We start from the raw sequence: 59129 nt of genomic DNA, 5'->3' as shown, positions 1-59129 counted from the left end.
ACAGCAAAATTAAGACAAGATTTTATGACATTACAGATGTACAAATGATATTTATTTTTACAAAGTAGTCTGAACTACTTTTACTAAGTAACTTTAGTTAACAAAACTATATTTCTCCTGTAGTTCAACTAATTCCAATGTAAAACTATACTTTCAAAGTAGCTGCCATAACACTGTCTGTACACCCGTATACCGTGTATATCTACAGTAACAATACTGTATGTTTCTATTCCTCTTGCATCAACGTGCTCATTTCCCGCGCTTTGGCAATTTACTACTAACTAATAAGAACAACGTATTCACTTTCCCGTGTCGATTCCATCCAATAGAGGCCGAGTGACTGTGTGAGCCAATGGCTTGGGTTCGCTGCAGACCATTGGCCCAATGAATGGCGAGTAGACTTGATAATAGAAGCCAATGGGATCGCAGCAGCATTGTGTGACCGGAGTGGGGTCTGCCGGGCTCATCTCGCCGCTTCTCCACCGGGCTGGTCTTTTTCTGTATCTCACTGCAATGGCGGAACAGCAGCAGTTCTACCTCTTGCTGAGCAACCTGATGAGCCCTGACAACACCGTCAGGAAACAAGCAGAGGTAGGCTAAAATGTAGCTGTTTTCACGGATGACAAGCCGTATGAAGGTAGGAAGCGGTGTGATCCGGTTAGCCAAGTTAGCTTGCTAGCTATCCAGCCTAGCCGCGCGCGCAGTGCGCTTGAACGTCAAGCTCGGTAGCCCACGTGCGAGGTGAAGCAGAGACTGAGAACTAGTCGGCTAACTACCGCTAGCTAATGCTAACTACATTCACCATGTTGCGTAGTTAGCCCGACAGCCTTCTTAAAGTCACGAACCAAGCCACAGCACTAGCTAGCTGTGTGTGTATGTGTGTGTTACACTCAGTCGTTCGGATTCAAAGTGAAATGCCCCGCTTCTTCGTTGCCTAATCAAAACTGTCCAGCTGACTGGGTAGCTAGTCATTTAGCTAGCAGAGTAGAGGAAGTAGCATAAAGCTAGGTAGCTATTGCCCTGTAGCTAGTTGCACAAGCTAGCAAGCTAATGTTTCCCAGAATGACGGTGGAGGAGATGAATTGTTAGGCTAGCATTTCCTGGTAAATAAGACACGAGTTCATAAATTCATTTCAGACTTGTATGTCACGTTTTGTAAGGTTGACCGACTAGCGTAAGCAGGGGATGAGGAGTTTGGGAGCCAGTTTATTCGGAGCGCAAGCTAAGTTATCTATACTCCTGCAATGGCCTTTGGTTGATTTTAAGTCTGTTAAACATAATCGACTAGCCAAACAAGCTGCTGTTGTATTCATCGCTCTTAATAATGTAACCCATCTGGTGAATTAGCTCAATTTTCACACACGTCATTGCAAAGCCTCGTCTCTGGTCATCCCCTCTCACTGGATTAGTCACTCCCAGAGGATTTGTATGGCCGGAGTATAGCTGGCCTATTCACTTTTTCCCACCATGATTAGCCTCTTGTCCGCGGCAGAGCTTTGTTGCCACAGTTTCCTCTCCAGCACCCCACTTTTGGATGCGGTAGTTGAATCTTATCACCCTCCTCCCTCACTAGCAGTCAGCACTTTCCTTTACAAAACACACCGACTGTCTGTCTCGATGGCTAAGCTCATTGGAATCCATCCTTTTAGAGAAGCACACACACAGCTACTAGAAATGGATCCAGCTGTACAGGACATGAAAGCCATGCTGGCAGCCTGGTTTAACAATTTAGGACTGCAACTTCAGACATTTTTTATTTATTTTTGGCTGCAAATATGTTAACTACCCCTTTTTGTGGTTGAAGTTTGAACCAAATATTGACTTGAGCACTTTGGATTGCCAGTTTACTGCAGTCAAGATATAGTGATGGTTAGCAAGCTTTGATATGCAACAAATTTGCAACAGTACTTTTAAGTCATCAGTTGTGTAACTTGGACTATACAGAGATCAAAGTAAAAACCAATGCAGCGCCTTGAGTTTCCAGCCACTGTAATGGTTGAATGCAGCATTGAGTCCATTCATTAAGTGTTGCCCCCCCCCCCCCCTGCTAGCACAGACCCCGAGGTTCCTCTCTATCCCCCACCATGTCATCAAGCATCCTGGTCTCGCATTTCTTGCATTGCTTTGAACCAGCTGAATGTAAAGCATGTGTGTTACACAAGACTCACCCAAGGGCATCCATAACATCAGTGGCTCTTTTGACCACGCTCCCGAAGACCCAATAATTGTTTCTTGGTGTGTCCTACATGCTACACATCCTAGAGTTGTAGTAAATTGAAAACTGACCTTTACCTTGTTGCCAATTCTCTGTATCACAACATATGCCTATTAACCAATACATGCCAAAACAAATACAATTTTCTAGTCAAAATCCCATTACTTTTACTTCCTAGAAAATGTAGTATTTTTAGTCGTTGCCCCGCCCCCCTTTTTATGTGTTCGCCCCCAAAAACCCGATTTCATTTGACTTGGACACCAGCATCCTATTTGAACTGGAAATACAGCAAACTACAGAAGCAAGACTCCATCAAAATGCCCGTTCTTTGTGACTTCAGCATATTGAGCATGGAAGTCACGCTGCTCGGGCCAGGGAGTCAATATTTCACTGCAGCTATAATGTATGCACCCATACTTTAAGGCAGTGATTCTCAACCTTTTTCATATCAAGGACCCCTAAGTTAGTACACATTAGGGCCACGGACCCCCATTTGTGTCTCTGACCCAAATCTGAGAATATTTTTATTGTTGGATATGATTTTGTCCAGAATTCCATGACTGTCTGTATTGTAGGCAAAGAGATAACTGAAACTATTCTTCTAGTCATTGTTCTACATTCTGTAACTGTGAACTTCTTGTAAATGATATAATGGTGAAGTTTAACAATTCATCAATTTGCTGCTGGAACCTCCTTAAGGACCCCTGGTGGTCCCCGGACCCCGCGTTGAGAACCACTGCTTTAAGGTATACGCGTGGACCAAATGGCATATGTTGTATGACGAAAATCCTACTTGCTGTATTCCTTACCACTGTCTATTGATTGCCTTTGCAGGAGACCTATGATACTATCCCAGGCCAGAACAAGATCACATTCTTGCTGCAGGCCATCAGAGATGCATCTGCCACTGAGGAGGTTGGTACACTCAACAGCATGACTGGCCCCCCCCCCCCCCCCCCGCACAACAGTGGTGTTTAGCCTAACAACCCGAATCGAAAAGAAAATCTAGTATTAAAGGGACTGTGTGGCGTTCGAGATCCTTGTTGTCGCACCTGTATCCTGCCTATGGGTGTGTTTGAGGGAAGTGTGAAAGTGTGTGTTGTGAGAAACCATGTCATCACACTTAAGGTGTTGCAACACTCACGGTTCCATCCGGTCATATCATGGAATCTGAGTGGTGTGTTCCAGGCAAGTCGGGGAATTTAATAACTTCTGTGGAAGTTGGGGGAACTTTCAGGGTTCCTACGCAGGTCTGGAAAAGTATTCAAAATGAATTTGATCATTTCCAGGTCTTGAATAGTTTGGGAATTTGAAAAAATGTCTGGAAAAGTATGGAAAATGTTGCGGTTCAGGTCCGATACACACATAATTCTAGCTTTTATGTTGTTGTAGAGCCACTTTGACTCCACAGTTTTTGTTGATGTGAAGAATAATGTTCAGATAGAGGGACGCTCTTATTACCCAGCCGCTGTCAGCATGCATTATATCAAATACCCACCAAAATCAAATCCAGTCAAGAACATAGGATCTGGGAAAAATATGGAATTTGAAAATGGAAACCGTGTAGGAACCCTGCCAATCATCTCACATATTGTGATATTTGTCGCTGTGAAGAGCAATCTTCATCTATACAGTGATATGACCTAGTTAGCAGGGGCAAGATGTTTATCTGCGTAAATCATATTGAACACCAGACAAAATCTTCAAAACAAATCAAGGTCTGGAAAAAGTATGGAATTTTTTTTTATTGAAAATGTGTAGGAACCCTGAACTTTACAAATGGGTGTATTTTCCACCCGTTTCACACATTCATTGCATTATGCGGTTTTTTAATCTAAACATCTGGAATGAAAACCCGACTCTCTACCCCTTTAAAAGAAAATCATCAAACCGGGAAGGAAGAACATTTTAGGTCATGAAAGCACTCTGACTTAGTTTTGGAAAGTCGTTGAAAAGTCATGGAATTTTACATCAGGCCCACAGTAGCTTTTGCTTTTTAAAAGGTAAGCCAACAGGCGGCATTCTAAGCATGTAATTTATTAGCCGCCCAGCCGTCACGTTTTGGCCCATCGCCACTTCCAGACGCGAAGCCTCGATGCGAGTCACAGTTTTGGCATTTTGGCGGGTCATGTTTACTCAGCGTCCACCAGCTGCTTGGTCCTTCGTGCCTCCTCTCCCTTTTCTTTACCTCCAGGCTGATATTTTTAGAGCCTTGAAATGGGAGCAGGCGAGGAGGTGCTCGGCCCAGGGAGAGTGTGACTCTGCCTCTCTGAGATGCTGCAATTTTTTTTTGTTAGGGCAGTCTTTATTTTCTCTAAATAGCTACCTTTTGATTTGAATCAGACGTTTGAATTCATTCCACCAGATTGCCTTCGGGTTTATTTTGGCAGCAGGATCCGTACTCAATGTCATTTGGCATTTTTTGTTGACTGCAAACTAACAAAATAGATTGTCAGGAAATTTGGTGGTGTAAACTGAAATCACAGGTATCTAATTGCAGAAAATTAATTAAGGTAACTGCCTTTAGTGCTTTGAACAAAGTTGCAGCATCTCAAGAAGGCAGTCATCTATTTGCTCTAGTTACCTGTGATTCAAATCAGACATTTTATTCTACCAAATTTCCTGTAGGCTTGTTTTGATAGTTTGCATTCTACATAGGACACTGACAACAAACAGTACTAAAGCCCCTAAAGCATGTCTTTTTCCATGGTGACAGCTAATCTGTAGTTAGACATGCATTTAATTTTCAGGTTACAAATGACCTGACAACTTTCCCTATTTATTGTGCACTACTTTACACAGTAGAGCATGTAGACGGGCATCTGCAGCCAGCTGGCAAATGGAACAAGGAAGTACTAAAGCAATGGCAGACACATGGTTTAGCTAATTTTCATTACATCTGTTACAATCAAGTCACATTACAAAGTGAGCAGTCAGTGTGTTGAAAAAGACATGCCTTGGGTGCTTTTTGGTTTGACTTTAGGTAGCGTCCATTGGCTCTATAGGACTGTATTGTGAGCCACACCCAGGCAAGCAAGACCTATGTAGCTCTAAGGTGAAGCAATATGGTTGAAATCAATATCATCATATCATAATCATAAGGATTTTTCTCTATCTATATTCTAATATCTATCTATGTTGAACCGAATGGTAATGTTAGATGTGATGTCAAACAAAACAGAAATATTCAAATAATATTCCTACCATACCTCATTTTATGAGAAGTAAAATTTGCTTGTCATCATCAATTCAGACAGCAGAAATGTGTGTCACAATATCAAAATATCTTCATATCATCAAGATGATAAACGATAATATTGAATTATCGCCCAGCCCTAGAAGCAGCTGTCAAGATTTTGGTCACAATCGATTGGTAATTGAAAATGAAGGGGGAGATTGGGTCCAGGACAAAAATGGCTGCAGTTAGCTTTAACAAACCAGAAAAGAACAACTTCAAGTCATCAAAGTGCTGCGACTTGGTTAGGTAAAAGTCCTGGAGTTTTAAATCAGGGCCACAGGGGGGAGAAAGCCCATAACGTTGAAACCTGTGTCTTCACCCACCAGGTCAAACAGATGGCGGCGGTGCTGCTGCGGCGGCTGCTGTCGTCGTCCTTCGAGGAGATCTACCCCGGCCTGACGCTGGAGATGCAGACGGCCATCAAGACAGAGCTGCTCAGCAGCATCCAGCAGGACACTTCACCCAACATCCGCAAGAAGGTCTGCGACATCGCCGCAGAGCTCTCACGCAACCTCATCGGTAAGGCTCCTCTGACGTTTTGAAAAAGGTTTTTTGATTTTTGGTCAGAAAAAAAATTGGGAACGTTTGCAGTAATTTATGTATGGGTGTTGGTTGAAAACAAATAGATAACGGACACATTAAAGTAGGGCTGGGCAATATATCAATATTATATCGATATCGTGATATGAGACTAGATATCGTCTTAGATTTTGGATATCGTAATATCGTGATATGGCATAAGTGTCTTTTCCTGGTTTTAAAGGCTGCATTACAGTAAAGTGATGTCATTTTCTGAACTTACCAGACTGTTCTAGCTGTTCTATTATTTGCCTTTACCCACTTAGTCATTATATCCACATGACTGATGATTATTTATCAAAAATCTCATTGTGTAAATATTTTGTGAAAGCACCAATAGTCATCCCTACAATACTGTCGCAATATCGATATCGAGGTATTTGGTCAAAAATATTGTGATATTTGATTTTGTCCATATCGCCCAGCCCTACTTACAACTGAACATTTAGCCCACTTCGTAGAAAATACCGAGATATATATCGTGTATCGCCATTCAGCCTAAAAATACAGAGATATGATTTTTGGTCCATATCGCCCAGCCCTATATTAAAGTAGTATCAGAACTACAAACAAGTCGCATTTGGCGAAATTTGCTGTTTTGAGTCAGAAATGGGTCATTCCTGTGATTTGTTTGAGTTTTTTTTTCTTTCCCTTGATGCAGACTTGGTATCTGTTGATTTTAGACTTGTTACCTTCTTCTGTTATGTTCTAAGTTGCAAAGATTTGTGGTTGTCAAATCTGATCGCGCAACGTACAATGCAAGTAGCCATACTGGGAAATATGCAGGTGATAAGCCTAAATGTCAAGTGAAGTCTATTTCCGTGACCCTTTGGGCTAGAAATTATATTTTAGAAAGTGTTATAGCCAAGGAGGTGTGATGCCTTTTATGAGAAGTGGAGTTCAGTTAGACTTGTTGCAAGGCTAGCATGAAAGATGTTGTGATTCATTACTTTAAAGATGAACACTAATAATCTGGCGCCCTCAATTTTTTTTTTCTTTGACATGACGCTGTTTTTGCTCTTTGCATTTGATGTCTTGGCTCTAGATGATGATGGGAACAACCAGTGGCCAGAGTTGCTCAAGTTTCTGTTTGATTCAGTCAACTCTCAGAACGTAGGCCTGCGAGAAGCCGCCCTGCACATATTCTGGTGAGCTCCGATGCACTTCAGTTCAATACAACTTGATTTATCCCACAAGACAGGCACATATTAAACATCATCACATTCAAAACAAGACAGAATTTTAAAGACATTTAGACCACTTATCTGCCTGTAATAGGAATGTGCACAAGTAAGGGGTGTAACGGATACCGGAAGAAATCTGAACCGTTCGGTTTGCCACCCACAGTTCAGTACGCGCTTGCATGCCACGGTTCATACGGTTCTGTGTCCCCTCAGTCCCCACATGGGTCTGATCTCCCTGGAGAGTATCTGTCCAATCAGTTGTCAGAAATGCATGTCAATCTATGATGACATCACAGATGGATTAGCCTACTAACACAGGAGTAGCCTATGGAGCAAATTGTGGAATTTTAAGTTTCACTTTCAGACTCTGCTGCTGCTGCTCTGCTGGTCTGTGAATCGCCAAATGACAAACATGACGTGATGCACATCGCCGCATTAGAGATCCATTTGGATCAATCTGATCAACTTTGGATTTTGTGGCTTCCGTGTCGATATTGCGGCAGTGCACCACAGAAGAGCCTGACGTCACTCGCATCACGCAGCAGGAGGAGAGGAGGAGGAGAGCTGGAAGGACCAAAACAACTTTTTGTTCCCGCAGCAGCGAGTTCAGACAGGCACAGAGCAATAACTTAAACATCGGGGGTAGTGATGCGAGGGTCAGGTTTTTGTTTTTTTGTTTTTTTTACCTGTGGCCGCCCGATCCACCAACATCCAAACCCGCCCGTTCGTTCTCAATATTATCTTCAATCGACCCAACCCGCCCCACCTGCAGGACCCGTGGGTTTCTGGTTTACCTGCGCATCACTATTTGGGCTGTTTATAGCAAAGACTTGTAGCCCTGATCAGTAGTGGAAGATTTCAGTAGGTAGGCCTACATAATTTTAAGTTGCTTTTTATGGTGATGCCCTGGAGTAAAGCCACTGAAGTTTGCATTTTATGTTGCAATTTATGTTGATGTTGGCCTACATAGCCTACAATGCAGGGATATTTTATGTTAAAATAACAAAGAGCCAGTATTTACTTTACTTGTTGATTTAGTTATACTGGACTTAAGTGAAAAGGTTTTCATTCAGGAAAACTTCAGATAAATACATTGTGTAAATTGGAATTTGCAATTGTACTTCCCCTGCCCGGTGCACCAGATACAGGCCTATATACCGAAACCGTGATATGAACTGAACCGTGAGTTTTGTGAACCGTTACACCCCTAGCACAAGTCCATTTTCTCATGGTCAACTAAGTGTGTGGTTGAAATTAATATTTAGTGCATACTAAAATTTAGAAAGCCTCAAGCAGATTATGGACAAAAAGCATCTTTTGCGTCACTTTCACTAATCGGTAGCACATTTTTACAACATACCTCACCACATTGTTACATTTTTTTATGACTCAACATTAATCCCTGCAAAGGTGTATTTGGTTTAGTGGCCCATTCTTTCCTATTGCTATGACCCGTGCAGTTTGAGCTCTTTAATGTTGAAATCCATTACATGACCAATTTGAATATAATTGCATATGTTCAGGCAATAGTACTGGCGACTGACACTTGTGTGTGTGCCTTGGCGTTTTTGTAGGAACTTCCCCGGGATCTTTGGCAACCAGCAGCAGCACTATATGGAGGTTATCAAGCGCATGCTGGTCCAATGCATGCAGGACCAGGAGAACCCACAGGTAAGATCTTCTTAAGACAATTGCGGGACAGTTAATTTCCTGATTTTTATGTGTGTCGGTACATTTGATCTCTCCTATAATCCTTCAGATTCGTACCCTGGCAGCTCGGGCTGCAGCCTCCTTCGTTCTGTCCAATGAGAGCAACACGGCGCTGCTCAAACACTTCTCCGACCTGCTGCCAGGCATCCTGCAGGTCAGACGCCCAAATCCTCCACATCTTAATTCTTTGGCTCAGTTCAGGATCCCATGCGTGATCTCTAGTGCAATACTGTGTTCCAGTATTGGCTTTTCCACTGGTTTACCTAACCGCAGCACGTGTCCTTTTTGGTTCAGGCAGTGAACGAGTCCTGCTACCAGGGAGACGACTCGGTGCTCAAGTCCCTAGTGGAAATCGCCGACACAGCACCTAAATACCTGAGACCCAACCTGGAGGCCACCCTGCAGCTCAGTCTGAAGGTGAGTCAGACAGCATCCCTAATACAATTTCATGGAAAACATCCCAGTGAGTAGTTATTGGTATTGAACATGCCAACGATGTCCAAAGTCTTCATAACAAGTGCACATGTTAGTTCCATTAAAAGCCTTTCTCATGGCTCCTAAGGCTTCAGTGTTTGTTAAAATATTTCTGAAAGTGGTTTGTTGAATTTTGATTGAATTGGCTTCTTGGACATGCTTAGTAGTTCTATTTTTTACAATGCGAATGACAATCATTCATGCTTCTGAGCATCTTTCACGCTTCGAATTGGCGAGTGAAAATCCGTTTGGATGAGTGTAAGCTCCATTATCAACTGTTTGCCTCTCTTCCAGCTGTGTGCCGACACCAACCTGACCAACATGCAGAGGCAGTTGGCTTTGGAGGTCATCGTCACCCTGTCAGAGACGGCAGCAGCCATGCTGAGGAAACATACCGCCATTGTGGCTCAGAGTGGTGAGGATCTGGTTCACCATCACTTTACTAGTTTTAGGCCATCTGGCTACTGGCGGCCTACAGCCAGTGTTTTGATTTAATTTTTTGATTATTTAGTCGGCTTGTAGTTGAAATTGACACAACTTATTATGTTTGATCTTGCACTTGTTGTGAAGGAAAACAAAATGATCTGTGTGTTGTATGCGCAGTGCCCCAAATGCTGGCTATGATGGTGGACCTGGAGGAGGACGAGGAGTGGGCCATGGCTGACGAGCTGGAGGACGACGACTTTGACAGGTAATCCCTTTTTTTATATCATCATAATAAACACACAATATAATCATCACCCTGAGACTTTGACCTCTGAATAGCACTATAACGTTGGGTGTTTGATCCATAAACCTGCGTAGACTTAAAGCAGGCCTATTCATAACACGATCTTGTCAAATGGTACTATATTGCTGCGGTGCATGCCAATGAAGAAATCAAATGCAACTATTTGAGACGTGACGTAAAGGTCAGTTTGAGTGATGACTGTGATGAATGGGTTGTCCTTTGAACTTGCCATATACTCATACGCGCTCTTGTTATTGATAAGCTAGTTTCACATACGGCATCGCGGCCGAGGAATTCCCCTTCACAAAGTTCAGACAGCTACTTACCTTGATGTAGAACAATGGCTTGGACATAAATCCGACTTGTACTGGAAATGTCTGTTGTGCCTTGATGACACGATGCCTCTCTGTTCTCATTGACGGGGATACAGACATCATGAATGAGGAGTGTGAGATTGTTTAGGTCCCTCTGTTTGGTTTGACAGTAGAAACTGAAACGTTCCCGTGTCTTTAGGCTAATGCTTTTAGGCTAATGGTTAATGTAATTGGCTTCATTGTTGCAGTACAGTCTTACAGTATTAAAACATATCAAGAGAGTAGAAATGCAGGCTTTATACCATCTGCTGGGACCAGGACACAAGTTGGAACTATAACTAACTGTATACCTGTCAGGACAGTTATATGTAGTCCTTTATCATCATCTATTTCAGCACCTGAGATAACATCGTTGACAACCAAATGGAAATCGTTTTGTTTACTGAATAAAACTTCCCAATTTCTCTGATTGGCAGCCTGGAACACCTCTTTGTTATGGGGGGGGGGGGGGGATTGCATATCTAGTTTGTGCTGTGCTCTCAGGTTTTGCTGTGTGCTGCTTTTTTTTTGTTTTTGTTTTTTTCCAAATCAGGAGCACTAGTGCTGCTCATGCCAAAATGTCTATCAGTATTTTAATTTCAAAGAAGGCCGCTTCCTGAATTGACCTGACCAAATCAGAAATGGTACAGTTGAAACAAAAGGGACCGGCAGTCATTCATTTTCAGTGAGAGCTGGTGATGAGGGGTCGCCGTGGCAGCAGCCAGCGGCGTGATGCCAGAGGCGAGGTGAAGTTGAGCTGAGGTTAACTTTATGCAAATTAGCGGCTCTGCGCTGAAGCAGCCGATAGGAATTTGACTTTCTCCCCACTGTAATATCTCGCTGTGTACTGAAGTTCATATCAGATATTTTTTCCATATTGACGAGGAGAAACCGGTTGTTGCTGTCTCCGCTTTCCCGGAGCTTTATGATCCATCGTTGTCTGTTGTATTGTGTACTGAGAGCAAAGACCCAGGCCAGAATCCTTGTGTGTGCAAACATACTCTGCCAACTAAGTGGTTCTGATTCAGGTACAATGCGCACAATAGCTGAGTCAAACGGCATTTAAAAAACGAGTATTGTTTGGAAATGTCGAAGAGGTATTTTTTTGCTTGCTAATATTAATCGTGGGAAGTTGTTAATTTGACAGTGTGTCAGTTCATGACCGGCCTGCTGAAAATAGCTCTACTACAAACTTGATATTGGGCGGGCCAAACAGAACTTGGTGTCTGTACCTAGTGCTGGGCTGGCAGTGAGCAGTCAGCAACCAGAGCACCCGGCGCTGCTCATCACTGCTTCCCATCGGTTACCCAAAAAGTTTCCCCGTGTATCTCAGCCCTAATGTTAGCTTGCATTAATATTTCCTAATATCACTATGCCTGTAGCTATTGCTAATTGTAGCTGCCAGCAGCTGAATAAATAGCACTGTGATCTGGAAAGCTGTGTAAAATTATTTTCTGCCTCCCGTTTGCTGGGAGATTTTTTTGTAGTTGGGCTGACTGACACACACACGTGCCGCACTCATACACAAACTCTGATACTGCAGTCAGTTTGGTTCCTCAGCTGTTGGCAAGCTGGCTTAGTTTAGCTTTAGCTACCTTGCTCATGACTCACATTAAGCTAGGTAGCAAGTTAATGTTACTTGAAATTCGATGTTGGGATCAACAAAACAGGTTTTGTGTAGAAACAAGGATCGTTGTTGGAACTCTGCATCAGTTCCCGCCTTGTACGATTAACCGCATTAAAAATCCTGTCAAAGGTAGAAACTAGCATTTCTGCGTTATTTGAAGACTCATTTTTACTTATTGGTGACATTTCTTAGAGGGGGACTATAAAACCTCCTTGAAGAGGGTGGCAAATATAAAAGCGTGGTGTTATCGGAAAACATTAGGCCCAAAATGAATATTGATGAGAATGGAAATGCATCAAATGAGTCAAATTGCCATATTCAGTTAAGGACATCCACCAATGACTTTACTAGTCTACAATTATACTACAATTATAACTACAATTATAGATATGTACATATCAACCGCTATATTCTATAGATATCAACCACTGTATTCTATAGATATCTACAATGACATTCTGACTAGTTGCAATTCCATTCCAGATATCTAAAATTGAATTCCAACTAGTTACAAAAGCAGTTTTAGATATCTCAGTATTAACTGTAACTAGTTGGTCATTGATTTCCGAGTAATTTCCGTTCAGATATAAAACATTTTATAACAAGTAAATATTGAGTGAAAGGTGTCATTCTTACTAGTTACAATTTCAAGTCGACATATCCAGAATGTGATTTCAACATGTAACTGTATTTCAGATATCTACAATTGCATTTTAGATATCCTTTATTAAGAGTCATTAATGATATCTTGAATTGGAATGATTATAGTTATAATTAATTAATAGATCTCTACAATTAACATTGCAACTAGTTATGAATGAATTATAGACATCAAGATTGATTCAATCAATTGACAATCAAATTATTGATATCAAGAATTAACATTTTGATAAGTGAGAATTCAATTCATTTTTAGTAGTTATAATTGCGGATATATACATATCAAGATATCTGGAATTAACTTTTACTTGTAAAAAAAAAAACAACTGAAGTTATGATATCGAATGACCAGTTAGAAGCAAATTGCAGATATCTTTAATCATAATGATAAAAGTACATAATGCATATGAAGTTTTGGAATTATAACTAGTCAAAACTAAATTACAGATGTTTAATTCATAGTAGCCTCAGTGATTAAATGTTAAAATGGTTTGCACCATACGTGCAAAGGTTCATAAAGCTTTGCATGTAGAGTTCCTTTGTCAGTTTCCTATGAGACTGAGTGTTGTTCCTTGTAACCCACCAGTAATGCTGTGGCTGGGGAGAGTGCCCTGGACAGAATTGCCTGTGGTCTGGGAGGAAAGATCGTACTGCCAATGATCAAACAGCACATCATGCAGATGCTACAGAACCGTAAGTAAACATCTGTCTGTCTGTGCATGTTTTGCTACTGCACAATAGAGTTGCGGGGTATACAAAATGTGGTACTTTCTTAATGCCATCAGTCGGAAAATAAAGACTGTGCCTTTTAAGGATTCAAGGGAATGTCGCTGTGATGGCTGTGACTAGTGGCCTGTGTCGAAGTGAGGGAGCTATCCGCGTTACTCAGTATTCTTGCGAAGAACGAGAGAAAAGGTTGGGGACGGTAGTGTGACCGACCGCTGCCATTTCCAACTTGTAGAGAGGCAGGGCGTTTGCAAAAGACGATTTTAAAAAGTGTGTCGCCGAGGCAACGCATCTAATTTAGCAGAGCATCCGTCTTGACGACCGTCTCCATCTCTACAAGGAATCTGAAAGCTCATTTGAACATTGAGATCAAACCCCAGTGTGTTTTGTCGCCAGCTGACTGGAAGTACCGCCACGCCGGGCTGATGGCGCTGTCGGCCATCGGCGAGGGCTGCCACCAGCAGATGGAGGCCATCCTCAACGAGATCGTCAGCTTCGTCCTCCTCTTCTGCTCCGACCCTGTAAGAAACACACACATTCACCCTCAGGCTCTTCAACCTGTTTGTGTTGTATGTAGGGATTTGGTGTAGGCTAGGGTAAATTCCCCTAAGCCCAGTTGACCTTTTTAGGGTTGCATACATTTATAGTGTGCATTGTAGTAAGTATATCAAACTAAAATAAGTTATGTAAGGACATGGTCTCTTGAAGGGAAAAGGCACAAACTAACCCTGTTCTGAAAATGAAATGGATTGATCTTAGTCTTGGTGGTTGTTTTTGACTGGAGGTCATTGTTTACCCTCTTTATTTAACACTAGTGCTAGTGTTGGATACATGGATACTTTTAAGAAATGCTTGTTTTTATACTTAAACAGGCTGTCCGCGGGGTCTTAAAAAGTAATAAATCAATTTAACGAAAATTAAGGCCCTTAAAAAGTCTTAATCGCCATTTTATGAAGTATTCAATTTTGTAGCTAGTTTTTCAGTGTGAATAGCCTATTTGTCCAAAGAGTTTGTGTGCTAAAGGTTTGCGTGAATTTATTTATTTTGCTCCTCACAACTACTACAACAAACTACAACCGGAAACAGTGATGCATAACCCGGAAGTTAAGAGACGCTCTCTTGTGCACCGGGCCAATTTGGGATTCTTCTGTGTAGGCTGTCACTAAGTGGAAAGTGAATGGGAAGTTATTGCAAACTAAGACTGTTTCGTTTTGCAATCTCAAAATCAATGTGTAGTAAATGTAAGTTAAAGTTGTGTCGCTGATGTAACCGGTTACAGCTCATAGTGGCGTTGAGGTCTTAAAATATATTGAAAAGGTATTGAATTTAACTTCATGATTCCTGCATATACCCTGTTAAAGAACATGTTTTGTATTTTTAGTGGATCAGTTTCCTTCAAGTGACTGACATCTTGAATCTTGTTTAGCTTCCCTTTAGAGTATCTCTTTTCATGTGTGTAGATATTCAGGTTTTCTGCCCTGCCTATAGTGTTGTTAGACTATCCACACTTACATTTTTATTTGTTCAAGTTAATTGGCTAGGGAAATTTGTAACAAGTCAGTTGACATATAACAGAGCAATTGGCTGATGGATGTATAGGTAATTGACATTTAGTCATTTTGGCTTTTCTTTTTCTCTTAAATTTGATACGTGTGGTTGTTAATGTTTCAGGAATTCTGTCCACAACAATTGCAATGTATGTTGGTTTTGACTCTGCCTTTCCTCTCCCTCCTCAGCACCCTAGAGTGCGCTATGCTGCTTGCAACGCTATTGGACAGATGGCCACAGACTTCGCCCCCACCTTCCAAAAGAAATTCCACGATAAGGTAAATGACATTTAGAGCTTTGGAAAATGGGTTTATTGCCTGTTGGCTAGATGTTCTTTAGCTGATTTGGTTGTTGGAAGTCTGAATCTGAGCTCTGTTCAGTGTCAACACTGTTGCATGGTAATGCCAGTAATGTGCTGCAGTTACATTTTTTTCCCCAGCAATAATGAGTAGTGCAACATATTACTACAACTTCAGTAATAAGATTAGTTATCAAAGTTTTTTTTAAGGAAAGGGGGTGCAATTGGCAATTTTGGAGGTACAACAGAAAAGTAATTTATAGATGGTAATAAATTACTCAAGTATCCAAAAGTAGTTTTTTATTACTACTTTGAGTCACAAGCCCAACACTGGTCTTGGTTACCACAGCTTGTGGAACAAACCCGTTGATCCCGCACCCCTGTCTGCTCCAGGTAATCTCGGCCCTGCTTCAGACCATGGAGGACCAGACTAACCCCCGGGTGCAGGCGCACGCCGCCGCTGCCCTCATCAACTTCACCGAGGACTGTCCCAAATCACTGCTCATCCCCTATCTGGACAGCCTGGTGCAGCATCTACACGTCATCATGGTGGCCAAGCTCCAAGAGGTACCGAGGAACTGTGTGTGAGAGGGAGTGGGAGTTGGGATTAGACAAGACCTCTGATGAGACTCCAAAGTGACCAGTTTCCATCTGCTTTGCAGCCTCTCATGTCATTTTTCATGTAAAATAAAAGATGCTGGCAGCTTGGGGAAAAAAGCAGAACAGTGCTACTGTGGTCTACCAAGTCTGACATTTCTGGTAATAGACTATGAAATTGATGATATCATTTTCAAAAATGGAACATGCATTTGGAGACATTTGGTTAAATTTGCTTGCTAACACCATTGACAGTTATTGCAAGTTTTAATAATTCATACAAACATTTGTTTCAAAATATAAAATGTGGTTGTTATAATGTGATAACACTTCACAAACGCTCCTTTGATTGAATGCATGTGCATAGGTAGTTGAACATTCTCTTCCTGAGACTGGAGAAGTGTGAATTTGGAAATGGTCTGCCTGCAATCAGAACAATATTGGTCTGAGTTATCTAGCTAGTTGGAGAGAGAAGAGTAGAGAATATTTTTTTAAACCCCCATCTCACATCTGATCATTTTCTTCTGTCATGGTCAGCTTATCAATTCTTCTATCCGTTTTGTTGAGTCAGAATTAACTAATATGTCACTGGGCATTGGTTACAATGTTGGGGGGGGGGCTAGTGATTTTCGAAAGGCCTGAACGTCAAGCCCTCAATGTGCATTTTTCTCGTCCCCTGGCCCAGCTGATCCAGAAGGGCACCAAGCTGGTGCTGGAGCAGGTGGTGACGTCCATCGCCTCGGTGGCCGACACGGCGGAGGAGAAGTTCGTGCCGTACTACGACCTGTTCATGCCCTCGCTGAAGCACATCGTGGAGAACGCCGTGCAGAAGGAGCTGCGGCTGCTCCGCGGCAAGACCATCGAGTGCATCAGCCTCATCGGCCTGGCCGTGGGCAAGGAGAAGGTAGGTCTGCACGGGGTTTTGACGCAAGTATCCCCACCCTGAAGTGTTGGAGGAAAGGGGGTTGGGTGGAAGGTAGGGCTGCAACTAACGATTATTTTCATTGTCGATTATTTTCTCGATTAATCGATTAGTTGTTTGGTCTATAAAATGTCAGAAAATGGTGAAAAATGTGGATCAGTGTTTCCCAAAGCCCAAGATGACGTCCTCAAATGTCTTGTTTTGTCCACAACCCAAAGATATTCAGTTTACTGTCATAGAGGAGGAAAGAAACCAGAAAATATTCACATTTAAGAAGCTGGAATCAGAGAATTTTGACTTATTTTTCTTAAAAAATTACTCAAACCGATTAATCGATTATCAAAATAGTTGGCGATTAATTGAATAGTTGACAACTAATCGATTAATCGTTGCAGCTCTAGTGGAAGGTGGTTATATCGTTGAGTTGTCAAGAAGGCTCAATAGTAAATTCAGGCATCCCAGAACCATGTGGCAAACACCTAGCCTTCTGACACCAACCTTAGACTAAAACAAAGCATAAACTGTATTTGCAAATAGTCTTTGACCCAGACACAAACTCATTTTGGGACTCATTCTGAGGATTACCATACTACATACATCTGTCCATCCACGATGTAACGTTTCCCATGTCTTGACGTCTTGTCCGTCCCGTTCTGTTCACCAGTTCATGCCGGACGCCTCGGCCGTGATGCAGCTGCTCCTCAAGACCCAGACAGACTTCAACGACCTGGAAGACGACGATCCTCAGGTAGGAACTGGGACAGGAACACACACCGCCCGCTCTCGATCTCGGGTCACTTCGTCTAGATTCTCAACACAGCCGTCTCGTTACATCTCTATTCAGAAATTCCTTTGTTTTCATGCGATGAGAATGCGGCATTAGTCCAATCTGGCACCGTGTTTGTGTCTCAGATCTCATACATGATCTCGGCCTGGGCGAGGATGTGCAAAATCCTGGGGAAGGAGTTTCAGCAGTACCTGCCTGTGGTGATGGGCCCCTTGATGAAGACCGCCTCCATCAAGCCTGAGGTGGCCCTCCTCGACAGTAAGTAACGACACAGTGCTTCTCAGCCATGTGCCGCGGAGGCCCCAGCAGTCTGCGGTTTTTGCGTTCTAGCAGAACACTACACCAGGTGACTTCACTGATTTGTTCCTCGTCTCTGGTTGACGGTGTGCCAATCGGTAAACTCGCTTTTTTTGGCTGGAATGAAAACCTGCAGACTCTTGGCCCTCCATGGACCATGTTTGCCTACCTCTACTGTAGTTGGAGGAAAGTAGATTGACTAATGCCACTCTTGGAATCTAATGATTCTCTTGAGTTTTTATTTTAAATTTGGACACATTACTTTTTTTTTTATTTTTTAAATGCAACACGACTGAGTCTGTCCGATGAAATGTGGTTTTAATTATTCTTTGTATAAACCACATAATAGCAGTAGTCCATTTTAGTTATAGTCTTTATATAGTACTCCTCCAGCCCGGAACACAAAGTGCTTTCCTTTATCAAATTCAATGCATTGCAGTGGGTGAGCTGTATGCAAGATAAAATGAGAAGTGCTAAAAGTACAATGAAGGTTATGTGAAAATATGTCTGTTTCCCCTCTTCCAGCCCAGGACATGGAGAACATATCGGAGGATGACGGCTGGGAGTTCGTCAACCTGGGAGACCAGCAGAGCTTCGGCATCAAGACGGCCGGCCTGGAGGAGAAGGCCACCGCCTGCCAGATGCTGGTGAGCAAGGCACTCTAACAGAAGAGCAAACGGGACCCGTGAATTTCCTGCCAAGTTGTCAGGATGGTAGAGCGGGCATCGTGTTTTGGATTCAACCGCAGGAAATGGTAGAACAGCATGGTCCTCTTTTCAAACTTAGACTGAAGTGTATCAGGATGTTACTTTGTTTATTTTTCCAGGAGGCGCATGATTTTTTTGATTTATTGTATTTGCCTTTTTGATGATTTTCTGTGTTTCCCTTTTCACCTCAAGTGCAGTGCAAAGGGCCTTTTAGAACTGTGCAATGTAAATACACTTTATTGTGATGGACTTCTGCTATGAAGCCCTTGTTTCTTTTTCCCCCCTCATCTTTTTAGTATGCATTTCTTGCAGCGTTTTCATCTTAGTTTTTTATGAATTCTCCTGGCACATCCAATCTGGTAGAAAAGTGTGACTAGTGGCTACTGAGAAGCAAATTTTGTTTTTGTTTTTTTTGGGCTGGGAAAGCAGTATACAGACTCGCTCACCTTTCCCCACCTCTCCAACCACCAAACTCTAGCACCACTATTCCCTGTCAAGGATATTATAGACCAATCTAACTGCCACCAGCCAGTACATTAGGTTGATTTATCAATTTCCCGTTCCCTTTTTTGGTAATGACAACATCATGATGTATTGCAAATATAATATCAAACTATGGCGGCGTCCTGAACAATATCCAGTCCAACTAATAAGATGTGTTTTTTATTTTCCAGGTGTGCTATGCCAAAGAGCTGAAGGAGGGTTTTGTGGAATACACAGAGCAGGTGGTGAAGCTGATGGTGCCTCTACTCAAGTTCTACTTCCATGATGATATCCTTCTGTTGGAGATGATCTGACTTCTCACCTTTGACCCATGAATGGTGGTCTGAGCTAACTAGATAGCAGTGTTCTGAAACAACACATCCACACACCTCAACTTTCAGGTGTGCTTTAGTTTCATTGGGTATGACTGTCAACGATGGGTCATAAAACCCAACAATTTCTTCAGGGATCGTCAACCTTTATGCCAGTTAACATTAATATTCAAGTATTTGTTTACACCACGGGACCATAGTGGACAAGGTCATCCATGTGTTTTGGGTATGTGGAGGGATGTTGGGCTTTGGCTTCATAGTGGTGTTAGTGTGGCCCTTGACTGTCCTACGTGTCCGGGTGGCAGCGGCCGAGTCCATGCCCCTGCTGCTGGAGTGTGCGCGGGTTCGAGGGCCGGAGTACCTCACCCAGATGTGGCACTTTATGTGCGACGCCCTCATCAAGGCCATCGGCACAGAGCCCGACTCGGACGTCCTGTCGGAAATCATGCATTCATTTGCCAAGGTAACGCATTTAAAATCTGGAGTAAGCGTCTTTTTGTATCGGTAAAGTTTGCCCAGTCAAATATGGTTGAGCTCAGCGAAAGATGTCAAGTTTCAAGGGATAGGTTGACATTTAGTCTATTTCTTTAAAATTGCTTATCATTGTTGCCGTTCCTCATTGAAACAAAGTGGCACAGCCAGAAATTTTAGGCAATCTGAAGGACAAATCTAGAACTTTTCCCAACCTGTGATATAAGTTTAAAGCTGCACTAAGCAAAATGTATGTGAAAAGACAGAAGTGGGGCTGTGGCTCCCTCCAGAGAAAGCCACACTCAGTTAGCTTCATTAGCTCTGTCGTCCCTTTGCTCTCCTCCTCTGCACACCGTTTCGGCCTCGGTCTGCGATGCTTTCACTGATTTCTGGGTATTGAAGTCCAACGTTTTCAAATGGTTACCTCTCGCTGTCATTTGGAGCCACTGTGTGAAATTGCCTAGTGCAGCTTTACAAAAATATAAAATCAAAATGGCAAAGCTTATGGAAAGCTATAGGAAAAACCTGGAGAAGGCATGGTTCATAATTGCCTTGTTTTTCAGTGAAGTGTTTTAATGTCAAACTTGACTTGGACAAAGAAATCTATAATTTCATGTAATATTTTTATGAGTCATATATCATAGGAAGTTGTGGAATTTATCTAATACAATGTTGTGGAGCTCAGCACGTATTCAGACTTGACCGATGGACTGTTTTTTTTTCTTTCTCTTGAAGTGCATAGAGTTGATGGGAGACGGCTGCCTGAACAACGAGCATTTTGAGGAGCTGGGCGGCATTTTGAAAGGGAAGCTGGACGAGCATTTCAAGAACCAGGAGCTCAGACAGGGTGAGGCTGTCCGTCTGTACTCCTGTTTCCCCACTTCAGTCAGTCAGTAGTGGCTCATCTCCAACCCTCCCCATCTGGTCCCTTATGTTAGTCGCCAACTTTCTGAAAAGTGCTGTACAAATCCAGTAGGATCTTGTTTAACCTGAGTCAGGGAGGAAATTGAGAATGGAATGCCAGGAACAATGGATGTACTGAACATAGAAATTTGAATGATTGCAAACTATTTTAAAATATATTTGCAGTAGATCATGCCCATTTGGTAGACAAATTGGTTTGGACAAATTAATTTCTGTGATTATTGCAGTGTCTTTGCTACTTTACCCAGTGCTTGGTAAAGTGTTGGATCATTACAGGGTACATGGGGACGCAAGACGGAATATAAGTGAGTCTCACAATAACATTGTCCTGTCTTCCACAGCCAAAAGACAGGATGAAGACTATGATGAGCAAGTGGAGGAAACATTACAAGATGAGGTAAATATTTTCACTGGGCTGTCCTCAGGTTTTTATGCTAGGAGTTGGATAAAACTCATTTGGACGTGCCAAATGCATTGTCTTTGATTATGACAAACTGGATTATGTCACAGGTCAGTGGCTAGTAAATAACTGAATTGACTGCCTGCCAGCCAACTAGAAATTTGCAGTAGGAGCTCCAAATGATTGTTGGGTTAGCTGGCAATGTGACTGGTTACAGTAGCTTAGTAGCTACAGCTGAACTTCACCAGCATTTGGCTGCTGGTTAATAGTAATTTCCCACTCAAAACAAAACGGGCTAAATGGAAACAGACCAGATCTCTAGAGAACTGATTGATACAATTGCTTTTTTTGAAGGTTTGTGACCAAATAAATGCTGCACAAGATCCAGTCTTGTAAAAATTGGTAATGAGAAAAAACTATACTGGGCCTAATGTAGAGGGTTTTTTTTTTTTTTGTCTTTTGGCAGGATGAAAATGATGTGTACATCCTGACCAAAGTGTCAGACATCTTGCACTCAGTCTTCAGTAGTTACAAGGAGAAGGTGCTGCCTTGGTTTGAACAGCTCCTGCAGCTCATCGTCCAGCTAATAGTAAGTACTGTCTGTTTGGATCAGTAGTGAATTAATGAATCGCTGATATATCGGCATTGAACACTGTCTGCAATAATGCTGGGTTGATGGCTTGTCCACCTCACTGGTTATTCACAATTTATTTTCTTTATCCTCCCTGAAACATGCTAAGGAAAAAAAGTTACGACTGTAAAACCTTTCAAGTCAGGCTATGGTTTTCTCACTTTTGGCCACTAGATGGTGTCAAACTGACTTTAACATGGCCTATGGACAGTAGATGTGTGATTCATCATTAGTAGTGTGATTCATCATTAGCACTATGTAAACAGAAGGTAGATCTGCCTTTGACTCACTAGATTTTGTACAACAGACCTATTTCTGTAGACGTTTACACTCGAGACATTGGGATTTCTGGAATATCAAGGATTTTTACAAATGTTCACTTTTCAGGAATATAGCAGAATGTATTTTCCAGCACATTGATTGCACAGCTGTCTGTACTAGAAACCAGACTGCTCACCCCTTTAGAATTAAATAAACCAGGAAGAAAGAATGGTCTCCAACTTGGTCATTGAAAGTTGTGGAAAAGTCATGGAATTGCCGAGTAGTGCCTTAAACTCTTCCTTTCCCTCCAGTGTCCCAACAGGCCGTGGGCCGACAGACAGTGGGGTCTGTGCATCTTTGACGACGTGGTGGAGCACTGCAGCCCCTCCTCTTTCAAATATGCCGAGTATTTCCTGCGGCCGATGCTGCAGTCGCTGTGTGACTCGAGCCCGGAGGTGCGGCAGGCGGCCGCCTACGGTGTCGGCGTCATGGCTCAGTATGGAGGGGAGAGCTACCGGCCGTTCTGCACAGGTACAGGCTCTCCACTGGCCCACACGGTTTGAAAAAGTCTTGTCAGATTGTGGGCGGTGAAACAGGCTCTGATCAAAGGCATGCATGTAGTCTGCAGCCATAAAGTTTTGAGCAGGCATGTCCTGTACATTTGCAACTTTTTTTGACAAGTTAACGTAATTGGGTAGCATTACTCAAAATGAACCTTAAAGTCTTACTTGAAACGGTTGCATCCATCATTGGATTGATGGAAAGCTTCCAAGCATCGTTTTTGAGACGTTCATTCCTGTCTTTCAAATGAGTTGTAGAGAACTGGGATGACTGGCAATAATCAACTTCTCATCCAATTTGCACTCGTTAGGCTGAAGTTTGTTTATTTAGATCCCCATTAGCTACTGTATTGTAACAGTAGCTACTCTTCCTGGGGTCTCCATAAGCATTTTTAACAATACTTCAATAACAGAAAATACATCAATACACAACCACTAAGACACAAAAACAAACACCAACTCAAAGCCAGTCATAATACATATGATAGCTCTATATAATAATTTCATCTCTTGAGTAATTGAGAAAAAGAAATCACTTAGCAACTCATCCACTAAATCACAAATAAAAGTGGGATGGATAGCTCAAAAACAAAGTCATAATATTCTACTCTATTCCTTGTCTAAACAAATACAATCTTAACTTTTTGTTAAAACATGTATTACTTTCTGAAATCAAAAAACTTGGTAATGAATTCCATGCCACCACTGCTCGATAATGAACTGTTCTCTGTATTAACCTAGCTCTACACGGAGGCAACAGAAAACAACCCTCTGACTGCCGAGTAGAATAATGTCTATCTGAAAAAAATGATAGGTTACTATAAAGTATTTCTGCGGTTTTAGTCATGATATTTTTAATAATTGTTTATGAAACAAACTTCTGTATGTAAACGCAGAAGCGTGGAAAGCTGATGAGCGAGAAAAGTTGAGCCATGGCCAACTTTTCTTGGCTGACAACCTTCATCGTCCATGTTGGCAGAGTTTCCCTGGTCGTGTCGCTCAATAGAAAATAAATGGATCCAGCGACTAATTGATCATGTTGCCATTGTGGACTAGTAGTAGTTGGTATTAGGTGATGATGTTGTGCCCATCCTCTCCGCCCCGTCCTCCCAGAGGCCATCCCTATGCTCGTGGGCGTGATCCAGGCGGCCGACTCGCGCGCCAAGGAGAACGTCAACGCCACGGAGAACTGCATCTCCGCCGTCGGCAAGGTGATGAGGTTCAGGCCGGAGTGTGCCAACGTCAACGAGATCCTCCCCCACTGGCTGAGCTGGCTGCCGCTCAACGAGGACAAGGAGGAGGCGGTCCACACGTTCGACTTCCTGTGCGACCTTATCGAAAGGTAGGAGGCCGTCGGTTCACGTCTACTATCCCGATTATCAGCAATGTGTCTCCATATGTCCCGATATCCCTGCTGATTGATGCAACCTTTCCTCCAAATCTTTCGCCCCCATTCTACAGCAACAATCCCATTATCCTCGGACCAGACAACTCCAATCTCCCCAAAATATTCCTCATCATCGCAGAGGGAGTAGTCAACGAGTCGGTCAAGAGCGAGGACGCATGCAGCAAACGGTTGGCACACGTCATCCGCCAAGTACAGGTGAGCCACCAAGAAATCTGTTTTTAACGGTTTGATTAGTCATTGTGAGATGTTCAGTTGAAGTATTAAAGCTAGATAGTAGGCTTGGGCAACATTCAAAATTTTTATATCGCGATAATATCCCGGGAGTAGAGGTCTTTACGGGTCCAAAATGACGGACCCGAACCCTAATGGACCCGGGAAATTCGTTCCGAGATCCGATTGGACCTGAAAATTTTTAAAAATATATATATATATCGATCCGTTTTTGCCCGAGATATTACAGACCCGACCCGGTGCATCCGGTCTCTCGGGTTATGGGTTTCTCGGGTTATGGACCCGACAAACCCGGTAATTAAAATTGCTACTAAAAACGTTTATCGTGTCGGATACAACATATGGTGCCTAATAAAAGGAGATCAAAATAACAGAAAGACTTGCCAAGTTGTGCCGTTCTACAGTTTGTCCAGTAGATGGCAGTGAGACTCCATAATGGAATCTAGCAGCTATGTAGCTACAACAGCACTTCCATGCTTTTCTCGTCTCGTCACGTGATCAGTCCTGGTCTTCTCGGGTCCACTCAGGTATTACACATAATGATAAACAGACCGGGGACCGGCGGTAATAGAATGGGACCCGACCCGGTCCCAATTGACCATAATAAAACCCGTACGGGTCCGGGGTCGGGTCTCGGATCCTAGGGTCCGGGTAGACCCGTGAAGACCTCTACCCGGGAGTATTCGATATCGCAATTTCAATAATATCGAATATTGGCCCAAGCCTACTAGATACATGGTTGGAATGCTTCTTAGCTTCTGAAGTTAAATATTGTTGGGCCGGGTAGTCTTAGAATTATGACTAGACAAACGGCACAAAGGTTACCTTGGATCCCTTTTCCCACATTTTAAAACTAATTTCACTTTAAGTTTTCAATGTCCTCAGCTATGAAAAGGTCTGACTGTCTGGTTTGTCCCGTAGGGGTCTGGAGGACTATGGACGCGGTGTGTATCGACGCTGACGGAGCCGCAGCAGAAAGCCATACAGGACCTCCTCACTACCGCTTGAGCCTCCGTAACCCCCCCGGTCACCTCCCCCCGCCCCCCCTTCCCCCCCCTCCTCCTTTTAACCAGACCACGAAGAAACATCGAGCTCCCGGATCCGCTCCATATACAATCCCTTCCTCTTCCTCCCCGCTCTGATCTGTAGTGTGTATGGACGCCGGCTTCACCCCGCCACCACCACCACCACCACCACCCCCCCTACCAAGTCTCCAACCTCTACCCACATTCAGCCAACTGGAAGGGAGCGGGCTGGGTATCAATTACAATGGAGCGACATGGCCCACCCACCACCCCCCCAAAAAAAAAAAGACTTTAACCCTCTTTCCCCAGCAGAAGTGTCGCCGGTTCCCGCCTGTGCAAAGGGAACCAATTATCTCCATTACCCCTCCCCCCCCCCGTCTCGTTAGTTATGTGTCTTATATCTGGACTTTAACAAAATATTTTGCTCTGAGGAACTCCATTCTCCATGTCGCCCAGTGGGGAAACTCATTGGACTGTCGGGGCTCAGAAGGGCCAGAGTCGGCAAACGGGGACAGGACCGGACGTTAGAGAGCGGACTGAGGAATCGAACGAGGGCGGGGGAACGCGTGCGGGGGGGGGGGGGGGTTGATCACTGCCTGTCTCCTGTGAATTTATTTTTATTTTGTTTTTCTTATATTTTTATTTTATTTGTGTTTTTTTTTTTTCTCGTTCTCGATCCCCAGTGTTATTATCTGGGGGGGGGGAATGGGCCTCTGTTCGCCACAGCTCAGAGGGTGCGTCTCAAACTAACGGCAATGCGTGTAAAGCGGCTAACTCTAGAAAATACGAAATAGTTAGGGAATCCACATCCTTGTCCTTGACCAGACCTTGAGAGTCTGACATGGGCCTAAGCGAGGCTTCCTTCATCGCCTTCCAGACCGCCGATAATGAAATGTGTTCGGAACGGTCTGCGGTTCGGAGAGCAGTTTTCGGGTAAGGCAGCGCAATAATCTGTAGTGGGTCTTGGCCGCAACGTGTTCCGATGAGTTTGAAAGGAACACGGATTTGTAGAGTATTCGTGAAACGCGCGCTACCATCCTCTAACGTTTCGGTTTTGACCCTTTTTGCAGTCCTGCAGGTATGTGATGGAATTCCAGAAATTACCAACAATAAAATTCCAGTTGAGAATTCTGAAGAAGTTTTGTATTTTTTTTTTTTTAATTTTATGAGAGTTCTGGAAGGTCACGCACCGTTATTGCTGTTCTGTTAAAGTGTACATCTGTGAATAGCAGACTGAATTGTTCTTGGAGTGTCACAACGTTCGGTAACACTTTACAATAAGGGTCACTAAGTTAAGGGTTAGTTAATGCTTAATAAGGGTTAGTTTATGCTTAATAAGGGTTAGCTAATGCTTAATAAGGGTTAGTTTATGCTTAATAAGGGTTAGCTAATGCTTAATAGGGGTTAGTTTATGCTTAATAAGGGTTAGCTAATGCTTAATAGGGGTTAGTTTATGCTTAATAAGGGTTAGCTAATGCTTAATAGGGGTTAGTTTATGCTTAATAAGGGTTAGCTAATGCTTAATAGGGGTTAGTTTATGCTTAATAAGGGTTAGCTAATGCTTAATAGGGGTTAGTTTATGCTTAATAAGGGTTAGTTTATGCTTAATAAGGGTTAGCTAATGCTTAATGAGCATTAACTAACCCTTAACAGTTAACTAATGTGTAATTTATTATTGGTGTTCATGTTAACTAAGGTATTAATTTATACAGTATTTAATAGTTTATAAAGATGACTATTAAATGTATAAATTAATACCTTAGTTAACATGAACACCATTTGTAAATGATTACCAGACACAAACTGTTAATTAAGCATTAACTAACCCTTAACTTAGTGACCCTTATTGTAAAGTTCTGACAATTGCAAATATTTGAAAGTTAAAGCTGCACTAGATTTTTATGTAAAAATCCATTTTATAGGTCTAAATCAAAGAGGGGCTGCAACAGAAGAGCGTCCCGTCCCCACTAATTAAGATGCTGTAAATTCACCCTGTTTACCTAAATTAAATTCTGGTGTCATTATGGTCACAGGTGGGAAATCTGTTAGCTTTGGTTGACTGTAGCATGCTAGCTGACAGTTCACCTAAGAAGCCGACATATCAGCATTCAAAAGAATCAATATACCAGCAACCATGCTACTAACAAATGCTCTTTTACACTGTTTTTCGTGGGATTTTTTTTTTCTGGCAGATCTGCCATTTGCCAATCACAGTAATCTAACAAAAGTGGAGTTATATAAATGTATTCAACTGGCTATTCCAGCACATGAGGGCGGAGGTGGGATGATAGTATTATTGGGGTGTGCAAAGTAATGGGTTGAACGTATCGAGGCAAAGAAGTAATGAGGGCAGACCTCAATTTACAGTACTTTTTTTTTTTTTTTTTTAAATCCATGATCTCAACCAACTGTATGATGTTCTAAGTTGAAGGCCACAGTACCTCTAGGAAATATGATTATTTCAAGAAAACAATAGCCTGGATTTTCTGAGCCAAATTATGTTAGTGCAGGGATGAATAAAACATTTTACAGAAAATATTCTTCCAACTAAGTATTCATAGTCATGGCAGTAAGGAAGAGTCCAGGTGAACTCCTTTAGACACTGCAGACCTACGAGTCCAGGTCAGTGATAGTCATTGTACAGACTGGTTAAGGAAGTGCTCCTGGCCCATTTCCTTGACCCATTTCAGCTTGTAAACTGCAGGTCAAACCCTTCAAGAATCCATGGGAATATAAAATAATAGAATAACACGGAACTTACAAATGCAAAAGCACAGTATAAAACAAACAATGGAGGGTAAGACAATAGTAAAAAAGTATAAACACATAAAAGCAAAATGGGATTTAAAACTAAACTGTTGATGAAACTTGACACCTTGTGTTCAATGAGTTTCTGCCTTAGAACATATGGGATGGACACAGTCTGACAATGGGATTGGCTGTCTTTAAGGTACAACCCTCTGCCAATCGGTTCAGTCTCGCTACTGCCAAGAAAACCAGGCACAAGGACTCATTTATCCCTACTGCCTTAGACCTCCTACATGTTGGTAAAGGAGGAAGACCATGATTGTCAGTCATGAAGTCATGCTGATGAGGATTTCTGAAACTCTTGAGATGCAGTATGACCTTTGCAATGAAATCTGTGCATTGCAAGTAAACAAAAGCTCATGTTCCTGACTCATAGTAAACACTGTCCTTCTCCCTTCAACAAGACACCACACATGTTGAATTAAACCAGTTTTATTTGAACAGAGCAGAGCAGCCATGCTTTTATTAGGACACCTAGACCAACAGCAGATAAAAGTGCAAATTAAAGTTTTCATCCAGACGCAGACTGAAATGGTGATGCGGTACCTTCTGTCGACAACTAGAGGTGTGTATGCATTAGCCTACCTTTTACCAAACCTCACACTCAAAAAATATCCCAAAATATACATATGTATGGTGAAGGGAATCCATAACGGTACATATATTCCCACGTCAAGCTAAGCCAAAACTTAGCGTGGAATTGTATGTGTATTTAACCTTTTTTTTTTTCCTTCCTTTTTACAAATGATGCCTCAGGAGCTGGAGTTAATTCACTTTGAATTCAGTCAGTTAGGGCTGCTAGCATCGAGGTTAGAGACTGGATTGAATCCCCAGACCGGCTGGGAACTTCTGGGTAGGGAAACTGAATTGTGCCATCTCCTTCTATCAGACCCTTGGGAAAAAAGGTTAAAGGAATAGTTCACCCAAAAATGAAAATTCAGCAGATGACTGAATTTATATTTTTGGATGAACTATTCCTTTAAAAAAAAATAACTGCAATAAATTTTTCTGGATACGACAACCTTCGCATACCACACGTTTTCCAATATTTCAACTTGGAAGGAAAATCCGTTTTTCTGAATCGGAAGTGAACTGACACCAGCCTGGGGCGTGCTGACAGTACTCGCTGGACCTTTAACCCTTTGTGGCACAGATCCTGACGTGTAAAGGCCATGATGAGACGCGGGGCAGCTTTCTGAGGCAGTGAGGAGTGGCTAGTTAGCTTGAGCGGGGGATGGAGGGGAGGGATGGATATAATACAGTGAGCTACAGTGAAGAAACGTATCGTGAAAGTGCTGGTTGGCATGTCGGTGTCCGGATTTGTGCCACAAACGGGGGGGAAAAAAAAGAATTATTTTCTATTCGAGACGGACCAGATTTCTGACTTTCACAACAGAGAGGCGTCCGTCTGCCAGTGTGATCAGAGCAGAGAGTTCAGTATTTACAAGGAAGAGGCTGCTCGATACAAGCTGATAAGGAAGGCGTGCGCACACACACACACACACACACGGCAGGGGTTCACATTAAAACATGGTGATTTAGTCTAAGTGAGTGATTCTTAACGGACAGTGCAGTCTCCAGTCCTCTCCTCCCCTCCTTCTCTCTCCTGTCTCGTTTGCCATCGTCCATTTTTTTCCTCACAGTTTCCTCACTTCTAGTCCTTTTCCTTCCAGCCTCTCTTTTCTCTTCTTCTTCACGCGTCCCTCTTCCTCTACTGGAGCATGTCAACGAAAGCGTCAAATTCGTCGATGTTTTTCTCATAGACGGCCAGTTTCTCTGGGAGAGAGTCCTGCAGAAAGAAAATACATACAACTATTACTACTGACGTTCACATGTGCTGATTAAAGCCGATTACACCCTCTGGTGTGAAAAATATAGAGTTGCTCCACACTGCAGCTGTCAACATTTCCATCAGGTGCTGATGAAGGTGGCAACCTGCTTTAGGCCTATATATGATTTTTGAGGTGGATCAGTAGAACAGAAGTACTTCAGTATGGAAGCCCATTTCCGCCAGTGTGATTTAAAAAAAAAAAAAAAAAAGATCCTGTAAGTCATGAGAAACTTTCTCAAAATAATGACTTAGTGTACTATACTAACTCATTGTTTTGAGATACTAACTCATTGTTTTGAGATACTAACTTATTATTTTGAGACACTAACTCATTATTTTGAGATACTAACTCATTATTTTGAGATACTAACTTATTATTTTGAGACACACCAAGTCATTATTTTGAGATACTAACTTATTTTGAGAAATTAACTTATTATTTTGAGACACACCAAGTCATTATTTTGAGATACTAAGTCATTATTTTGAGATACTAAGTCATCATTTTGAGATACTAAGTCATTATTTTGAGATACTAAGTCATCATTTTGAGATACTAAGTCATTATTTTGAGATACACTAAGTCATCATTTTGAGATACTAAGTCATTATTTTGAGATACACCAAGTCATTATTTTGAGATACTAAGGCATTATTTTGAGAAAGTTTCTCATTACAATGACTTACAGGAGCATTTTTTTTTCAGAACACTGGCAGAAATGGGCTTCCATACTTCCGAACAGAACCGTGAAGCGTTAACTGTTACCAGGTCATCGGCCATAGACTGGGAGCTGATGTGTAGAGAGAGGCTGGCCAGCTGAGGAGGGTTCTGGAACTCCCTGTAGAATGTCCCCAAGTCCATCGGCAACAAGTCGTCTTTAGAGAAGGCCGGGCGCTATGGAGAGAGGGAGGGAGCGAAAGAGAGAGAGAGAACAGGTAAACTAGTTACAGATTAACTTAAATGGAAGACAGTAGAGCAGGAAGGCCATCTTTATGACAACTTGTTTACTTCACGGACAGTTCCAGCGTGGGAAGAGTTTTTGATTTTGACAGCGTTCATGTGACGCTTCCTTATGGGAAAGTCGTACATCCCATAATCCTGACATAACATTTCTACCAGGGTTTTGATGTGATCATAAACAGAGAAGACTTGGGACAGTGGTGACCAGGAGGGGGCTACGGGAGATCCAGAAGTACGTACAAAGTCCACCATGACAAAGTCGTCCTGCTGCGCGGATTCTTCTGAGCCCTGGGAGTGGAGACTGGCCTGCAGGGGGGAGGGGCAGGGAGGGGAGTCCGGAGGCTGGACCTGAACACACACACACACACACACACACACACACACACACACACACACACACACACACACACACACACACACACACACACACACACACACACACACACAGTATTAGTAAATGCAGGTATGTTTTGTGTTTGTTTGATGGACATACCTGGACCACAGTGACACAGATGGAAACAGAGGCAAAAGGAACATTCACAATGTTGACCCATAACATTAGCTAATGCTAGCAGTCAGCTTCTTCATGCTGTTGCCAGGTAACACTTTACAATAAGGGTCACTAAGTTAAGATTACTGGTCACCAACTTAATTAACAGTCAACTAATGTGTCTGGTAATCATTTACTAATGGTGTTCATGTTAACTAAGGTATTAATTTATACATTATTTAATAGTCATCTTTATAAACTATTAAATAATATATAAATTAATACCTTAGTTAACATGAACACTATCAGTAAATTACACATTAGTAAACTACTGTTAAGGGTTAGTTAATGCTTATTAAGCATTAACTAACCCTTAACTTAGTGACCCTTATTGTAAAGTGTTACCAGTGTATTTATATAGCCCTTGGCTTTATGACAAGCATCTCTACATACCATATCATTTCATATACCATACTACAACAAACACACTCACGCTCACATTCACCCCTATGGGCAATTTAGTCTCTGATTGAGCTGAAGCATGTGTTTGGACAGTGGGAGGAAACCCGTGCAAACATTAGGAGAAGCCAGGAGCTAACTGCTGTGAGGCCACAGTGCTAACTGAGCCACCGTTAGCCATTAAGACCATTAGCTGATGTTATGGTTGAACATCATTCCAGTTGCTGTGGCCTTTGATTTGGACCTTCTCCAGCTCTGATCATCTCTGCACCGCATCCAAGGATCACTGTGGTGTAGATTAGATTTTTTTTGTCCAAAGACCAGTTGACTTTCCCTCTGTTTCCATCTGCTTCACTACTTTCTGGGTAGGGTTTCCCACCCAGAGTATGATGCAATTAAAGATTGAGCCTTAATACAACAGATATCCTGAGGTTATGAGAGCAGTCAATTAGGTAAGTCCACTTTCACTTCCACCAGCAGGTAACACATCAGTTTAAAGTATATGAAGTTACCATGGGGTCGTTCTCCTCTGAGTCCAGGCCTCTAGGAGCGAATGCTGCAAACGGCAGGTCCAGACTGGCTGCTGTTACCTGCACACACACACACACACACACACACACACACACACACACACACACACACACACACTCTTAATTCACCACAACCAGCTGGCTGTCCATTATTGTACATTAGACCAGAGGTTCTCAATTGTTTTTCAGCCAAGGACCCCTAAGAAGATAGAGAATATACCGGGGACCCCCTCATTCTGATTTGTGATTTTGGGCTATATAAATAAAAATTGACTTGATATGTATGTCTCTTGGAATAATCTGACGTAGCCTATTTTTTACACTTCTATAGTCTTAGTTTTGTGAAAGAACAACACAAGAGAAATGTATTAGAAAGATATTAGATATGTATTAAAAATATTTGCACCATCTCAACACAGAATACCCATAAAACAATCAATCAATTAGCTGCAAGTAACACTGTACCTGAAAATATCAAAGGGAAATCAGTAGAAAAGTGATAATTTGAAGTGCATTTTAAAAAAAACTTTTTTTATGTCATGATAATTTAAATGAATCTGAAAACTTTTCACGGACCCCCTGGCAGAGTGCCATGGACCCCACTTTGAGAACCACTGCATTAGACAATACAATACAATTCAACAATACAAAACAACATACTCATACAATAAATACAAGAGTAAAATCAAGAGGACAGCACAGTATAAAAAATAATAGAGGGTACAACAATAGTAAAAAATATAAATGCATAAAAGCAAAATGGCATTTAAAACTAACCTGTGTGCTGGGTTTATTGACAAAGGCTCCGACTTTCCTTGTGAACGCAGAGAGAGCCTCCACTGGGTCAGAAGGAGAAACACTCCTCCTCCCTTCATCCCTCCTTCCATCACTCCTTCCCTCTCCACTCTGTGACAGACCTTCATCATCACCACTAGGAAGACGGGAGACACACGGTATGCAGATGTGTTACGGTCATTTTGTGCTATCGGCCAGAAAAAAAAAAATCAAAAAGTGAAAGCGTTGAGTTGAGCTGGATGTAAGGAAAGGGTTACCTGCTGCCAGGTGTGTTGGGGGCGTGGTCCGCCGGCAGATGAGCGTCAGCTCCATGGGGAGGATGGACAGGAACCAACGCAACACCGCCCTCCTTCCCAGCATGCAACACCTGAACAGGTAGAACAAAAAGGACGGAGTTACATCTGGAAGTACTGTCCTCCAAACCAATAGAAAAACATCATAAAGGTTTTTAACAGCATCTCCACCTGTCATGAAATTTATCAACACATCCCGAGAGACCCTAACACCTATCCACCTACATGTATACAGCACAGAGGGGTTGCTGAAAGGCATTCTGGGAAATGTAGGAAATCACAAACTGAAGGAGACAAGTCAGGCTGAGGGAAAGAACGCTCCATCACAAAATAACTCCTGGAATGTATCGAGTGGAGTCTGCTTCCTATTGGCTGGCTCTTTGACTGTATGTGTTACCTGGTGTGGATTGGCAGCAGGGTGACAAAGCTCAGCAGCTCCTGCAAGAGCTGTAGGCTGGTATGACAACCTGGAAGCATACAACTACAGAGAGAGAGAGAGAGAGAGAGGGACAGATAGAGAAAGTTAAATAGAGAAAGAGGGAGGAGAACCTTTGACTTTTGATGTTCTTTGATGAAACATCTTACAACAAAACAGAACGTCACCAAAATCGCCTTTAAAGAATCAACCCCTCATCCACTCCATCCAATCCACACAGTACCCCCCAACACACACACACACACACACACACAGGTATAATCAACATTTGAATCCAAGCAGTCGGACCAGACCCTCTTTTCCCATCATGCATATTGCATTGTGAAGCCCCCAGACTAGTGGCGTAGTCAGGATTTTACCTTTAAGTGGACAAATAGAATTCTGATTTATTATTTACCACTGAGTCACAGACCCAGATCCACTTGTGTTGAACATCAAAGCATTGCAGGTAATTTATATCAACTCAAGTCTCTCAAGTAGCAGACCTAATTGCAAAAGTAATTTATTTCTCACAAATGGTAGAGGAATAATAATGATGATGATGATTTGAAGTACAGGTTTCCTTCTTGGGATTACAGTGTTTTATGGAGTTGTGTATTCCGTCCAACTAACTGCACTATGAGGGTTCTAGTCATTTCATTTGGTGGCTCAGTGGTCTAAGTCCTGGGTTCCAATCTGGCCCAGGACCTTTGTCGCATGTCATCTCCCTTTCTCTCTCCCAGTTTTTCCTGTCTCTCTCTACTGAATAATAATAATAATAATGATACACAAAAATGCCACAAAAAAAAAAAGAAAGACAGTCCTACTCATAGAACTTCTCCCACCTCAATACGTTCACACAAAACACAGTACAAGTCCTGGCCAATATGTTCCAAAAGGCCTTATACTGACATCTTGTACAAGCTTGATGTTACATTTTCAGTAACAGACTGACGGGCCCCTGGTGAGATAACAAACAAGTTGTCGCCATTTGGTCAGAAAAACTAAAAGGACAAATCTCAAATCTCACAAATCTCCCTACCCCTTCACAGAAAGAGAGAGACAGAGAGAGAGGGAGAGATAGGTTGTTAAAAAGAAGAGGACAGTCTTCAGGTTAGCTCAGCTACAGCTCTGTTTAATGAGGCCTTTTCTTTCTCATTCAGGGTTCCTACACATTTCTGCTAAGCAAACTGCACGGCTTTTCTGTGACTATTCCATTACATACAGAGTAGCTGGACTACTGGTGCTTAAGGTCTTATTAAGGTAAACCTACATTGTTGGACAAATGGGCATGGTTTTTCCTAAAGCTTTTGGATCAAAAAGAATTGGATCAATAACTTTTTTCAGCCGTAGAAAACACCATTTTCAAATTCCATAACAGCCAGGTTTTGGAGTAAGCACTCGATGCACGTTGGACGACGGGGGGGCATTAGATATTTTTTCAAAATCATTCAGCCCTAGTGTAAAATATCAAAAATTGTTGTACATTTCTGCACTGAATGTGTAGCCACACAATTTTTGTTAGCTTCAGAAAATCCTGTTAATAAGCTTCTAATGCAACTCTGACACACCGAGCAGCAACACACACTAACAAACATTCTGTCACACACACACACAGTCTCACAGTGGACAGTGTAGACTCACAGTGTGAGTGACAAGTCCAGGGACCAATGGTAGCTGCAGACTGTCCAGGGGGAGGGGCTTAGACGGCTTAGAGGGGGAAGGACTCAACGTACACACACACTGAGATAATGCAGAGATACACACACACACACACACACACACACACACAGAGAGAAACACAATACAAAGACCACAAGAGAAAGAATACAGACAGACAGAAAGAGAGAAAAAGAGAAATTGAAATGAAAAACAGGAGTGAAAATGGAGAGAAGAGGCCACAAAATAAAGGAATGAAAGGAAAGCAACAGTGGGAGTAAATGGGTCTTAGTGGTGTTACCTGAGAGGGAGGGGAGGTAGAGAAGGAGGTGGTGCAGACCTCCTGTGAGTCCTCAACTCCTGCAAACGCTCCGTCCTCCTCACCTGGAGGTCTGGACACACACATGCACACACACACACACACACACAGCCCCACCATTATCATGCTGCTCTCAGATCAACTGAAGAATAGAATTCTCAGAATAGAATTCTTGCCCGTGTTTAATGTTATTCTAGCACGGCTAATGGCATAATTCAACTTATTCATAGGGCAGTCATATTTTATGTACGTCATACTCAGAGTGGGGAGCCCTAGCTGGATGACAGTGAAGCAGATGGAAATGGAGGCAGACCTGACTGGTATTTAGACCAAAAACTTTATATATACACCAAAATTGTTCTTTAATATCGTGGAGAGATTAGCAGATCTGGAGGCCAAATTACCCAAGAACAGGGTCTCTGCATGTTTCAGAAAGCCAAATTTAAGACTTTATTTAGATATTTTTAGTGCTACATGAATTTGAATTATAAACCAATTTAAATACCATAATAAAGAAACAAAGCTGACAAAACCAGGTTATTTCCAGTTGAACATAACTAGTTTCTGTAACAAATCTATCAACCACATCTGGCTTCATCATGGAGGTCCATTGGAGAATTGGCTGTGCACAAATAATGTCTAAATCTATAACAACCAGGCGAGAAAAAGAGAGATATCTGAAAAAGATTGTTGTGGTATGGCTGTAGATCCATTCAGTAATGTTATATGTGAATAAGCGAATAGTCTGATAGGGTGGATTTGTTTCCAAATATATGCAACTGACACAGTAAACTGTCTTGTCTTCAGCCCTAGTCTCTACTCCAAAACACTCTGAGTTGTAGCCTGAGAAGAATCTGTTTAGAAATGGAATTAGGTGTTCACAGCATTGCTGCCCTGCTGAGGACCTCCAATATGGCTGCCAGAGGATGTGTTACATCACCTAAAAGCTCTTTATTGTTTGGTTGAAGGCTGAGATGGAACTGCAGCAGGTAACTCGCTATGTGTTCGGTGGTAGTATGAACTTCAGTGGAGTTTCCACTGACATGGAGGTGAGTACATAAAGACAGGATTTTCATTTTGGGGTGAATTGGTCCATTAATCTCCATAGCTACCTGTAGTTGCAGGGCTGGCCCATGTTGGCTGGGAGCTGGCTGCCATAGGGAGGATCCAGGAAGTGATCAACAATGATCCCCATGATGGGAGCTGAACGCTCAAACTGTCTGGAGGGGAGGAGAGGACATTTCAACTGCTGACTAGTTATAAGTGAATAATTACATTTGGATACATTTCAAATTAGAATAATATATAGCAATTGGGAATAGGAAATTGGAAGATTATTTCCCAATAACTAAGAAAATAATACTATTATTTGTAACTACTGGTCAAGTCTGTTTTTTCTTCCTTTGTAAAAGCTGGTTTGTGGTTGGTTTACATTTTGTGTGTTAGTTACCTATTGGACATGAATGCCAGGTTGGTGCGATAGGCACAGGACAGAGTGACTGTGCCAACAGGAGTGCCCACCACACCGACACGTACCGTCTGAAAACCTTAACAAATAACAACAAACCTCAACAAATAAGCACATCAGCACCACCACTCGCATAGCAAAGATGACAATGTAAAACATTAGATTGTTTGATTTAGGTTTTGCATATTGTTTATTGGACTAAGTGGGCTTCATCCTTTGTTGAGGCTGTAGCATTAGTATAGTGAGTTGATTGTATTTTTCACTGCTATATAGTCAGTTGCATTTGAAACCTTGAAGCTGGTCACCTATGAGGCATGGAAGATCAAGATGAAGATCAGTAATAGTTTAGAGCATGTTAGTCAAGAAGTTAAATTTACAGTTACCTTCTCCCAGTCCACTCAGCTGGACTTCTCCAAAGTAGATCCTAGACAGGAGAGGAGACACAGGAATAGATAGCAATAGATGAATGATCAAAAAATGAATTTAACACAAGCAATTTTGTTTTTAGAGTTTAGATAATATAACTGAAGGCATTTTCAGGACCTGCAGACACTTGAATGAATGAGACTAGTTTCCAAAAAGGCATGTATCTTTGATGCAACTACCAGGAACATTTTTTCAATAAATTTGGTTCTGGTACGTTTCCCTTCCAGTAACTGACAGCAAAAATCTTTTACCGATCAGGCCCTAAACAGAAGTCAGTAAGTCAGTTAACGCAGCAGTATGGTGAGACAAGCATTAGTCCAATTACCTGTATAATATGACATAGTCGTGTCCCTGTTTTCTGGACAGTTTATAGGCAGGTGTTACTCTGGTGATTGCCAGCAGTGACTTGAGGAGGAGAGACAGACGATTGTAGACCGTATATGACACCTTGATGTCCTTGTCACACCTGCAGGGATAACAGACAACACATCAACTACATTCTGCAGTAGCTTGTAGTAGTTTAAAAAAAATTTATACCTGGATAGCGTTGGTAACACTTTACAATAAGGGTCACTAAGTTAAGGGTTAGTTAATGCTTAATAAGCATTAACTAACCCTTAATTAACAGTTAACTAATGTGTCTGGTAATCATTTACTAATGGTGTTCATGTTAACTAAGGTATTAATTTATACATTATTTAATAGTCATCTTTATAAACTATTAAATAATGTATAAATTAATACCTTAGTTAACATGAACACCATTAGTAAATTACATATTAGTTAACTGTTAATTAAGGGTTAGTTAATGCTTATTAAGCATTATCTAACCCTTAGTAAGCATTAACTAACCCTTAACTTAGTGACCTTTATTGTCAAGTGTTACCATAGCGTTTCAGTAGTTTCTTACTTTACTTTAACTTCAAAGTGTCAAAGTATTCCTTTAACACATGGCCTATAAATAACAAAACAATAGTAAAAAAATAGAAGCCACTCACTTCTCATTCATCTCCAAGCACCAAGTTTCTAATTCCATGGAGTCGCCCTGAGAGCGAGAGTGAGGGAGAGAGAGAGAGAGTGAGAGAGAGAGACAGAGAGGTAGAACTGTATTTATTTACCACTGCATGGTACCGGCTCGAGTCGAGTCGAGCTCGCCAGACAATGGACAGTGGTAGGTTTAGCTAGGTCACCCTGGTGAGGGTTGATGCAGATTTTTACCTCTGATGTCTTGAGGGAGATCTCCACACACATAGAGCGTCCAATGCCTGGAAGCTGGCCAGCCAGAGCCTTCTTGGCTTCATGAGTCACTTCTGGGATGTCTTTAATGGCCAAATTAAACTGGTGCAAATATAGAGACAAAGGTATTAGGAGGGAAGAAGAATGGGTGTATGGAGATTGGAGATGAGGTGTCGTCTAAATGAACACATTTGTGAACCATCTTGGAATCGGAGAACATCATGAGGGAACAGTGTTAACACCCTGGGGTGCTCCTGGTCCTGTAAAATGGCCTCACATTCCTTAACTGTTATGCAACCGTGCAGATCAATCATCAGTAGGAATGGGATGGGAAGGGAAGGGAATGAATGAACGGTCTTACCCAGTCAGAGCCGGTAGGTGATGAGGATGAGCGAGTGCAGATCTTCTCGCCAAGACGAGCCTGGACAATCACTTGGACAGTCTACAAACACACAAACAGGACATAAGAAACCAACCTGTCAGGGCACAGCATTCAGTAAACTGTGTACAGGTCATGTATTCAAACTGAGGACACATGGGCAACAGTCTGAGGCAATGGAGAGGGTGATATTGCCTTCAGAAGGGATGGGGGACTATAACAAATAGAATCAATATGGATAACCTAGTGGGCTATAAGGAACAAGAGAATCATGAGAACATACTCCCTTCTTACCTTCAAGGCAAAGAACTTAATGAACTTGTCCAAGTCTTTTTTATCCTGGGGGCTCAGGTCACTGTCCATGTTGTCACAACCCTGCAATCACACCATGACAACCCATTAGGGATGGACAGAAAACATAACTAACACCCGTTATTCAATTATCTGATTAGTCTCATAGTCCACCTAACTGTGGAAAATGTTGATTTGTCTTTTTCAGGCTCTCTCTTCTAAATTGTAGTTGGTTTTGCCGGGATTAAATAAAATATATCGTGGTCTAAAATTGTGAGCACACACTAATTACAATAACGTACACCCAACATTAATTTTAGTAAATATTATGTGTGCAATCACAATGGATGCTGTGCTAATGCCTGATAGTCAGATAACTGATAACGGTCGACAGAAGGTTGGCTTAACTCTAATAACTAGTGTTTGCTAGCTAGTTAGCAACACTCGCTAACTGGACGCAATGTAAATACACTGAAAATGCTGCTTCAACAGAGCGAGGGAAAATAGCGTTTGTCATAATTGCTGTAGCATATAGCTAATGTGTTTGCCCGTGTAGTTTATTATTTTAAATTGAATTAGCTAGCTAGAGTGGCCTCCACGTTGACATGAAATTGTGTCAACAAGATTTGGAGGCCATGATAAACCAGAGGACACTGACAACCACCTAATCCGGTACACCGTGCGAGCAAACAAATATCAAAAGCTACATTTCTATCATTCCATCTGTCCAAACGTTAACGTTATACAAAATACAAGCAGTGACTCACTAGCTAACTAGCCCTTGGCTAACGTTAGCTAGCTACCACGCACTTTACTTACACTTCATCACAAAACGGCAAAACTTACATTAGTTTTTTTCTAGTCAGTGAGGTGTTGATAATATACAAAACAATCTAATGTTGAGATAAAATGCAACGTTTTGTTCCAAAACTATCTATAGTCACATTTTAGTGTAATGCGACGACAACAGCAGCTGTGCTCATTTTCTGTTTATTTTCTTCAGGTCGACGTGTTTGGATAACAGCACTTTCGCGAAGGCACTTTCGCTGTTTTTTGTAACGCTCGAAAAAATTTATAGTTGAGAGAAAACAAACAAATCATACTTTAGCGAACAAAATGACGAGGAAGTTGCATTTGTTTTTAAGTGAAATACTGATGTGATTATGTTAGCTAAAAAAAACAAAAACAAAAAAAACAATAAGCGACACATAATCAGTCGAAACTGCGTCTTCACACCACAAGTTAGGTGATCCTGTGGCTTGTTTGGGTTAGTAGCCGCTGCATTAGTTCTTTAAAGGTAAAGCTTTATGGATTTTTGTATAGTTTATAGATTGCATCAAAATATAAATCTGTGGTTAAAGATTAAATTTAGATATCCAGCTGTCTGTGCTAGGTGAATTATCGCTTTTTCGTTTGAGAGCTTTTTCTTAGACAGATAGCTCACATACTAGCTAGTTAGCTTGCTAGATAGCTACACCCTCTGCTGGTTCCCAATTCAAAAAGAAAGGCTCGACTTCTCCGTTGGCAATTTGACATAAACAGGTATTATTACGAATAACTTTGAATTAAACATGACCAAGGGTCCATTTACATATAATAATAGTCGCTTACTGATTGTACTCACTAAAGACAGAGTTTTTGCAAGAGTTTGGTAATTCTTTATTACCCAGAACTTTACTGTAGGTTATAATTTATAATAAGGGATACGACGCTGAAGTTACCTACTTATTCGCAGGTACTTATTTTGTGGGCTGTCTGTGGACGAATCGATTTTTTCGAACAGAAGGTTTCCTCTGTATTTAGAGTGTTCTTTGCCTCATATATTAGAATACTTGGAAAAATACAAATGTTCTCTACCAGACAGGGATTGAGTGGGAAGTAAACCCACCAAAACTCAGTGTACCCGTCTTTTTAATTTTAGGATTAAATTTACCACTTTTTTTAAGCTTTTTTCTTTCTGAGGTCAATGTATACACCATAGAAACTGATGCAAGTTATATAATGATGGGGTCTTTCAAGGACAAAAGCATGAATTTATTGTTTTTGTTTCTATTCGTGGTTGTTTGACTTATGATGATCACAGACTGGGCATTACAGTTTACTCAATTTTATTTACCACCACTTTTTATAACTTTTCCTTTAATTTTTTATTTTTTTTTATTTAATTTTTTGCAGCAGCAAAAGAATAATTGGAAACAGCAGGGGAAAATACAAAATAGTAAAAGAATGGATGATAGAATTGTTAGGGTGTGCAGCAGGACTTATTGAGGCAAAGGAGAAAGGAGTGCGGAATATTTACAATATGAAAATGTGTCAAAGTATGAAATATAGGTTATTTAATGTTGTCGGTACCCACAGCATGGCGATCCCTATAGCTATCCTGGACTGTGATTTACTGCTGCATGGTCGGGGCCATAAGACGCTGGACCGCTTCGACCTGGACTCCGTCTCAGACCACTTCCTCCTCACGACATTTGGCTTCCCCAGGGAGTTCATCCTGTATCTGGTGGAGTTACTCAGAGATGTGAGTCTGTTCTGTTTATGACTTTTAAATGTGTACTTCTGTGTCATTATACTGAGTGGTCTGGAGCCCGGGTTTGAGCTGTTTTTGGCTTCTATACGTATTCTCTTTCAACTAACATGTATATTGGTGTGTTTGTGTGTTAGGTTCTCTGTAGGCGTACCCAGCGGTCTAGAGCCATTAGTCCTGAGGTGCAGGTGTTGGCTGCTTTGGGCTTCTATACGTCCGGCTCATTCCAGACGTCTATGGGAGACGCCATAGGGATCAGCCAGGCATCTATGTCCAGATGTGTGACCAACGTGACCAAAGCCCTGGTGGAGAAAGCTGCCCAGTTCATCACATTCACCAGGTAGGAAACTGGATTAGTCTGAATTATACACACCACTGTCTGACTGTTGTCCATTCAGCTGGGGCCACTACTACTGATACTGCTACTACTACTACTGCTAATACTGATACTACTACTACTACTACTGCTAATACTGATACTACTACTACTACTACTACTACTGCTAATACTGATACTACTACTACTACTACTACTACTACTACTGCTAATACTGATACTACTACTACTACTACTACTACTACTGCTAATACTGATACTACTACTACTACTACTACTACTACTACTACTGCTACTGCTGCTACTACTACTACTACTACTACTACCACTACTACTGCTACTACTGCTACTACTGCTACTACTGCTACTACTACTACTACCACTACTACTGCTACTACTACTACTACTACTACTACCACTACTACTACTACTACTGCTACTACTGCTACTACTGCTACTACTGCTACTACTACTACTACCACTACTACTACTACTACTACTACTACTACCACTACTACTACTACCACTACTACCACTACTACTACTACTACCACTACTACTACTACTACTACTACTACTACCACTACTACTACTACTACTACTACTACTACTGCTACTACTGCTACTACTGCTACTACTACTACTACCACTACTACTGCTACTACTACTACTACTGCTAATACTGATACTACTACTACTACTAATAATAATGATAATGACTCTGTCTCTAAACAGAGATCCTGCCAGCAAAGAGCAGTCTATCCAGGAGTTTCAGAGGGTGGCAGGAGTCCCAGGAGTCTTGGGGGTTCTGGACTGTGTTCAGGTAAATTGTAATTGTATGAATGACATTTTATTATTGTGTCGTGCATACAGTTGTATGCCCAGCCTGCATGGGCTTACAAGACACCATCAGTTCAAACAAGCAAGGACCAGAGTACAGCGTATACATTGTCAAACAACAGAGAAAGAAAATAAAGAAACTAAAGCATCTTTCACCTTCAGATCTTCAGACCATCATAGAGTAGGGCAGAACTCCTAAATCACTGACAGAAGCTTACTATGTGTTATTGAAAAATCAAAATAAATATTAATTAAACAATCTATCTTGCCTTCTTTTCCAGGCTTTTGAGATAAAGTCAGCAAACTTAAACACATCAAAATTAAACAGCCATTCTAGTTTTTGCTCATCTGAACACCAGAATATTTCAGGGTTTTGTCGAACGATTTCATGGAACAGTAACTCTCTTAAGTCATCATAATTTGTACAGTACTAAAGAAAATGGGACTCACTTTCCACTTCACCCAAATCACACAGCTCACACAGTCTGTTTTCCTCCGGAATATTTTTGAATCGACCGACCTCAGTGGCCAGAGGAAGAATACCAGCTCTCAACTGTGCAACCAAAGATCTTTGGCTTCTAGATAAACGAGATGTAGCATAGAATTCAGGGCCAAAATTCTGTTTGATATGCACATATGTCCTTAATTTTGGCTTTGACAGAACGTTTTCAAACCATTTTTCTTCAAATTTCAGTGAAAGATTATTTTTAATGGAGTTAACATTACAGCACAGATTATTCCTGTAGATATAGAACATATCCACCTCCTCAAAAATTGAGTAAAGCTCTTTTGCCCATGGAGGACTGTGTGATTTGCTCCACATAAATACCTTCTTATTTATTCTGTCCTCTGCCATTTTGATTAGACGTTTCTGCCATTTTGATTATTGTAATAAATTATATCACATTACATTAAATTATATTACATTATATCGTAATAGTTTTATTCTATGTGTACATTGGGTGCCATGACTTTTGGGGGTGTTTTTTGTTTAAATACAATAAAACTATTCTAAATAATATGTAAACAGTGCTCATCCTACACAGTATACTGGATAAGAACCATTTTCTGGACAGAGTCTCAATCCTGTGCTTCTTTCCTCTTCATATCCAGGTTGCCATTAAGGCTCCGAACAGTGAAGACTCGTCGTACGTGAACAAGAAGGGCTTTCACTCTGTTGGCTGTCAGCTGGTCTGTGATGCCAGAGGACTGCTGCTCAGTGCAGAAACCCACTGGCCCGGCGGACTCAAAGATATTGAAATTCTGGAAAGATCCGCCGTGTACAAACTACTGCAGGACACCGAGGACGGCTGGCTGCTGGGTGAGGCATGGGCTTTGGTCTGGAAAGTCTAGAAATGTATAGAACAAGAGTATCGTATCGCTGTCGGGTGAAAACTTCCTATCTCCAGAATATCAGCTTCTCAGGAACTAGCTTGAGCTTGACCACCGTGCATTTTTGAGTTTATCCAATGGGGTTCTGAGTAGGGCTGAACAATTAATCAAAATTTTATTGAAATCGCAATATGGCCTACTGCAATTTTCAAATCGCAGGAGGCGCAATATTTGTTAAAGGTGAAATGTGTCAAAATAGCATTTTAAATGAAATATTGTGGTGCTGCAGAGATGTCCTGACTTAAGAAAACATCTTTGTTTGGTACAGATCCCCGCAAAAATCACACCATAATCATTTTAATGCGTTTTTCAATGAAAATGAGAATAATGATGTAAAAATGATCATTCCCTCTAATGTCGCAAATCATATCGCAATTGCAATATCAGTCAAAATAATCGCAATTAGATATTTTTTCAGAATCGTTCAGCCCTAGTTCTGAGAGAGTTTCATAAATGCAAGTGTCGTCAAATTTTCTCAACCCATAGAAGACAATTTAAGTGAAAACATGAAAAATCATCAAAACTGGATTTACGAGGTTTTCAACGGCGATTCCAGTTGTTTTCCAGATAAGTTTGGAAATTGCACAGGAAAATATGAAAAAATATTGTGGAATGTCCCATACGACTACACATTTTCTGCGGTTTTAAACCTCTGTCAACTCACATATTCTGATATTTGCTGCTGTGAAGAATCATCTCTAAAGTGATATGGCAGAGTTAGTAGGGGCAAGACAAATATTGGCATAAATCATACTGAACATCTTCAAATCAAATCAAGAAAGTGTGGAAATTAGATGGATGGAGAAGGTTAGCCATCTGGTCAATGGGGATTGATAGCAGCACCCAAACTGGTTATTCAGGTTTTGGGTCGATGCATGTAAACATAAACAGGTAACCTCATAACCTAATAACCTCATACAAGCTCATACTCCGATTATGAGGAGCCTGGTTGAAATGCCTGGCTTACTTCCATATTAAACAAGAGTAAAAAGTCTTAAAAAATCTCAAAGTCTGAAAATAAATTATCTAAATTCAAGGTATTAAAAAGTATGAAAATGTCTCATATACAGTTATTAGAGGACTTATTTTTCACCATGTAATGAGAGGTTTTGCTTTACTAAACACAAGTGCCAGGACATGATCTTCTTCCCATAAAGCAGTGGTTCTCAACGTGGGGTCCGGGGACCACCAGGGGTCCTTGAGGTGGTTCCAGGGGGTCCCCAGCAAATTGATGAATTGTTACACTTCAGCATTATTTAATTTACAAGAAGTTAACACAGTTAGAGAATGTAGAAGAATGACTGTTTTGGTCATAGTTTCACTGTTATCTCTCTACCTACAATACAGATAGTCATGGAATTGTGGACTAAATCATATCTATAACAATAAAAATATTCTCAGATTTGCATCCAAGAGACAAACTCTGTTCAAATGGGGGTCCGTGGCACTATTGTGTACTGAATTAGGGGTCCTTGATATGAAAAAGGTTGAGAACCACTGCCATAAAGGATGTCTGTCTCCTAGGCGACCTCCGCTACCCTCTCAGAAAGTGGTTGATGACGCCGGTCTGTTACCCAGAATCCCCTGCAGAGTTTCGTTATAACCTCGCCCACACCGCGACGCACGAGATAGTAGACAGGACCTTCAGAGCCATCCAGACCAGATTCAGATGTTTAGACGGCTCCAAAGGCTACCTACAGGTATGCTATTCTATTCTATTCTATTCTATTCTATTCTATTCTATTCTATTCTACATTTGTTATTTATGCTCATGTTACATTTGACAGTAATTAACAGTAAGTAATTAAGTGGCTGTTTTTAATTTCAGACAGACTTCATTTCATTTCACTCCTTTTTCAACAGTGTGATTATTAGATTCATTGGTAACACTTTACAATAAGGGTACATTAATTAACAGTCTTAATTTACAGTTAACTAATGTGTCTGGTAATCATTTACTAATGGTGTTCATGTTAACTAAGGTATTCATTTATACATTGTTTAATAGTCATCTTTATAAACTATTAAATATTGTATAAATGAATACCTTAGTTAACATGAACACCATTAGTAAATGATTACCAGACACATTAGTTAACTGTTAATTAAGGGTTAGTTAATGCTTATCAAGCATTAACTAACTCTTAACTTAGTGACCCTTATTGTAAAGTGTTACCAAAGTTTCTAAATATCCAAAAATGTACTATAAAGAGCAGTCTACCGACACACTAATGCAGAAGACAAACAAATAATCATCTAAGACCTCTGCGATCATCTCTCCTCTCTTCCCACCATGTAGTATTCACCAGAGAAGAGTTCGTCCATTCTGCTGGCCTGCTGTGTTCTCCACAACGCCTCCCTGCAGTCTGGACTAGACGCCTGGACTCTGGAGAGGACGGATCCCCTGGAGCAGCCCGAGAGCCTGGAACAGAGACCCGAAGACCGAGACACCGAGGCAGAAGACGGACGAAAACAGCTCATACTGAAACACTTCAGTTAAAACGCCGGGTGGACTCAGAAGCCTCGTGGTGTTATTGGATCTATGCCGGTTTGTAGAGTTACGGTCAGGGCCGCAGTCGAGACCAACTTCATCGAGCCGAAGTCGATTCCAAGACCAGGTCCGGCCGAGTTCCAGTCGAGTCCAGATCCAAAGGGGGTCGAGACCAAGTCAAGACTGAGACCAGAGCAAATGTCCTATTCTAGACCAGTGATTCTCAACCTTTTTCATATCAAGGACCCCTAATTTACTACACATTAGGGCCACGGACCCCCATTTGATGAGAGAGTGTCTCTCGGACCCAAATCTGAGAATATTTTTATTGTTCGATATGATTTTGTCCAGAATTCCATGACTATCTGTATTGTTGATAGAGAGATGACAGTGAAACTATGATCAAAACAGTCATTCTTCTACATTCTCTAATTGTGTTAACTTGTGTAAATGAATTAATGTTGAAGTTTACTTCATCAATTTTCTGGGGACCCCCTGGAACCCCCTCAAGGACCCCTGGTGGTCCCCGGACCCCACGTTGAGAACCACTGTTCTAGACCAAGACCAAAATAGGCAATAAACAGTCTTTCCAAATGGAAAAATAATGATTAAGGAGTTTCCCAAAGGAAAAATCCACTTAAACACTGTTGAAAAAGCTATTGGTGATGTACCTTGAATTTTGTTGTTTGGCCATGTATTTTTCTTATTGCTGTGGATAAACTAAACCAAAAAAAGGAAATTTCAACACTTTGTCGCAAAAAAACTCCCGGAAAGCATTGAAGATCACAGGTTGATGATATATAACAGTTTAAGGGTATCTGAGGGTGGATTTTTCCTTTGATGGCGTCTTGTCTTTGTTGATGTTTCTATTTAGTTTCTTTGATTTTAAAGCACTCTGCAACTTTATTAAGAAAAGTAATAAAACTATAAATATTTTTTATAAGATTTCTGGAAGGATTTCTTAATCCTTCCAGTTGAAATAGCAGGGAGAGGGAATAAGTGTGAACTGGATGTCTGAGAAACAGCAGAGAACAAACTTTCTGGTACAACTAACAATACAATAGCAGTTTTATTATATTTGTACATTGGGTGCCAGGATCCATGGGGATGGTAGACTGTGTTTGCATAAATAAATAATACTAAACAGTAGCGCTGAACCACATGTACAGAAAAAGGCGCATGTGCATTGATGTCTGTTCTCATTATCCCTATCATTATGAGAATATACTGTATGTATAGATGGATATAAAGACAGTAGACTGACTTTGACTAACCTTGTGTTTGGGTCCATCTTGTGGGGAGTAGGTGTTATGTGGAAATGTATGAATGAAAGTATGGAACAACACAGAATCATGAGGGTGGTCAAAATGACAGCCAACATGGGTTAGTGGGTTAGGGTTAGGGCTAGTTGGACATGGTGGAAGAGAGGGTCGCCTCTACATCTAGGAGTTGCGGAGAGTAAAACGGGTTAGGGTTAGGGTTAGGGTTAAGGAATTCTCTGCTTGCTGGCCTACCAACCAAAACTATCCAGAGGTCACAATATGTCCATAACAGTGCCACCCGGGTTCTCACCAAAACACAGAAATCACAGCACATCACCCCAGTCCTCCACTCCCTTCACTGGCTCCCAATAAACCAACAAAGTTACTCCCCCTGGTGTTCAAGGCCATAAATTGCACCGGTCCAACCTACCTTCAGGAGCTCCTCACCCCTCAATCCTCACCCCAGACACTCAGGTCTGGCAGCTCAAATCTCCTTGCTGTGCCACGGACAAAGCTGAAAAGCATGGGACATCGTGCCTTTTCGTCGCCGGGGCCACACTTGTGGAATCGGCTCCCAGGAACGATTAGGGCCTCAGACTCACTCGCTGTTTTTAAATCAAATCTTAAGACTCACCTGCTTTCCCCTAGGGTCCTGGTTCATATGTGCTTTCCCTTTAAACTTGGGTCTCTAAATTTTAGTCTAATAGTCTTAATAATTTTAGTCTTAATTTTATTCATCTTATTTTAACCCTTATTTTGGTTTATGCCTATAATCGCATGATTTTTTTTTCTTTTTTTTTGTAAATTGACCAGTTTTAACGTTGAACTATGATTGTTTTACTCTTTCTGTGAAGCACCTTGAGATTCCGTTGTATTTCAAAGTGTGCTATATAAATAAAATTCATTATTATTTATTATTATTAAAACTGTTTGTGCGCATACATCTACCACCTATTTTGAGCACATGGCCTTTGACTTCGACTTCAACGCTCACATTGGCAGTGACTGGAAAACCTGGAGGGGCTTAAAGGATAGCCTTCCTGAACCCGAGCAATGTGTAGTTATTGGACTTATGTGGTAGTCATGGGTTGTCCATAACGAACACCATATTCGAACATGAGGAGGTTCATGACAGGGTTCCTACGCAGGTCTGGAAAGTCTGGAAAATTCTGGAAAAGTATGAAAAATGAATTTGATCATTTCCAGGTCTTGAATAGTTTGGGAATTTGAAAAAATGTTTGGAAAAGTATGGAAAATGTTGCGGTTCAGGTCCGATACACACATAATTCTAGCTTTTATGTTGTTGTAGAGCCACTTTGAGTCCACAGTTTTTGTTGATGTTAAGAATAATGTTCAGATAGAGGGACGCTCTTATTACCCAGCCGCTGTCAGCATGCATTATATCAAATACAGACCAAAATCAAATCCAGTCAAGAACATAGGGTCTGGGAAAAATCTGGAATTTTAAAATGGAAACCGTGTAGGAACCCTGCCAATCATCTCACATATTCTGATATTTGTCACTGTGAAGAACAATCTTCATCTATACAGTGATATGACCTAGTTAGCAGGGGCAAGATGTCTATCTGCGTAAATCATATTGAACACCAGACAAAATCTTCAAAACAAATCAAGGTCTGGAAAAAGTATGGAATTTTTTAATTGAAAATGTGTAGGAACCCTGTGGTGAGTGTAGCTGGTAGCTGAGCACCACCTGGTGGTGAGTTGGATCAGAGGTGCGTCTGCTGGACAGACCTGGTAAACCCAAACATGTAGTGACATTTTGCTGGGAACGCCTGATGGAAGACTGCTCTGAATCATTTCTGTCACCTCTGGGCAAGCTTCTCCTGTATCCTGGGGGAGGTTGGAATGGTCAGAATGGAGCCTGTTCAAACCCTCTGTCATGGAAGCGGCTGCGAGGAGATGTGGCCAGAAGGTTGCCGGTGCTTGTCACGGTGGCGATCCAAGAACTTGTGGACACCGGTGAGGGAAGCTGTCAAGCTGAAGGAGGCCTTCTGGGCCTGGTGGCATGAGAACCTCCCCCTTCCCCCTTTCTCTGATACGGCTTATTAAAAACAGAGAAGACTAAGGAGAGAATTTATGAAAACCAGGTCTCCTGAGATCAAACAATAAGTCAGCCAATTACAAACACAAATACAGAAAGCAATTACGAGGGAATGAGAAAAAACATGGAACAAGTTTTATACAGACTTAAATAATGACCCAGATCCCAAAACATTTTGGCAGAAAATCAATCAGCTTAATGGAAAGAAAAATAACTCAAGAATTACAGTTTTCAGACATAGTGGCCAAATAGTCGAGGAAGAAAAAGAAAAAGAGCCAGATGACCCCTTGTTGGACCCAGAGTGGAAGGAAATAGTAGAGCGCCTGCCTACCCATCCATCCCTAGAAAATATAGAAACCAATCATCCTCTAATCAAAGTGCTCACGATAACTGAACTCCAGGAACATTCTATCAAGCTCAAAGTGAAAGCCCCTGGTGAACATACAGTGGACAATCGGCTTATCAAAGAGGCATCTATCCATCTATCCTATCTAGGCATCACCAGAGTTTCTAGCCATACTTGCAGACCTCTATACACTTTGCCTCCATGTTGGTTATTTTCCAAAGCCCTGGAAATCAGCCTTGGTGTCTATGGTCCCCAAACCACACAAAGATCCCCACCTGCCTGTCTTATTACAGGCCTATTAGTCTCCTGAGTAACCTTGGCAAACTTCACCACCAACAACACCACCAGGCTGACATAATTACATTCAAATTACTAGGGTATGCTGTAGTCAGTTCCAATGTTGTTAATTAGGTAGAACGAAGTTCAGTCCAGAGGGGTCCACCGTGTCCAAGACTGGTTGCCATATCTTAATAAATCCCTTGACATTGTCAGGAAGGGTGTAGGTCAGTTTTTCCAGAGGGAGTATTCTCAGTACCTCCTTATACCAATCGTCCAGTGCAGGGATGTCCTTAGAAATCCAGAATTTGAGAATAGTCTTTCTTCCAAAGCCACTTTTGATGCCATAGGAGTTCTGGGGGTCCAGCAGGCCAGTGGTGCTTTTAAATAGCTTTCTAGCCCAGAGAGAGATTGCAATGAGAGTGGCAGCATCGACCCCCAGCAGATTCACCCCTGAAGCTGGCATGCCTCAAGGCTCAGCTCTCAGTCCACTGCTGTTTTTAATGTATCTAAAGTGATATCTACTACCCACCCCGAGGAGAGGGACAAGTCTCCCAATTTGCTGACGACCTCTGTTACTGGGCCTCATCAAAAAATGCCCAACATGCTGGAAGACAATTACAGAGAAGCATCATCGAAATGGAAATCTGGGCAAATATGTGGAAAGTAAAATGAAATCCCTCAAAAACGCATGTGTGTGACAAAGATTTTATGGTCTACACTTTATACCATTTTAATAGTGGGACAATCCTGCAGTGTTGTATTTTATTGTTAATTACTGCATAGCTCTTATTCTTTTATTTGGTGAATATGAAAACCTCCTAATCCCACTCCATCCCCCCGGACCCACTTCAATAAGAAAACAGGGACTGAAGAGGACTGCCAGTCGTGAGCTGTCCCTACAGGAACCATTCTGTTCTCTTCTGGTATAGGGGACCCCTGACTCAGCAGAAAGGTACCGGCAAGCCAAAAAAGCTGTAGCTGCAGTTGCAGAAATAAAAGAAGATTGTATTGTTGTCTCCTTCTATTGAAGAAGACTGAAGCTATGGAGAAAAACTTTTGGGCGGCCTCAAAGAGGTTCTCGCAAACCATTTGGTACGTACCATTAAGGCAAATTCCTAATTGCAGTGGCAAAAAGAGGAACAGAGGGTATTTTTCAACTATCAATGAATCAGGCGGCTCATACTCCCTGGCACAGGTGCTGGAAAGGAGACTCCAGCCGATGGTCGAGCCTCAGATTCTGAACGAGCAATGCAGATTTTGTCCTGGTCACGGAACGGTGAACCAGCTTTTTCCCCTCCTCATGGATAATCGGGTCACATGGTGACACGGTGAGTTGGAACTGTCCTGGTGATGGATGGTGCTGCACAGATGCGGCAGAACGTCTTCCCGGCTGCCTTCCCTTGGAACAGTTCTGGAATAATTGTGTTGAATGCCGAGCTGAAATCCACAAACAGGATCCAAGCGTAGGAGCCAGAGGTGTTCAGGTTCCAGGAAAATGGTGGAGGTCGATGTTGACCACATCTTCCACAGAGCGGTTCACCCTGTAGACAAACTGCAGGTGGTCTAGGAGTGGATCAGGGACAGATGTAAGGTAGCATAGGACCAGCCATACAAGGTACTTACCCTCAGTGGTGGAAAGTAACTAAGTGCTACTACTTTATACTTCCACTCCACTACATTTCAGAGGGAAATATTGTACTTTCTACTCCACTACATTTATTTGACAGCTTTAGTTACTTTTCAGATGGAGATTTGACACAATGGATAATATAACAAGCTTTTAAAATACAACACATTGTTAAAGATGAAACCAGTGGTTTCCAACCTTTTTGGCTTTTGACGTCTTACAAAAAGCAGTGTGTAGTCGGGTCACATTTCAGATGTCTATGAGTTGTTAACAGCTCCACCAAATAGTGATTTTTCCCTCTAAACCTCACATGGGTTCATTTCAATCAATGTTCAAATGATCCAGTATTTCAGCAAAAATCAAAGATTAGAGAAATTAGAGAAAAAGTCCAAAAACTGAAAACAGATTTATGTATCAGAACTTTGTTTTTTCTTCTTTCCTCTCCCATTAATCACCTCACGACCCCTCAGATTTATCTGGTGACCCTTTGGAGGGGCCCGACCCCTAGGTTGGGAACCACTGGACTAAACTAGCTAACTGTATATAAAGTAGTTCAAACTAGCTCCACCTCCAGCAGCTACAACAGTAACATGCTGCTTACACACTGATGCTTCAGTATTAATAATCTAATGATGTCATATATAATAAAATATCAGTCAGAGGGACCAAACCACTACTTTTACTTTAATACTTTAACTACATTTTGCTGCTAATACTTATGTACTTTTACTTAAGTAAAGGATCAGTGTACTTCTTCCACCACTGCTTACCCTTTATTTTGTTCATGCTGGGAGAGATGGATGATTAAAGGCTCTTCTCTGTGATGTCTCAAGCCATCTTGAAGAAAAAAGGAGGTTGCATGGCTAGAAGTCTGCAAAATTCAAAAAGTCAAGTAAGGTTAGTACCGTATACACAGGTAATGGGTCCTGTTGAATACAAGATTGTACAATTGGTAATCCACAAGAATTTTGTTTTTTGATTTTGGCAGCATCTTGATAAGTGATAAGTGATCATTGCTGTGGTGTTTTAGTGCTCCACAGAGATCAGTAATGTGACTTTTTCTGTTGATGACATTTCAGTTTCTGTAGGTGGCGCTCAACCCATTCAAGGTTGAATTTTATTATTAACACAGATCCTTTGGGTTTGACATAGTTCTAAGTAATTTGAGTAGTATCACTTCCCCATCTTTCTGTCATTCCTATCATCCCTTCTTTCTCAGCTCTTTTCTTGTCTACCTGCCTCTCTAATAACTCCCTCCCTTTTTCTCTTCCTAAGTGATTCCACAGTCATGAAGCAGAGGCTCCCTGTGCAGCATTCTGCTTATTACATGGGTACTTACCAAAAAGACAATAATTTGTCACGAAATATTGATTTAAATTGATTTTATTATGAGTAATGTTCAAGCTAGCAGGATGGTCTGCAGTATAAGGAGTGACTACTTTTTGGCACAAGATGTCGCCAGTTCATTTGATCAGAAATCAACAAAATGAACCGGTGACTGTGGAGTGATATTAGATGTGAAACAGCAGTCTGTTATTCATTGGCCAATCAGGATTGAGTATTCAACAAAGCCACAGGGTGTAATAACTCACAATAGAAAAACAACGCCCTTACTTACAACAACTGAATTTACATTGCCATCATTTATCTAGGCTATGTTCAAGTGGGCATAGCCACTGCTACATTTTTATTTCATATTTTGGTCTAGTTTTCATTAATATTCTGTACTCATTTATTTTTTTTGTCTCAATAAGTCCTTCTGTTGTTATACTTTATCCACATACTTCATGCATGCATTCATTCATTCTACTAAAAATGTATTGAAATCATATGCTAATATAACCTCAATTTGTTTTTCCTTGACCCAATTTCCTCACAGTAGGTGGAACAGCTGGCAGGTTCAAATGTGTGTGTGTGTGTGTGTGTCTTATGAGCTTGAGAGCAACACACTAATGTATGCCACTCAATACTGTGTGCTACTGTACTGAATACGACAAAATTCACATCTTAAGCAAAAGAGGACACAGACACAGTGTTGCTGATGCAGTTTTTTTATATTTTGCTGGGTTCTACTCTACTTGACTAGACTAAGATACATAGTGATATATGGAGAAACATGCAGGACTCTATACAATAAACCTGGACAACAATATATCCGAACACATTTTAAATAGTTGAGGATGCGCATGATTATTCTCACTACACATTCAAACATTTTCAAAACATCACTAGAAAGGTTAGAATAATCAGGCGCTCCTCCTGTTTTTACAACTATTCCAAATGTATTCAGCTCCTATGTTGCCCAGGTTACTTTACATCTTGGAAAAGCAACCCTCCTTCCTTGCTCCTTGCTCTTCCTTTTCCAATCCCTCCCCACCTCTCCATCCTTCCTCACCTCTCCCTCCCCCTCTAAATCCCTCCCTCCCTTTTTCTCATCCCTCGTGATTCCACAGGTTAATATCTCTGAATATGTCACAATACAAAAAACAAAGCCCTTATTTACAACAATCGCACATTACACTGTCATCATTATTTATGTACATTCGGCCATTAAGACTGTTGGGGGGGGGAAATAAAAGGATGGAATATTTTTGTGCAACGGGTTGCAGTCACATGACATTTTGACTCGCTGATTGAATCTAATCAGATGCTTAGTATGAGGGACACAATGGAAGGGGCACAAATGAGCGACACAAATGGGAGCTGTGACATATAATGAAAGCAGAAAATTGGTATATTAATATTTCAGAGTTGTTTCAGTACGTCAGAATAGGATTTCTGAGTATTTTATATGCAGATGGGGAGTAAGTCACTTTTGATGCTTTCCTCCTCATGAAAAACGGTTCATGGAACAATTAGTTCTTTAAAAAGTAAGTGGGTGGACTGGGACGGAGGGTTGTTTGTTGTCATAGCTTTTAATTTAAAGGAATACCATGACGTTTAAAATTGTACTGTGATATTACTCTCAACAGGAACTTGCAGTGAAAAAGTCAACTACATTTGTCTACACTACTACATTTGTTCTACAGCTGCTCTGAAAACAACTTGTCAGCATTACTTATTGAAAGCAATAGGTACAGCTAGCTGGAAGCTAAGTTGTTAGCTTGCAGCGAGCGATTTCCTTTGATTTGAACGTGGAATGCTAACATGCTATTTTTGGGTTCATTGTAGTGCAAGATACAGAAACGTTTTTTTCCCACTTTGTCACAAGACTGGTGAAGAAAAAAAAAGACTATTACGGTATTACTTCAAATTATGGAGAGAACAAAGCTAGTGGTGTTTTGTGTTGCTGGAATGGAATAGTCCCCTGATTGTCTTCATCAATATATACATACTTTCTACAAATAGGAATAAATACAACATACACTGCTGTCGCATGATCACATTTTCTGTAGATGTTAGGATATTTCCTCCACTGTTTGTTTGCAGGTTGAATGACTATTTTATAATATGGATGCATTTTTCTGCAGTTATTGTATGTGGTAGCAAAACTGCAGGACAGCTTTCCTCTGGGCAATTTGTGTTCTATTTTCTGGATTTATGAAAGAAGAATTTCTGGATTTAAGCAAGATTGTCAATGCTGAGGTTTTGAAATTATACACTTGGTTTGACTTGCTTTGGCTCTAGGGTCAAGGAACTTGCTCAGCGCAAGATGCAACCCAAAAGTTCAAGTAAACAATTAAAACTAACATTTAGGGATGGGACAATATATCGAAATTCAATATATCGCAATACAAAACTGTGACAATAAGAATCATGGGGCAGAAAGATTTATATTATATTAGTGATATTAGCTCCATTTTATTCTGGCTTGACCATCCAAATTATATTATTTATTATTTTTAAATTGTTGTTAACATTCTAGCAAGCTAATGCTATTGCTAGAAAGTTGGGTTTCATGGGCCAAGGCCACGACACTAGAGCATTCAGCATATAAAGGATCATGGACATTTTCAATTCAGGTAAAGGAAAATAAAGAAAAACACCTAATTTGAGGTTAGGAGGTTTTCACACGACAGCAGCGAAACACAGACACTGTATTACAGTTAAAGACACAAACGGATCATGTAAACCTTTAACATGCCATGTAAAACTTAACATCACCATGTAAACCTTTACATTAGCACGTAAAAACTTCACATCATCCCAAAATAAAAGCCAAAAACAAAAAAAAAATGTAATAACTTTCTTTTCTTTTTTTGTTGCATAAAATAAATATGCTCTTTTTTGATGCTCAGAATATATTATAAGGGTTTCAGTTGTATGCTGTTTTTTTTTTTTTACATTTAGGAAATATTTATTTAGAAAAATGAGACAATAAAAACTGATCTTAAAAACAAGTTCAATACATTTCTTTTTTTGTTGCATAAAATAAATATGCTCTTTTTTGATGCTGCAAATATATTACATATACATTTTGAAATTCCATAAAAATATGTTTATGTCAGACATTCCCAACTTTGGGGTCAGGATGTGTGGTCCCTTGATATGAAAAATCCAAATCAAACTAAAAACTACTGTGATAATATCTGACCATAATTTTGAAATGAAAAACTACAATGAAAATACCTTTTACGGCCTCTAGAGACAGATTCAAAGATAGAAAAATAAAACACACTTCAATGTTGGGTAGTAACTTTAGTAACTGCAGTCAGATTACAAAACTGCCCAGTATCCAGTTCAGACAGTGTGTAATGTAGTTACAGTTACGTTCCCGTGTTTTTTAGTTCCATGTGTGGGCATTAGGTGAAAGGCCAAGTTGGTTGTGTTGGACTGAGACAAATAGAAGGCACTTTTTAAATGGCAGACCTTCAGGCAAAACTTACTCTTAATGTTATTTTCAACACGTCATAATAACTGCCCATAATGTAATAGAATCAAATCAAATAAAAACAAAGTCTAAAATGTCTTTTAGTATGAGTAGAAATAAGTTACTTGATTAATTGGTATTCATATAATGTAATAAATAGTAAACAAAGTAAAGTTATTACATTATGAGAAAAAATGCTATTATGCTATTGCTAATGCTATTACGTTAACAGGTTCAAGATTTTATTACGTTATTGGATGTTTGTTTACGTTATGGGCTTTATTACATTTGATTTTATTATATCACAGGCAGTTACTACGTTATGGTCAATTATTATGTTTTGGCTCTTCACGTCAGCATGTCTAGTTTTGTCACATAGAAGTGTTTTTTTTAACACAACATGTGTAATTAGTGACATACGTATGTTGCATTGAGATGTATTGTTATTGACATGCAATGCGTGATTAGTTAAATATTTAAACACTCATCTGATCTAGTTCTGCTACGTTGTGTTTTAACAAATCTCACGAATCTCATTCTTAAAGGTGCTGTGTGTATCATTTTGTGTTTCTCAAACTTAAGACCACATTTCCCATAAACCCCCACTGCTTCCTCTTGCCAAGAGGGTGTTGCAGCATGTTCCCCTTCCCCGTCCCTGGCGTCACTTTGCTGCGTTTGTTTTGAAGAGAAAGAGGAAGGACAACAGCCAATAACAGCCCCAGCAAAGTAAAAACTCTTCCGGTTTTGTGCCGTAAAGCAATCCAGCTGATTTCCCGCCAAATCTGACCCGGTGGCTCACCATGTAAAATAGGGCTGAACAATTTTGAAAAAATATCTAATTGCGATTATTTTGACTGATATTGCAATTGCGATATCATTTGCGATATTAGAGGGAATGATCATTTCTACATCATTGTTCTCATTTTCATTGAAAAACGTATTAAAATGATTATGGTGTGATTTTTGCGGGGATCTGTATGTTGTTTTCTTAAGTCTGTAGAATATGATGTGTAGGCCAGGACATCTCTGCAGCACCACAATATTTCATTTAAAATGCTATTTTGACACATTTCACCTTTAACAAATATTGCGCCTCCTGCGATTTGAAAATTGCAGTAGGCCATATTGCGATTTCGCTAAAATTTTGATTAATTGTTCAGCCCTAATGTAAAATGCAGAGTAAGGGCCACTAGAGGCTGACAATCTTCTCAGCGATGGTCTCATTTGTTTACAGTAATTATAATGATTTATTGATGTTAAAATGCTACACATAGCACCTTCAAGTTATATAGTCTAGTGGTTCTTGGTAATTAAAGGTCCCATATTTTCATATGTACTGTGTCCCTGAATTAAAATCATGATTGTTTTTTAAAACTAAACATAAGCGTGTTAATAGGGTGTTTTAAATCAGT

At 41.0% G+C, this 59129-nt stretch overlaps 3 protein-coding genes across 5 annotated transcripts; 2 read left to right on the top strand and 1 right to left on the bottom strand.

The window, feature by feature from the left end:
* The first annotated feature begins 457 nt into the window (after positions 1-457).
* kpnb3 (karyopherin (importin) beta 3) lies at positions 458-26863 on the top strand. The gene is made up of 26 exons (XM_071545103.1): positions 458-591; positions 3050-3130; positions 5780-5972; positions 7078-7180; positions 8791-8887; positions 8976-9080; positions 9221-9343; positions 9695-9815; positions 10004-10091; positions 13357-13463; positions 13893-14017; positions 15233-15322; positions 15736-15909; positions 16625-16843; positions 17526-17609; positions 17774-17906; positions 18471-18592; positions 19327-19423; positions 19758-19930; positions 20674-20785; positions 21204-21259; positions 21729-21851; positions 22466-22685; positions 23828-24056; positions 24176-24317; positions 25275-26863. The coding sequence occupies exons 1-26, from the start codon at positions 514-516 to the stop codon at positions 25359-25361; spliced, it is 3282 nt and encodes a 1093-aa protein (XP_071401204.1). The 5' UTR covers positions 458-513; the 3' UTR covers positions 25362-26863.
* Positions 26864-28917: 2054 nt separating this feature from the next.
* atg13 (ATG13 autophagy related 13 homolog (S. cerevisiae)) lies at positions 28918-40733 on the bottom strand. 2 transcript variants are annotated; one of them, XM_071545106.1, is made up of 18 exons: positions 40585-40733; positions 39742-39822; positions 39430-39510; positions 39051-39170; positions 38831-38877; positions 38158-38298; positions 37790-37830; positions 37389-37485; positions 37051-37158; positions 35921-36011; positions 35605-35703; positions 33943-34026; positions 33510-33619; positions 33235-33388; positions 32440-32517; positions 31219-31284; positions 30784-30912; positions 28918-29975 (listed from the first exon to the last, which is right to left on the bottom strand). In XM_071545106.1, exons 2-18 carry the CDS (start codon positions 39808-39810, stop codon positions 29898-29900), a joined length of 1593 nt encoding a protein of 530 aa, XP_071401207.1. In that variant the 5' UTR covers positions 39811-39822; positions 40585-40733; the 3' UTR covers positions 28918-29897. The 2 variants fall into 2 exon arrangements, with proteins under 2 accessions (XP_071401207.1, XP_071401206.1); XM_071545105.1 differs by lacking the exon at positions 35605-35703 and having other exon boundaries at positions 31219-31326.
* Positions 40734-40989: 256 nt separating this feature from the next.
* Positions 40990-49408, top strand: harbi1 (harbinger transposase derived 1). 2 transcript variants are annotated; one of them, XM_071545112.1, is made up of 7 exons: positions 40990-41035; positions 42097-42262; positions 42406-42608; positions 43341-43428; positions 44559-44766; positions 46362-46537; positions 47137-49408. In XM_071545112.1, the coding sequence occupies exons 2-7, from the start codon at positions 42098-42100 to the stop codon at positions 47335-47337; spliced, it is 1041 nt and encodes a 346-aa protein (XP_071401213.1). In that variant the 5' UTR covers positions 40990-41035; position 42097; the 3' UTR covers positions 47338-49408. The 2 variants fall into 2 exon arrangements, with proteins under 2 accessions (XP_071401213.1, XP_071401212.1); XM_071545111.1 differs by lacking the exon at positions 40990-41035 and adding an exon at positions 41196-41280.
* The last annotated feature ends 9721 nt before the right edge of the window (positions 49409-59129 follow it).

The sequence above is a fragment of the Centroberyx affinis genome, unplaced genomic scaffold (genome assembly GCF_046629955.1).
Source record: "Centroberyx affinis isolate AG114_WGS23_722 - 3 ecotype Tasmania unplaced genomic scaffold, CSIRO-AGI_Caff_v1 ptg004772l_1, whole genome shotgun sequence".
Lineage (NCBI taxonomy): Eukaryota > Metazoa > Chordata > Actinopteri > Beryciformes > Berycidae > Centroberyx > Centroberyx affinis.
The sequence above is the reverse complement of the archived record's forward strand: the minus strand, read 5'-3'. Positions and strand labels throughout refer to the sequence as shown.

Bases quoted from the DNA above. Each gene is read 5' to 3' on its own strand.
- kpnb3 (XM_071545103.1), top strand. From the start codon at position 514: ATGGCGGAACAGCAGCAGTTCTACCTCTTGCTGAGCAACCTGATGAGC. The intron at 14,018-15,232 runs GTAAGAAACACA...CTCCCTCCTCAG, and splicing joins TCCTCTTCTGCTCCGACCCT to CACCCTAGAGTGCGCTATGC. The intron at 21,852-22,465 runs GTAAGTACTGTC...CTTTCCCTCCAG, and splicing joins AGCTCATCGTCCAGCTAATA to TGTCCCAACAGGCCGTGGGC.
- harbi1 (XM_071545112.1), top strand. From the start codon at position 42,098: ATGGCGATCCCTATAGCTATCCTGGACTGTGATTTACTGCTGCATGGT. The intron at 42,263-42,405 runs GTGAGTCTGTTC...TTTGTGTGTTAG, and splicing joins TGGTGGAGTTACTCAGAGAT to GTTCTCTGTAGGCGTACCCA. The intron at 43,429-44,558 runs GTAAATTGTAAT...CTTCATATCCAG, and splicing joins GGGTTCTGGACTGTGTTCAG to GTTGCCATTAAGGCTCCGAA.
- atg13 (XM_071545106.1), bottom strand. From the start codon at position 39,810: ATGGACAGTGACCTGAGCCCCCAGGATAAAAAAGACTTGGACAAGTTC. The intron at 39,511-39,741 runs GTAAGAAGGGAG...GTGTGTTTGTAG, and splicing joins TTAAGTTCTTTGCCTTGAAG to ACTGTCCAAGTGATTGTCCA. The intron at 29,976-30,783 runs GTAACAGTTAAC...TTCTTTCTGCAG, and splicing joins AGTCTATGGCCGATGACCTG to GACTCTCTCCCAGAGAAACT.